Raw genomic sequence first — 71,718 nt, 5'->3', positions numbered from 1 at the left:
GTAAAAGTTGAGATTTGAATCTTGGCTTGTATGCTGTGTTGTCTCCTTGTTATTGTAGTGAATACAAAGTAGATAACGGTTTCATTAAAACCAGTTCAAGAAATGCGGATTCTATGACTTCAAATTTGTTTCTTTATTATCTCTATACTTATTTTATTTTATATTATATATATATTTTTGAGATGGAGTCTTGCTCTGTCACTCAGGCAGGCTGGAGTGCAGTAGCACAATCTTGACTCACTGCAACCTCTGCTTCCCAGGTTCAAGTGATTTTCGTGCCTCAGCCTCCCGAGAAGTTGAGATTACAGGAGTCTGCCACCATGCCCAGCTAATTTTTGTATTTTTAGTAGAGATGAGGTTTCACCATATTGGCCAGGCTGGTCTTGAACTCCTTGCCTCAGGTGATCCGCCCACCTTGGCCTCCCAAAGTGCTTGGATTACAAGTGTGAGGCACTGCGTCTGGCCTCTATACTTATTTTAATACTGAAGTGGGATGCAATTTGTTATATATGTTCCCAGAATTGCAAAAATATTACCAGGAAATATCTTGATACCTTCTTTGGGTTTTAGTAGTTTTCTAAGACCCCCAAAGAAAAAGCATCCTAGACCAGCCATGTTGGTGACTGATACATACAGAAAGGAAACTGGACCTTGTTTCACAGTCCAGTTCTGTGAAACCTGAGCCAATTATTAGGCTAAGTCTAGCAATCCAGTCATTATGTTGCCAACCTTTTCTTTGATTTTACTTAAATTTTGTTCTAAAATACATAATATATGTCATTGTAGCAAGTTCAGTGTATGTGATATAGATATAAAAGGGTGTGTGAACAAAAGTGGCTGGTGCAGTGGCTCACGCCTGTCATCCTAGTACTTTGTGAGACCAAGGTGGGAGAGATCCCTGGAGCCCAGGAGTTCAAGACCAGCCTGGGCAACATAGTGAGACCCCGCCACTATTACATATATTTATAAAACTAAAACATGAAAATCCTCTCCCATTCATGGCTCTCAGTCTACCAGCTCTACCCAAATAAATTTTATGTGATATATGCATATTTTACATGTATATGTATGTATTTTAATGTATGACAGGATATTTTATACATTGTACCTTTACTGTTTTCATTTTTAATTTTGAGATAATTTTAGACTTTCAAAAGAATTTCAAAAATCATAGTGTTTCAATATACCCGTTACCCAGCTTCTACTTATGTTAGCATATTACATAACTGTAGGACAATTTTTTTTCCCTTTTTTTTGAGACAGAGTGTTGCTCTGTCGCCTAGGCTGGCGTGCAGTGGCATGATCTTGGCTCACTGCAACCTCCGCCTCCCGGGTTCAAGTGATTCTCATGTGTCAGTCTACCGAGCAGCTGGGATTACAGGCGCCTGCCACCACGCCTGGCTAAGTTTCGTACTTTTAGTAGAGAAGGGGCCAGGCTGGTTTCGAGCTCTTGACCTCAGGTGATCCACCCACCTTGGCCTCCCAAAGTTTTGGGATTACAGGCGTGAGCCACCATGCCCGGCCCATAGAATAATTTTCAAAACTAAGAAATTATTTGCATTCCACCATTTTTTTCATGAATTTAGTTTTTCTGTTCTAGGATACAATTCACAATCACACATCATGTTTAGTTGTCCTGTCTCCTTGGTCTTGTCTCATCTTGCACAGTTTCTTAGTCTATCCTGTCTTTCATGACCTTGACACTTCTGAAGAATGCCAGTTATTTTCTGGAATGCATCTTGGCCGGGCGCGGTGGTTCACGCCTGTAATCCCAGCACTGTGGGAGGCCAAGGCGGGCGGATCACGAGGTCAGGAGTTCAAGACCATCCTGGCTAACACGGTGAAACCCCATCTGTACTAAAAATACAAAAAATTAGCCGGGCATAGTGGCGGGCGCCTGTAGTCCCAGCTACTCGGGAGGCTGAGGCAGGAGAATGGCATGAACCCGGAGGCGGAGCTTGCAGTGAGCTGAGATCCCACCATTGCACTCCAGCCTGGGCAACAGAGCCAGACTCCGTCTCAAAAAAAAAAAAAAAAAAAAAAGAAAAAGAATGCATCTCAGTTTGGGTTTGTCTGATGTTTTCTCATGATTAGACTGAAGCTACACATTATTGAGAAGGATGCTACAAAATGATGTGATCATGTGCCCTTCTCAGTGCATGGTATTTCAGGACAGGTGATGTTAATTTTGATCATTTGGCTAGGAAATCACTTGCTTGTGTTCTTTACTGAAAGCTCATGGTTCTTTCATTTGTATTACTAATATTGTGGAGGAGATACTTCAGACTATGCAAATATCTTGTTTCTGCTTAAACCATCACCCACGAATTTTATCATTGGGATAAATTTTGCCTGAGGCAATGATTACTGTGGTCAGGTGGTGATTTTCTCTCTCTCTCATTCTTTCTACATTTATCAATGGGAACCTTCATGGAATAGCTGTTGTTTCTTCACCAACGGCTCCTGAAACCCCCCACCCAAATCTCTTGTAACCACCATTTTATTCTCTATGAGTTCAACTTCTACACATTCCACATATAGGTGAGAGCATGAGATATTTTTCTTTCTGTGCCTGGTTTATTTCACTTAACCTAGTATCTTCCAAGTTTATCCATGTCATTGAAAATGACAGGATTTCCATCTTTTTATTTTTATTTTTTTTGAGGCAGAGTCTCACTCTGTTGCCCAGGCTGGAGTGCAGTGGCACGATGTTGACTCACTGCAACTTCTGCTTCTTGGGTTCAAGCAATTCTTGTGCTTCAGCCTCCAGAGTAGCTGGGATTACAGGCGTGCGCCATCACACCCAGCTGATTTTTGTATTTTTAGTAGAGACTTGGTTTCACTATATCGACCAGGCTGGTCTCAAACTCCTGACCTCATGTGATCGGCCCAACTCGGCCTCCCAAAGCGCTGGGATTACAGGTGTGAGCCACCGCGCCTGGCCAGATTTCCATCTTTTTAGGCTGAATAGTATCTCTTATATATATACATGTTTATATATATATATGAAACATAATGACATTTCAGTCAATGATGGGCCTCATATACAATAGTGGTCCCATCAGACTATAACAGAACAGAAAAATTCCTATAACCTAGTGGCGTCGTAACCATCAGAATGGTGACAGCACAACACATGAAGTGTTTGGCATGATGGTTGTGTAAACAAACCTATTGCACTGCCAGTCCTTTAAAAAGTACAGTACTACCCATTGTATTACAGTTGCCCACAGGATTCAGTAGAATAATATGCCATACATGTTTGTAGCCTAGGGGTAATAAGCTTTTACCATATAGCTTGGGTGTATAGTAGGCTATACAATCTAGGTTTGTGTAAGTACACTCTACAATGTTTGCACAACTATGAAATCTAACAGTGCATTTTTCAGAATGAATCCCTGTTAAATGATGCGTGACTGTATTTTGATTAATTCCAAAATTCTTTTCTTTCTTTCTTTTTCTTTTTCTTTTCTTTTTTTTTTTTTTTTGAGACAGAGTCTTGCTTTGTTGTCCAGGCTGGAGTGCAATGGCACGATCTTGGCTCATTGCAACCTCTGCCTCCCAGCTTCAAGTGATTCTTCTGCCCCAGCCTCCCAAGTAGCTGGGATTACAGGTGTGCACCACCACAGCCGGCTAATTTTTGTATTTTTTAGTAGAGATGGGGTTTCACCAGTAGTTGATCAGGCTGGTCTCGAACTCCTGACCTCGTGATCCACCCACCTTGGCCTCCCAAAGTGCTGGGATTACAGGCGTGAGCCACTGTGCCCAGCCCATTCCAGAATTTTTTTCTAAACATACACATAAATGAATCTATACAGAGTTCTTAAAATGTACATTATATATACCAGTAGGCAGGGTACAGTGGCTCGTGCCTGTAGTGCCAGCACTTTGGGAGGCTGAGGCGGGATTGCTTGGAGCCCAGGAGTTCAAGACTAACCTGGGCAACATAGTGAGGTCCCTGTCTCTTAAAAAAAAAAGTTAGCTGGACATGGTGGCACATGCCTGTAGTCCCAGCTACTTGGGAGGTGAGGTGGGAGTATCACTTGAGCCCAGGAGGTTGAGGCTGCAGTGATCTGTGATTGTGCCACTGCACTCCAGACCGGGCAAGAGAGTGAGACACCGCTTCTAAGAAAAAAAAATTTTTTTAAATTCCAAGAAACCATTATACATGTAGCACAGAATTAAGTATCATATAGTTTTTATAACTTGCTCTAAATTTAACAGAATGTTGGTTCACTTTTACAATACCCAGGATGGTATATTATATGGTGTTTCCACACTGTAGACACAATTCCATTACTAGGAATTCTGTTTACTTATGAAAGGTCCAGACACCTGTGTCCCGGAATGCTCTCAAAATCATTAGTGAAAAATTGGAGCATATGCAAGTGTCATTTAATGGATATAAAGACAGGCAGATATAAAGACAGTGAGGTAGAGTTATGTATCCTAACCAACAAAATTGTAAAGAATATATTGTTGATTGTAAAATGCCTGTTCAAAACTCTGTGTAGAGTATGATAGAAATGGGGAATGAAGGGCAAGGTTTGTGTCATCTCAAGATTTTGTTTGAATTTGTTGGACATGTGTGACCCATGCTGAGGAGCAGTGAGACAAGCATGGTAAACTGGCAAGTCTGGGGGCACTGGCTTAATTCTAAGGAAACCTGGGTTTCCATTGTCCTAAAGGTCCTAGACAACTGCAAACCAAAGAGGTGAATTTTTTTCCACTTCCAATATTTAGTCAACCCACTGACATTTTACCTGCATACAGGGCTTATGGATGCCACATGGGGGAGTGAATCCTAAGTTGTGCCTAGTCTTTCATTCAACAGATATTTATGGAACACATTGTATATGCCCAGCAGGTTCTAGCTGAAGCAGGTACAACAGTGGTGGAAGGAAGGAGTCCTTAGGAGTTCATAATCTAGTGATGGTGACTGGGGAAACAGGCATTAATAATGTCTGCTAATTAATTAAGCAAGATTAATGAGAATAATACATAATTGGTTGGGTGAGGATATAATTTGGAGAAAAAAGCAGAGGAGGAGGATGATATTGTAATTTTAAATTGGGAACCCAGGGAAGGTGTCAGTGGAAACCAGGTAATATTTAATTAACAGACCAGAAGGTGGTGTGGAAAGTGGAAGGGGGAATGAGCTACAAAGCTACGAAGGAAAAGAGAACCGCAAGTGCAAGGGAGACAAAAGGAGAAGGAAGGAGAGAGAAATCTGGAGGAGGACTCCAAGGTTTAGAGCCTGAACATCCTGAAGGGTGACATTGCCTTGAACTGATGTGGAGAACACCTTCCATTTAGCAGGTGTGTGGGTCGGAGGTCAGGGCTCTGGTGGTGTCCTTCAAGGTTAGTCCATGGTAAGCCTGAGGGGATGAGGAGGGGAGGCTGGGATTATGGATGTGAATCCAGAGACTCCAGCAAAGGGATGCTATTTAACGCCGGGAGACTGCAGAGAGTACCAGGAAGTAAGTGGCTCTGATCCTGAGAAGGTGGGGAACCAGCCTAGGGCCTCACCTGCTCACTCAGCTACCCCTGTGTTCTTTGTCCCTGCGCCCAGGAAAAGAATCCCCTCCTTACCTCACCCCTACTTACCCCAGCAGAGTCTCCTCCTCTCATCCCTCCGCCTAGACCACACCAGGGTCTCATGCATTGAAAACCTGAACTGTGTCAAACTGGGTCATTCAGGCCAGGTTGGCAGGATCTTTTTGTCACTTCCCGTAGGAGCCAGAGGGTCGGGAGGCTGGCGCGTCCAACAGCGCGAGGGGTCCTGTTGGGGAGTCTGAGCTGGGCTTGCAAACCCAAGCCCCCTCCGCCCCTGCATCCTTCCTCGCTTTTAGGCAGCTCGGTGGGCCACACAGGGCCCCTGTGCAGGGCATGGGGGAGGGTCGCGACCCAGAGGGGCGACTCCTTGACCCACCCAGCGCAGCCTAGGAGCAGCCTGAGGTCCCAGCTGGGGAGGGGTCGGGGGACCTTGGATGACTGGGTTCTGTCACGCCCCCTCCTGTGGGGAAAAGAGAGATCAGACTGTTACTGGGTCTATATAGAAAGAAGTAGACATAAGAGACTCCATTTTGTTCTGTGCTGTTAATCTGTAACCCTACCCCCAACCCCGTCCTTGAGAGAGACCTGCTGTGGTGACTCAAGGTTTAATGGATTTGCGACTGTGCAGGATGTGCTTTGTTAAACAAGTGCCTGAAGGCAGCATGCTTGTTAAAAGTCATCACCATTCTCTTAATCTCAAGTACCCAGGAACACATACACCGAAGAAGGTCACAGGGACCTCTGTCTAGGAAAGCTAAGTATTGTCCAAGGTTTCTCCCCATGTGATAGTCTGAAATATGGCCTCGTGGGAAGGGAAAGACCTGATGTCCCCCAGTCTGACACCCATGAAGGGTCTGTGCTGAGGAGGATTAGTGTAAGAGGATATAGAGGAAAGAAGGCCTCTGGGCAGTTGAGTGAAAGGCGTCCGTCTCCTGCCCGTCCCTGGGCAGTGGACTAAAACCCGATTGCATGTTCTATTTACTGAGATAGGCGAAAACCGCCTTAGGGCGGAAGGTGGAACTTGCTAGCGGCAATGTTGCTTTTTATGCACTAAAAAGGTTTAAGGAGATGTTTGCATATGCATATCAAGGCACGGCACTTTTCCTTAAACTTAGTCATATAACAGAGATCTTTATTCGTATGTCATTCTGCTGACCTTCTCCCTACTATGATCCTATTGTCCTGCCACTTCCCCTTTTCCCAGATGGTAAAGATAATGATCATAAATACTGAGGGAACTCAGAGACCGGTGCGGCTCCGGTCCTCTGTATGCTGAGTGCCGGTCCCCTGGGCCCACTGTTTCTTTCTGTATACTTGATCGCTGTGTCTCATTTCTTTTCTCAAGTCTCTGGTTCCACCTAACGAGAAACGTCCACAGGTGTGGAGGGTCAGGCCACCCCTTCACCCTCCCCGCTTAGCAGTCAGTGGCTCCGTTGGAAAAGAGTGTGAACCGCGCTCTCCCCAACACAGCTAGCTGCTCACGGAACAGCGCGTTTGACTGGGCTGCTGGTCGGAGGCGTCAGTCCCTTCAGCAGGGATGGCTGCTGTGCCCACCCCAGGGGCTGTGCGTGAAAGAACCGGTCAGACTCCGCCAGGGATTCTTCTGAAAGAAAATCTCCAACTATCTCCCAAGCGAGCTCTCCACCCACGAAGGCCCTTCCCCGTGCTGGTCCAGCTGCGTGCTGTCGGTGGCATCCAGTGGCTCTAGTCTTGGAGGTTTCTGCGTGCTCCCATTTCTTGCCGTTTTTCTCGCTAATGCAGAGGGACTCCCAATAGGTCTGAAACCAGCCTCCTGGACCCTGAAAGGTGAAGTCAGCCTTAAGTCAGCAATTCCTTGCCGGAATTTCCCCTTCATTCACTTACTCTCTATAAGTTGCATCCTGTCTCTTCAACATCCCACCTTCCCCCTCTTCCTCCTCGTAGGGAGTGTAATAGTATATGTTTACTTAGAAATTTACCAGGCTGTGGCTCCTCCATATAATCCTAGCCACTTGAGAGGCTGAGGCTGGAGGATCGCTTAAGCTCAGCAGTTGGAGGCTGCAGTGAGCTATGATTGTACCACTGCACTCCAGACTGGGTGACAGAGAGGAATTCTGTCTCTAATAACATCTTGAAAGTTTGCAGGCCGGGCGTGGTGGCTCACGCCTGTAATCCCAGCACTTTGCAAGGCTTAGGCAGGTGGATCACTTGAGGTCAGGTGATCCTGATGGACATGGTGAAACCCCGTCTCTACTAAAAATACAAAAATTAGCCGAGTGTAGTGGCAGGTGCCTGTAATCCCAGCTGCTCGGGAGGCTGAGGCAAAAGAATCGCTTGAACCCGGGAGGCGAAGGTTGCAGTGAGCCAAGACGGCGCCACTGCACTCCAGCCTGGGTGACAGAGCGAGACTCTGTCTCAAAAAAAAAAAAAAAAAAAAAAAAAATTGCAAAGTACAGAGTCCTTCAAGGGCAACAGCTTAGTCTATATTGGAAGATCCGAGTAACGGGATGAACTCTTGCCAAGGAAAATGGGATTGAGAAATGCTTCATGTGGGAAACTTGGGTCTGTCCTTGCATTTATTCCACGTGATCATGGATAAAACCTACTCTCCCTCCTCCACAGCATGTTGAATGTGTCATCTTCCTCTCCAGTTGGGTTCTACCTGGTCCCTAGGAATGCCTGCCTTGACTCTCTCTCTCTCTCTTTTTTTTTTTTTTTAGACAAAGCCTCATTCTGTTGCCTTCACTGCAACCTCTGCCTCCCAGGTTCAAGGATTCTTCTGCCTCAGCCTCCTGAGTAGCTGGGATTACAGACGTGCCGCACCATGCCCGGCTAATTTTAGTATTTTTAGTAGAGACAGGATTTTACCATGTTGGCCAGGCTGGTCTCAAACTCCTGGAGTCATGTGATCCATGGTTTCGCCAATATACCTCAGCATCTTGCAAAGGGGGATTTTTGCTAGGATACTGTAGGCCAGAATTTCAGTGCAGGCTTGAGCTAACATTTGGAAAATTAAACCTTGAAGACTCAAGTTATTTCAACAAATCACTTGGAGAAAATCTTTATAAACAAATGTTAAAGTCATTTCTGCTGTAGGAATTCTGGCCATTGCATGGGCTCTGCTTGCCATGTATTCTTGCTTGCATTTTCCAATAATGATTTTTTAAAAAGAAGGAACACTTAAGAGCATATCCATTGATTTTGTTCAAAAATCAATTTTAATGCTTCTCGTGTTATAATGTTAGCAAGAAGGCTAGTGAGTATATAGATTGGTTCAACCTCAATGGGAAGACATTTGGCAATACCTTATCAATTGGAAAGGTGCATACCCCTTGACAAAGCAAATCTCTGGAATTTCATCCTGTATTTATACTCCTGCTTGTAAGAATTGACATGTACAAGGATGTAGATTGCAATAGCATTACTGACAAAGGCAAAAGATAGCATATAAGCTAAATATTCATGAAAAAACAGAAAAACACATTTAAAAATAAAAAGCAGTGAAAAGATAAGTGCTCATCACTATGAAATCTATATTTTAGTGGGAGAAAAAATAATTTGTACTTAGATGAAGTAAGTGCCCAAATGGAACAATCCTCAAGATACATTATTTTTTATTTTTTATTTTTTTTGAGACGGAGTCTCGCTCTGTCGCCCAGGCTGGAGTGCAGTGGCCCGATCTCGGCTCACTGCAAGCTCTGCCTCCCGGGTTCACACCATTCTCCTGCCTCAGCCTCCCAAGTAGCTGGGACGACAGGTGCCCGCTGCCACGCCCAGCTAATTTTTTGCATTTTTAGTAGAGACGGAGTTTCACCGTGTTAGCCAGGATGGTCTCGATCTCCTGACCTCGTGATCCACCCGCCTCGGCCTCCCAAAGTGCCGGGATTACAGGCGTGAGCCACCGTGCCCGGCAAGATACATTATTAAATGAAAAAAAAAGATGCAAACTGTGTGTATTGTATAGAATGTTAAAAATATATATAGTAGGCTGGTAGTGATGGCTCATGACTGTAATCCTAGCACTTTGGGAGGCCGAGGTGGGCCTATCACCTGAGGTCAGGGGTTTGAGACCAGTCTGGCCAATGTGGCAAAACCTCGTCTCTACTAAAAATACAAAATTTAGTCAGGCATGGTGGCACATGCCTGTAATCTCAGCTACTTGGGAGCAGGAGAATTGCTTGAACTCAGGAGGCAGAGGTTGCAGTAAGCTGAGATCGCACCACTGCACTCCAGCCTAGGTGACAGAGTGAGACTGTCTCAAAACAAAAACAAAAACAAAAACATATATGTATGTCTTTGTGTTTGCATAGAATAGCTTTGAGAAGATACAATTAACTGAGATTATTTGAGGTTGAAAGAGACTTCACTGTATAGTGTTTGTGTAATGCATTTTACCTATTCAAAATAATTTGTAAAGACATATGTGATACGGATTTGCAAACTGGATAGTCTGAAATTAAGTCCTCCTCCCCAACTGTTGGGATCTGATGAGATTATCATAGTGCTAGAAAGAGAACTATTTGAATGTTACATACGCCAGGAGTGTATAATAAAAAAAGTTTGAATCCAAATGTAAATTAAAAAGTACACATGCATAATAAAATCAGTTTTTGTAACCCACTTATGTATAATGTGATAACCATTCTAATTTGTGATATTTGTCTCATTTTCAGTGTTAGAAGCAATTAAGGATATTTGATACATTAGATTTGTGTATGTGTGTGTTTAATTTTTTTTTTCTTCGACGGAGTCTCACTCTGTCACCCAGACCACAGTGTAGTGGTGTGATCTCGGCTTACTGCAACCTCTGCCTCCCAGGTTCAAGTGATTCTCCTGCCTCAGCCTCCTGAGTAGCTGGGACTACAGATATGTGCCATTATACCTGGCTAATTTTTGTATTTTTAGGGGAGACAGAGTTTTACCATGTTGCCCAGGCTGGTCTCGAACTCTTGGCCTCAAGTGATTTGCCCACCTCGGCCTCCCAAAGTGCTAGGATTATAGGTGTGAGCCACCGCACCTGGCCGTGTGTGTGTGTGTGTGTCTGTGTTTTCTTTTTAGTGTTTTGAGACGAGGTCTCACTCTATCACCCAGGCTGGAGTGCAGTGGCACAATCTTGGCTTACTGCAACCTCTGCCTCTCGGGTTCAAGTGATTCTCCTGCCTCAGCCTTCTGAGTAGCTGGGACTACAGGCATGTGCCACCACGCCTAGCTAATTTTTGTATTTTTAGTAGAGACGGGGTTTTACCATGTTAGCCAGGCTGGTGTCGAACTCCTGACCTCAGGTAATCCGCCCGTCTTGGCCTCCCAAAGTGCTGGGATTACAGGCGTGAGCCACCACGCCCAGCTGTGTGTGTTTTTAAAGAGACTCCAACATGGAGAGGGTCTTGCTATGGTGCCCGGGCTGCTCTCAAACTCCTGAGTTCAAGCAATCCTCCTGCCTGGGGCCTCCCACAGTGCTTGGATTACAGGCATGAGCCACTGTGTCTGGCCTAGATTTGTTATTAGTCACTTCTTGCATTGCTGTAAAAAAACAAAAACAAAACAAAAAAAAACCCCGGAGATTGGGTAATTTATAATGAGAAGAGGTTTAATTGGCTCTCAAGTCTGCAGGATGTACAGGAAGCATGATGCTGGCATTTGCTTGGCTTCTGGGGAGGCCTCGGGAAACTTACAATCATGCTGTAAAATGAAGGAGGAGCAGGCACATCACATGGCCAGAGCAGGAGCAAGAAGTTGCAGGGAGGTGTCAACAGTTTTTTGTTGTTGTTATTGTTTTGAGACAGGGTCTTGCTCTGTTGCCCAGACTGGAGTGCAGTGTCATGATCTTGGCTCATGGCAACCTGCAATTCCTGGCTCAAGTGATCCTCCCACCTCAGCCTCCCAAGTAGCTGGGACCACAGGTGTGTACCGCCACACCCAGTGACTTTTTGTATTTTCCAGAGAGACAGGGTTTTGCTATGTTGCAGGCTGGTCTCTAACTTCTGGACTCAAGCAATGTGCCCACCTTGGCTTCCCAAAGTGTTGGGGTTACAGGTGTGAGCCATGCCACATGTTTTTTTTTTTTTTTTTTTTGAGGCAGAGTCTCACTCTGTCGCTGGGGCTGGAGTGCAGTGGCCAGATCTCAGCTCACTCACTGCAAGCTCCGCCTCCCGGGTTTACGCCATTCTCCTGCCTCAGCCTCCTGAGTAGCTGGGACTACAGGCGCCCGCCACTTCGCCCGGCTAGTTTTTTTTTTTTGTATTTTTAGTAGAGACGGGGTTTCACCGTGTTAGCCAGGATGGTCTCGATCTCCTGACCTCGTGATCCGCCCGTCTCGGCCTCCCAAAGTGCTGGGATTACAGGCTTGAGCCACCGCGCCCGGCCCATGCCACATGTTTTTAAACGACCAGACACCATGAGAACTCACTGTCATGAGAACAGCACCAAGTAGATGGTGCTGAACCATTCATGAGAAAGCTGCCCCCATGATCCAGTCACCTCCCATGAGGTCCCATCTTCAACACTGGGGATTACAATTCAACATGAGATTTGGGCAGGTACACATATCCAAACTATACCAGTTACTTTAATAAAAAGTTTATAAAATTAGATACATTTATCACTGTTAATGGATGAGTGGCATGTTGCTAGGTTCCTAAATTCTATTTTTTTTTTTTTTTTTTTTTGAGACGGAGTCTCGGTCTGTCACCCAGGCTGGAGTGCAGTGGCCGGATCTCAGCTCACTGCAAGCTCCACCTCCCAGGTTTACACCATTCTCCTGCCTCAGCCTCCTGAGTAGCTGGGACTACAGGCGCCGGCCACCACGCCTGGCTAGTTTTTTGTATTTTTTAGTAGAGACGGAGTTTCACCATGTTAGCCAGGATGGTCTCGATCTCCTGACCGCGTGATCCGCCCATCTCGGCCTCCCAAAGTGCTGGGATTACAGGCTTGAGCCACTGAGCCCGGCTCCTAAATTCTATTTTAAGAGCTGTGGAAATAATTGTTTGGTTTCAAAGAAATATTAAGAGTTATGATTAATATAAATACATTTGGCATATAACAAAGAATAAATAGATGTCCACTCCATTCACAAGTCGTGTTAATACGGGATGCTACACATCAAATTAGGAAGTATCTGCTAGTTATGATAGAAATTATTCCACAAATATGTATCAAGTGCTTAACATGTGCAGAAGTGCTGTTCTTATTAAGTTTTCATCTAGTAAGTCTAAAGCAGATGCTGTTCTAGGTGCTGTGAATATACTGGTGAATAGAAAACAATAATTTGTATCTTATGGCACTTCTTTATGCTGTTTACGCTGGGGACACAGCAGGAAACAAGACAGCAAAGTCTTCATTCTTGTGAAATTTAAAGTTTTAGAACAGGGAAAGAGACAATAGATCCATAAATGTAGTATGTTAAAGTAAAAGTGGGCAGAAGAGTGAGGGATTACTAATTTATACTGTGTTCTAAGAATGCATTATAAAGATGCTGACTTTTTGTTTTGTTTTGAGACAGTCTTGCTCTATTGCCCAGGCAACCTTGAACTTCTGGTTGGTCTCAAGCAATCCTGCCTTGACTTCCCAAATGGCTGTTTTTTTGTTTTTTGTTTTTTTTTTTGTTTTTTTGAGGTGGAGTCTCACTCTATTGCCCAGGCTGGAGTGCAATGGCATGATCTCGGCTCACTGAAACCTCTGCCTCCTGGGTTCATTCGATTCTCCTGCCTCAGCCGCCTGAGTAGCTGGGATTACAGGCGTGCACCATCATGCCCGGCTAATTTTTGTGTTTTTGTAGAGACCGAGTTTCACCATGTTGGCCAGGCTGGTCTTGAACTCTTGACCTCAGATGATCCACCCACCTCGGCCTCCCAAAGTGCTGGTATTACAGGCGTGAGCCACTGCGCCCAGCCTATGGCTGGGATTACATTTATAATCCCAGGTCAAGTGATTCTCATGCCTCAGCCTCCCAAGTAGCTGTAACTACAGTGTATGCCACTATGCTCTGCTAATTTGTAGAGATGGGGTTTTGCCATGTTGGCCAGGCTAGTCTCAAACTCCTGGCCTCAAGAGATCTGCCTGCCTCGGCCTCCCAAAGTGCTGGGATTACAGGCGTCAGCCACTGCACCTAGCCTCTTTGTAACTTCTTACAACTGCATGTGAATCTACAATTAGCTCAAAAGGATTACAATTTTTTTGTGAATTAAATTGTTTTTGAATCATAGTCAATTTTATTCCAATTCTTCAAAATTTATACTCAATGTGTTGTTTCCAAAATGTAAGTCACCCTTCATATAACAGTTTTATCATTTCATCTTTCTTTTATAGTTTTAAAAAAATCTTTTCCTCATGTTTCTTCAGTAGAAGCCAGAATCTTGAGTTGCCCAGTTAGGAGCCTCTGACCTACTATTCTCATTAAGTTTCTTCTCAATATTCATGGCCAACATCTAGCTTCTAAAAGAAAGGTTTTTGGTCTTTTCATTCACTTGCTGATAGGGTGAGACTGCATTGTTACCATAACCACAGGACCTAATTTAGAATCAATCTTGGCATCTAGTCTTGCATTTCTAATCAAATTTACAATCTATCTTTCAGTTTCTTCTGGAGTCATGTTCAATTTGTCTGCCAACATGTTAATGCCGATACACTGGTGGATGTGACAGAAAGTGTCAAATATGAAGAGATGGGCAATGTCAATGAAATTCTTAAGACAAACCACCAAGAAGAAGTCATTCACAAGGCACCGATTCACATTCTCTCAGCTTCTTCCCCATCAAAGTTAACATATAAGCATTCAACAGATTCTGTAATTGGGTCTTTATATGTGTAAGACTCCTGTTGAGTAACTTTAACTAGATCTTTTAGCACCTGCCAATGTTTTTGAACACTCTTGTTTGTTATGACTGCTGTAGTCAAATAGTGAAGAATGTGTGGACACATTATCTGAATTGCATTAAGATACTGTGACTGGTAAAGGAAGAGATCAATAATATCACACCTTTGGGGTGACTGAAGAAAAAACAGAGACCAGTGAATGAGCCATGCTCTCTGCTGAAGAGACTGGAGTGGAGAACTCACAGAATTATTATCTATGGTCTCTTTTAACCATGTAAGGTCTTCCATGTCTGCATCGCAATTCTGCTGTAAGATTTCAGAGGCCAGCTTTCCCCAGCGTGAACTTGCAGCATTTCTATCTGTTGCTGGAACCAACACTCTGAAAAAATAAAGATATTCTGCTGCTCCTGAGTAATTCCCACATTCATATTGGAATTTTGCATATCTGTAGAGTGTATGTAAATATTCCTGCCTAAAACCATGCTTGTCCGCCAGGCAGTCAAAGAGCATCCTACCATCCCTGGTTGACTGCATTTGCCTTGTCGTTTCTGGATCTTCAAACATTTTCACAATTAGTTTTGTTTCTGCCTGAAGCTGTTTCAGTTGTGCAACAACTGTGGTTCTTTTCTCTCTCAAAGCATGAGGAATATCATCAGAATAAAGGTTTTTGTATACATCCATAGCAAAACCTACCATGTTGGTATCACTAAGAAGGTCCAATTTACCTTGTAATAATTCCTTTTCATTATATATCTTTTTTACAGAGAGAAACTCAAGGAGCGGAAAGACTAGATGCTGATACAAAAGGTGCGTGATTCAAGTAGTTAAGTCGTACCCCGCCATCTTACCAAAAAAAGGGAGTCTGTACTCGAGAATTAAATTTTTAAAAATAGATTCAGGAGGTGCATGTGCAGGCTTGTCACATGAATGTATTGTTTAATAGTGAGGTTTGGGCTTCCAGGGTGCCCATCACACAAATATTAAACATTGTACCCAATAGGTACTTTTTCAACCCTCACCCCGCTCCCATCCTTTCCCCAAAGATTAATTAAAAAATAAAACAAACTCAGAATTTTAAACATTTCAAAATCTACCTTAATGTAGGTCCTAATCTTGGGACTCTTCTTTAGCAACCATACAACACTGCATTCTGTTGATAACAAACTGGGTACACCAGGCATGGTGGCACATGCCTGTAATCCCAGCACTCTGGGAGGCCAAGGCAGGAGGATTGCCTGAAGTTAGGAAGTCAAGAACAGCCTGGGCAACAAAGTGAAACCTCTATCTCTATGAAGAATTAAAAAAAAAAAAAAAAGGTGGATAATTTAGACTTAAAGAGATATTTTGGTGTAAAAGGATTAACATTACATGTTCCAACTTAAAAGATCATAATTTCCTGCTTAATGGCATTCATGTTAAAGTCTACTAGATATTATTTAAACATTGCCACTTCAGCTGTTCCTTTTTTTCTTGGAAACTGTTGTTTATTTCCATCAGCCTTATTTCCATCTTGTTTAAGAGCTTGTGGAAGAACAGCTTAAGGTCACTCAGTGGTTATTCTTACCCATTCAGTGGTCTGAGCAGTGGGAGTTGCGGACCAGTCATTAATGGTAGGCTGAGTGCTCCAATCTTCAGTAGGGAACTGCTGAATAGGCACAGAGGGCACCTGCATGCCTTTAAACCATTCTGCAACCTCAGACTGAGTAGCAGTAAACTTCCACTGGAGCAGTCCATTCACTTTGAAATTCCTCCTTTTTCAGCTGCAGCCTACTCTTCCTTTTCAATCTCTTCAGGATCTCTATAGAAGTAGAGATCAGGCATGATCATGGGAGATGGTGCAACACATGCACAGAGCTTCCTGGGCCAGCATCCACTACATTAGACTCAGTGATTGAGCTTCCTTGTTGTTGCATGGGATGACAATGTCCGCATGGCTCAGAGGAGAATCTGTTATATAGAGCAGTAGTAGGTAGGTTACCATAAGAAGCCTCTGAGAGAGGCTAATAGTTAGCCCTAGAATCAGTAACCACCCAGAAGATGTGGGTAGCAGAAGATGATTGGGTCTGGTTAGCAAAGGTTCCAGAATTGAAGTGAGCAGCAATACATGTGGCTCCAATGGCAGCAGCAAACTTCAGCACAGCCCACTAGCCAGTATTCCTGCAGGATATGACACATCAGCAGGGTTTTCAATGGCAACAACAGCATGAGCTGCCAGCAGAAGCTTCTCCCAGGTCCTCTTCAGATTTATGATATTTGTGGACTTTGGATCCTGTTAGAATAAAAAAAAGATTTATGATATAGATGCCCTTTCATTTTTAGATGTACTACCATTTGGAAATCAAGGTTAGTGTCACCTAAGTGAGTTCCTGCTGCAAGAAATTTGAGGACATCAAGGGCTCTGGACATTGTGAAAGTTTCTCTTTAAGTTACAACAGGAATTCAGAACAGCATTGTATGGACCCCTCTCTAGGTAGCACAGAAGGCTAGATTTTTTCTTTTTCTTTTCTTTTTTTTATTTTTTGGATGAAGTCTCGCTCTGTCGCCAGGTTGGAGTGCAGTGGCATGATCTGGGCTCACTGCAATCTCTGCCTCCCAGGTTCAAGTGATTTCCCTGCCTCAGCCTCCCAAGTAGCTGGGACTATGGGCATGCACCACCACGCCTGGCTAATTTTTTGTATTTTAGTAGAGACGGGGTTTCACCATGTTGGCCAGGATGATCTCCATCTCTTGACCTCGTGATCCGTCCCACTTGGCGTCCCAAAGTGCTGGAATTACAGCTGTGAGTCACAGTGCCTGGGCGTTTTTTTTCTTTTTTTTGTTTGTTATGAGACAGGGTCTTGCTCTGTCACCCAGGCTGGAGTGCAGTGCCATGATCATGGCTCAGTGCAACCTCTGCCTCCTTTTTCAAGTGATTCTCATGTCTCAGCCTCTGAAGTAGCTGGGATTACAGGCATGAGCCACCATGGCCTGGCTAATTTTTTCATTTTCAATAGAGATAAGGTTTTGCCATGTTGGACAGGCTGGTCTTGAACTCCTGCCCTCCGGTGATCCTCTGCCTTGGCCTCCCAAAGTGCTGGGATTACAGGAACCACTGTACCTGGCCCAGATTTTATTCTTTTTTTGTTTTTTTGAGATGGAGTCTCACTCTGTCGCCGAGGCAGGAGTTCAGTGGTACAATCTTCACTTATCGCAACCACCGCCTCCTGGGTTCAAGTGATTCTCCCACCTCAGCCTCCTGAGTAGCTGGGACTACAGGCACATGTCACCATGCCTGGCTAAGTTTTGTATTTTTAGCAAAGGTGGGGTTTTGCCATGTTGGCAAGGCTAGACTAGAACTCCTGGTCTCAAGTGATATGCCCGCCTCGCCTCCCAAAGCACTGATATTACAGGTATGAGCCACTGTGCCTGACTTAGATTTTATTCTTATGCCTAATCCATTTGTCTGTCTTTGGCTGAAAAAGGATTATGTCCTTTTGTACTGAGTATGTCTCTGATATGCAACAAATGATTGGATATTTTAATCTATTCAGGTTTAATTGGGGCTGAAAACTTTAAGACCATCTACTAGGATGTGTTATTAGGCTAGGCTTTTCTATTATCTAAACACTCCCTACCCCTACCACCTGTCAGTAATTACCTTTTTTTTTTTTGAGATGGGGGTCTTAATATACTATGTTGTTCAGGCTGGTGTGCAGTGGCTAATTCACATATGCCATCATACCCTTCTACAGCCTTAAACTCCTGGCTTCAAGTGATCCTCTGCCTCTGCCTCCTGAGTGGCTAGGAAAACAGGTGTGTGCCACTGCACCCAGCTCAAAGAAAACTTTTTTTTTTTTAAGACGAAATCTCACTCTGTTGCCCAGGCTGGAGTGCAGTGGCATGAGCTCAGCTCACTGCAACGTCTGCCTCCCAGGTTCAAGTGATTCTCCTGCCTCAGCCTCCTGAGAAGCTGGGTCTACGGGCATGCATCACTGTGCTCAGCTAATGTTTGTATTTTTAGTAGAGATGGGGCTTAACCATGTTGCCCAGGCTGGTCTTGAACTCCTGACCTCAAGTGATTCACCCACCTTTGCCTCCCAAAGTGCTGGGATTACAGGCATGAACCACCATGTCTGGCCCAAGAAAACTGTTTCTGATCCTCTTTTCTGATAGGGATGGAAGAGAATACTTACTTTTCCAGATCAGTGAATGCATATCTCATATCTAAGGTTGTGTTAATCAGTTTCTAATTAAAAAAAACCCCACCTGGCACAGCAACTGCAATTAGTGCCACCACTTGGTTGAGTCTGCAGCAGTTCACTGCCATCTTCTCGGATCCATCTGATTTTTGCAGGCACCAGAATGGTGAATTAAATGGAGATATGATGAAGACTAACCCTATCCTTTAGGTCTTTAAGGGTGCCACTAGTTTCTGCCATTCCCCCTGGGAGGTAATATTGGATTTGATTTGGTCTTGATCAGGAAGATGGTGGTGGCAGTTTCAGAGGGCTTCATCAGCCCTTCTCCACTCTATTTTCACCCCAGAGGAGTAGAATCAATATTAGGGTTGTGCCAGCTGCCAAGAATCTCCATTCCAAGTATACATTTGGAAGCCGAAAAAATGATCACTAGGTGGGTTATGGACCCAGTGGGCCCACTGTAAGCTAGATCTTAGGACTCCATTTATTACTTGACCCCATATGTCCTCCCTGTAGGAGGAGTGGGAGATGATGCTGAGTCTACATGTATCATTGTCAACTGGGACCTTGTGTCCAAGAGTCTATGATGTTTGGGTATTTCTATTTTCCTAGTGTATATTACCTTAAGTAAATGACTGTAGTTTCCTTTGTGGAAAGGAATAGGGAACCATTACTATGTACTGCCATAGCATTGCCAGGTCCTTCCTCCTGGGGATCTGACCTCTCCTTTAGTGATTGAGTTTCAGATATGGAAACTGGCGTATGTCTGGAAACTGAGCAAGGGAGCATGAGACTACTGCTTCCAGCCTAATCATCTAGCCTTGATTTCTTTGATGTACAGATTGAATAGCACCCTTGTTGGCTGCCCAGATATTTTTCCTTAGTCATTTCATAACCCTCTAGTAGTCAGGTCCCTCTGTGAAACTGACTTGCCACTTGTTATGATGATTGTGTCTTTCTGGCATCTGAGGGTTAAGTGGCCTTGACTGGCCTTTGGGGGATAGTGGCTATCATCGCAATTGCTATTAGAGACCAGTTTTATCATAGCATCTCCTACTGTAAGTCCTGGCTCTCAGAGAAGAGCCCCTACTGAACTTAGCGGTGTTGGTGACATTCTCACTAGAGTATTTCTTATTGCTTTGATAAGTAATATATTTTCTGGGTCCTCTTGTGGATTTTCCAACTATTTGCAGTATATAGTCTATACCATACTCACGTCTCCGAGCCTTTTCATTCATCTACCTTTTGCTACAATTTTGGCATTTCTACCTCACTTAGTGTGGGCCATTGGTTTTTCTATGCTTCTGGGAGCCATCCTGGTAGTAGGATTGCATCATCTTTCAGGATCCTGGTCAGGGCATTAAATCCTGAGACCAATATCTGGTCTTTTTTTTTTTTTTTTTTTTGAGACAGACTCTCACTCTGTTGCCCAGGCTGGAGTGCAGTGGCGTGAACTCGGCTTGCTGCAACCTCTGCCTCCCAAGTTCAAGTGATTCTCCTGCCTTGGCCTCCCGAGTAACTGAGATTACAGGTGCAAGCTACCATGCCCAGCTAATTTTCACTATTTTTAGTAGAGATGGGGTTTCACCATGTTCATCAGGCTGGTCTCAAACTCCTGATCTCAAATGATCCTCCTGCCTCGGCCTCCCAAAGTGCTGGGATTATAGACGTGAGCCACCATGCCCTGCCCCATCTGGTTTTTTAAAAGTATATATTGCTCTCTGTCATAACACATTCTGTATGCTCATCTTTGTAATTATTTTTAGAGAACAGAAGAGGTGTGGGTCTCAGTGCTTAGCTGATCAATGAAAAGTTGATTTGTTAGTGACACCATCCGTTATCTCAGGTATAAATGAGAGAATCAGTTCTCTTTATCATCAGGTCCTTCTTTTTCTTCATAGTTCTGAATTTTCATATAGTTCAAGAAAAGAAGTCCTCAAGAGCAGAGAATCTGAGAAATGAATGTGATTAGTATCTAACTACCACCAATATCATCTTACATAAACTATATAGAGACTTTTTTGGAGTTCTGAGTTTTTCCTTTACTGACTTAAAAAAAAAACCCACACAAACGAGTGAATTCATTTAGGACCAAGCAAGGAAAAGTAGCTGTTATTCCCTGACACACTGCTATGGTTTGGCAGCAGGATAAGGCTGGGAATGGGTGTAGATTTCTCACTGGCTACACAGATGGGTTCTAAGTCTTGCCTTGTTGAGTGGATAGTTTGCTGAATCATGTGGATAGATAAGCTTAATAGTTTTCCCCTTTGCCCTTTGCCTTTCTAAATGTGATTATAGGAAATGTGCTTTGGAAACTAGCATAAAGGAGAAAAAAGGCCTTTCCAGTTTGTCTTTTAAAGAACAAGCTGGGGATGGAGTTAAGCTAAGATTGAGCTCCATCTGGTGGCTATCTTTGATCAGTTCTTGGAACTAGGAACTGACCAAAATCTGGAAAGCCATGATTCTTCTAAAAATAGAAAATGGGCCGGGCGCAGTGACCACACCTGTAATCCCAGCACTTTGGGAGGCTGAGGCAGGCAGATCACTTGACGTCAGGAGTTTGAGACCAGCCTGGCCAACATGGCGAAACCCTGTCTCTACTAAAACATACAAAAATTAGCGGGGCATGGTGGCAGGTGCCTGTAATCTCAGCTACTCGGGAGGCTGAGGCAGGAAAATTGCTTGAACCCGGGAGGCAGAGGTTGCAGTGAGCTGAGATCGTGCCACTGCACTCCAGCCTGGGCTACTGAGCTAGATTACATCTCAAAAAAAAAAAAAAAAAAAAAAAAAAAAGAAGAATCATGATAAGCATGAATAAGGCATAGAGGCCAAATCAGCAGAGTCAGTGTGCAGTCTCTGGTAGGACTGGTGGGATTTTTGCCAAGACTTTAACAAACTCTACGGAAATTTAAACAGTGGGATATTTATAATGCAAAGTAACAGACATGCCGAGGGCGATGGCTCACACTTGTAATCCCAATACTTTGGGAGGCCGAGGCGGGCGGATCACTTAAGGTCAACAGTTTGAGACTAGCCTGGCCAACATGATGAAACCCCATCTCTACTAAAAATACAAAAATTAGCCGAGTGTGGTGGCATGAGCCTGTAATCCCAGCTACTCAGGGGGCTGAGGCAGGAAAATCGCTTGAACCCAGGAGGCAGAGGTTGCAGTGAGCCGAGATTGCGCCACTGCATTTCAGCCTGGGTGACAAGAGCGAAACTCCATCTAAAAAAAAAAAAAAAAAAAAGCAAAGTAACAGACACAAAACTTCACAGGCAATCCTTGAATCTTTTCAAGATTCAAAGAAGGTCAGGAAGGGTGGATAAGCCTGATATCCCAAGAGAAAGGGCAGCTTTAAGAGCATACCTGGACAGAGAGACAGGAGTTTAAGATTACTAAAATCTGCCTCCCTGAGAGCTCAGAGGCCAGAGTTTTTATAGATAATTTGGTGGGCAGGGAACTAGGGAATAGTTGAAGATGAAATCTTAGGGGTGTGGAAAATGGTCCTTGTGCACTAAGCGCACTTCTGGGTGGGGACCACAGGACTGGTTGAGTCAGGAGTCATGCGCCCTGGTAGGGTATGTCAGTTGCCAGAATGCAAAAATGTGAAAAACAATTCAACAGATCAATCTGAGGTTCTACACTAGTGATCTTATCTATAAGAGAAACTGGGGAAGTCACAAATCTTGTAACCTAAGGCCACATAACTTCTGAGCAGTAAGGGATTACAAAAACTACACCTACATTTTGGCAGAAGGCAGGCACTCCATAATCCTAATATTGTGGGTTTTCATTAGTCTTACAAAGGCTATTTCAGTCCCTGAACAAGGAGGGGATCCATTTTAGAGAGGGACTATTATCATCCTTGCCTTAAAGTTAAACTAGAAATTAAATTCCTCCCAAGGTTAGTTTGGCCTATGCCCAGGAATGAATGAGGAGAGCCAGCCCGTGAGCCTAGAAGCAAGATGGAGTCAGCCATGCTAGACTTCTCCCATTGTCATAATCTTTGCATTATTAGGTGGTTTCAGTGTGCTGGAGAGGATGAAGGGTGGAGTGGGAAAGTACTGCAGGAATCAAAGAGGAAAGAATGGGGCCGGCATGGTGGCTCATGCCTGTAATCCCAGCACTGTGGGAGGTGGAGGCAGGAGGATCACCTGAGGTCAGGAGTTCAAGACCAGCCTGGCCAACAGGGTGAAACCCTTTCCCTACTAAAAATACAAAAATTTGAACCTGGGAGGCAGAGGTTGCAGTGAGCCAAGATCACACCACTGCACTCCAGCCTGGGCGACAGAGCAAGACTCTGTCTCCAAAAAAAAAAAAGAGAAAACCAGTGAGGTAAAGATTCAACTCCAAAAATTACAGAAAACAGAATGATCCTAAAGAAACAAAAACTAAGGGCCAGGCACTCACACCTGTAATCCCAGCACTTTGGGAGGCCTGGGAAGGAGGATCACTGAGGTCAGGAGTTAAGACTTGCGTGGATCACTTGAGACCAGCCTGGGCAACAAAGTGAGACCCTGTCTCTATAAAACAAAACAGCTAAGGAAATAAAAGATTAAAGCAAAAGCCAATGGAATAAGAAACAAAATCGGATAAACAAAACCAAAAGCTGCTTCTTTAAAAAAAAAAAAAAGTCACACTTGAGTTCATACAGTTAAAAATGAATAATTAAATAAATGAGGTAGAACAGACACATCTCCCATGCAGAATTTCAAATAATTTATGTAGGTACTCTGTCTTCATGGAGGTGGAGCATAACTCCCAGTTCCTTCATTAAAATGTGAGCTATACGTAACGACTTCCTGCAAAAGATTAAGGAAAAGGAAGGGATGAGTAACTTTACAGTGGAGAGGACTGACAGACTACTTCAGCCTGATGATCAAGGTCAACATAAAAAGTGAAGTCATGTTAATAGCACGTACCTCCGGTATGTAACTGTCCAGTGGGTTCACCTTGCCCATTTCCTAGACAGAGCCAATTTATAAAGACAGGCGAATTGTAATAGAGAAAGAGTAATTCACGTAGAGCCGCCTGTGCAGGAGACCAGAGTTTTATTATTACTCAAATCTGTCTCCCGAAGCATTCAGGGATCAGAGTTTTTAAGGATAATACGGTGGGTGGGGGAAGGACAGTGTGTCGTGTTGATTGGTTAGGTCAGAGATGAAATAATAGGGAATTAAAGCCTCTTGCACTGAGTCAGTTCCTGGGTGAGGGCCACAAGATCAGATGAGCCAGTTTATTGATCTGGGTGGTGGTGCCAGCTGATCTATCAAGTGCAGGGTCTCAAGCACTGAGTATCTCAAGTATCTCAAGTATCAAGCACAAGTATCTCAAGTATCAAGTATCAAGCACAAGTATCTCAAGCACTGATCTTAAGAGCGGTCTAGGGAGGGGCAGAATCTTGTAGCCTCCAGCTGCATGACTCCTAAACCATAATATCTAACCTTGTGGCTCATTTGTTAGTCCTACAAAGGGAGTCCCCAGGCAAGAAGGAGGTTTGTTTTGGGAAAGGGCTGTCATCATCTTTTTTTTTTTTTTTTTTTTTTTATGAGACGGAGTCTCGCTCTGCCGTCCAGGCTGGAGTGCAGTGGCACAATCTTGGCTCACTGCAAGCTCCACCTCCCGGGTTCACGCCATTCTCCTGCCTCAGCCTCCCGAGTAGCTGGGACTACAGGCGCCCGCCACCTCGCCCGGCTAGTTTTTTTGTATTTTTTTAGTAGAGACGGGGTTTCACCGTGTTAGCCAGGATGGTCTCGATCTCCTGACCTTGTGATCCGCCTGTCTCGGCCTCCCAAAGTGCTGGGATTACAGGCTTGAGCCACCGCGCCCGGCCTCTTTTTCTTTTTTTTTTAAGGCAGAGTCTCACTCTGTCACTCAGGCTGGAGTGCAGTGGTGTAATCTTGGCTCACTACAACCTCCACCTTCCACGTACAAGCAATTCTCATGCCTCAGCCTCCTGAGTAGCTGGGACTACAGGCACGTGCCACCATGCCCGGCTAATTTTTGTATTTTTACTGGAGATGGGGTTTCACCACATTGGCCAGGCTGGGCTCGAACCCCCAACCTCAAGTGATCCACCCACCTTGGCCTCCCAAAGTGCAGGGATTACAGGCGTGAGCCACCGCACCCAGCCTAGAGTGGCATCTTAAAATATACTTGACCAGTATGCCTCAAAACTGTCAAGGTCATCAAAAACAAAAAAAGTCTGAGAATCTGTCACAGCTAAGAGGAGCCTAAGGAGATACGATGACTAAATGTAATGTGGTATACTGTTTGGGCTCCTGGGGCAGAAAAAGGACCTTAGGTAAAAACTAAGGAAATCAGAATAAAGTATGGGCTTTAATAAGATGTTAATAATAGGAAAAACTGGGTGTGGGGTAAATGGGCACTCTGTACTATCCTCACAATTCTTCTGTAAATCTAAAACGATTTTTTTTTTTTTTGAGACGAAGTTTCACTCTTATTGTCCAGGGTGGAGTGCAATGGCGCGATCTTGGCTCACTGGAATCTCTGCCTCCTGGGTTCAAGCGATTCTTCTGCCTCAGCCTCCCAAGTAGCTGGGATTACAGGCGCCTGCCACTACGCCTGGCTGATTTTTTACAAGTAGAGACGGGGTTTCACCATGTTGGCCAGGCTGGTCTTCAACTCCTGACCTTCAGGAAACACTGGGATTACAGGTGTGACCCACCACACCCAGGCGTTTTTTATTTATTTATTTTTTTTGAGAGTCTCATTCTGTTGCCCAGGCTGGAGTGCAGTGGCATGAGCTCGGCTCACTGCAACCTCTGCCTCCCGGGTTCAAGTGATTCTCCTGCCTTACCCTCCTGAGTAGCTGGGATTACAGGCGTGTGCCACCATGCCTGGCTAATTTTTCTATTTTTAGTAGAGACAAGGTTTCTCCACATTAGGCTGGTCTTGAACTCCTGACCTCAGGTGATCCGCTTGCCTTGGCCTCCCAAAGTGCTGGGATTACAGACAGGCACCACGCCCATGAGTCACCATGCCCAACCAAAACTTTTAAAGGATGTGCTTTATGGCCGGGCGTGGTGGCTCAAGCCTGTAATCCCAGCACTTTGGGAGGCCGAGACGGGCGGATCACGAGGTCAGGAGATCGAGACCATCCTGGCTAACACGGTGAAAACCCGTCTCTACTAAAAAATACAAAAAACTAGCCGGGCGACGGGGCGGGCGCCTGTAGTCCCAGCTACTTGGGAGGCTGAGGCAGGAGAATGGCGTAAACCCAGGAGGCGGGGCTTGCAGTGAGCTGACATCCGGCCACTGCACTCCAGCCTGGGCGGCAGAGCGAGACTCCGTCTCAAAAAAAAAAAAAGATGTGCTTTAGGAAGAAGATATATGATCACAGAAGGGAGTTCTGGGGAAAATGCAGACTGACAAGATTTAAAAAGCTATTAAAAAAGAAATTAGGTTGGGCATGGTGGCTCACACCTGTAATCCTAGCACTTTGGGAGGCCAAGGCCAAAGTGGGCAGATCACCTGAGGTCTGGAGTTTGAGACCAGCCTGACCAATATGGAGAAACCCCGTCTCTACTAAAAATACAAAATTGGCTGTGTGTGGTGGCGCATGCCTGTAATCCCAGCTACTCAGGAGGCTGAGGCAGGAGAATCGCTTGAACCTGGGAGGTGGAGGTTGTGGTGAGCCTAGATCATGCCATTGCACTCCTGCCTGGGCAACAAGAGTGAAAAGAAAAAGTCTCAAAAAAGAAATTAAAGATAATTGTAATTCACAAACAAATCACATAAAAGATTATGTTTGGCTGGACATGTTGGGCCATGCCAGTAATCTCAGCACTTTGGGAGGCTAAGGTGGGCTGATCGCTTGAGCCCAGGAGTTCCAGACCAGCCTGGGCAACATGGCAAAACCCTATCTCTACAAAAAATAAAATACAAACATTAGCCGAGCATGGTGGTGCATGCCTGTGGTTCCAGCTACTTGGGAGGCTGAGATGGGAGGATCCCTGATCCTGGGTAGGTAGAGGCTGTAGTAAGTTGTGATTGTGCCACTGCACTCCAGCCTGGGTGACAGTGAGACTGTCTCCTCAAAAATAAATAAAGTAAAAAAGGATATGTTTAACCTTTATTAATTTTAATTTGAAGGAGGGTAAGTATCTGGGTATTATTTCTTCTATTAAGTGTAGGACTGGCTATCACATTTCTCTAACTATAAAATAGAGAAGGGTGGATGTAGTAAACTGTGAATAGGCCAAAGGAATGCAGAAAAAGTAGGAACTACACCAAGAACAGGAATGATGAGGAACAATGATGATCACATAGAAAATAACAAAATAGAAAGAGGGCCCAACAGTACCTCACAATAATGATCAATAATACCTCATCGTGGCCGGGCAAGGTGGCTCACTTTGGAGACCAAGGTGAGGGGATTGCATAAGCTCAGGAGTTGGAGATCAGCCTGGGCAACACGGCAAAACTCTGTCTCTATGAAAAATACAAACATTAGCCGGGTGTGGTGGTGTGTGCCTATAGCAATAGTTACTCGGGGGACTGAGGCAGGAGGATTGCTCGAGCCCAAGAGGTCAAGGCTGCAGTGAGCCATGTTTGCCACTGCACTCCAGCCTGGGTGACAGCGACACCACATCTCTTAAAAAAAAAAAACAATCTGTGGTCCCATGTTATCATTGAGGCAAATGGAGAAAAGAATTTCAATCAATTTTCCCAATTATTAATATGCAATTTTAGCAGAGACTTTTCTTGATACTGTAGAGCATATACAGAGATTTATATACAGTCATATGGCCATATAGTTGACTTGGTTTTTTATTTTCACTTTTATTTTTTGAGACACAGTCTCACTCTGTCACCTAGGCTGGAGTGCAATCTCAGCTCACTGCAGCCTCCACCTCCCAGGTTCAAGCAATTCTCCTGCCTCAGCCTCCAGAGTAGCTGGATTACAGGCGTGCACCACTCTGCCTGGCAAAAAAAAATTTTTTGTATTTTTAGTGGAGACGGGGTTTCGCCATTTTGGCCAGGCTGGTCTCGAACTCCTGACTGCAAGTGATCTGCGAGCCTTGGCCTCCCAAAGTGCTGGGATTATAGGCATGAGCCACCGTGCCAGATTGACCTGGTTTTTATCCATTAATACCACATTGCATTAATGAAGGCTAACTGGTTGATAAATATGCAATCACTGTAACAGTCAATCATCTAGTGTTTAACTGTGTACCTAGGGTCTCAGTAGTAGAATAGAGATTTATCATCCATGCCAAAAAGGAGTTTGTAGCCAAGTGTGAGGGCATGTATTCACATGAAAAGTGACAAAGAGGCAGGAAAAACGTTATTTGATGTTCTCACACCATCCTCATCTGTAAAACTGGTGTACAGTAGTGCCCCCTTATCCTTGGGAGATACGGTCCAACCTCCAGTGGATGCCTGAAACCACGAATATAACTGAACTCCATATGTACTGTGATTTTTCCTATGCATACATACCTATGATAAAGTTTAATTTATGTTAGGCATAGTAGAAATTAACAACAATAAAACAAAAAACTTACATTATACTGTAATAAAACAAAAATCATAATGCAAAAATTCATAATGAAAAAGTTGAATGGATTTAGTCACATAAAAACATCAACATTTGTGATACTGAAAAAGTACTATAAATAAAAGTAAAACCAAATGAAAACTGAAATTAAAAATAAAGAGCTAGGGCTAGCCTATGGTGGTTCATGCTTGTAATCCCAGCATTCTGGGAGGCCAAGGCAGGAGAATTGTTTGAGGCCAGGAGTTCAAGACCAGCCTGGGCAACATAACGAGACCCTGTCTCTAAAAATAAAAAAATAAAAAGCTGTTGTAGACTAGTAAGAAAAAGAAACACATCAATAGAAATATAGGCAAAGGACATGAGAAGGCATTCTGGCCAGGCGCAGTGGCTCACGCCTGTAATCCCAGCACTTTGAGAGGCCGAGGCAGGCGGATCACTTGAGGTCAGGAGTTTGAGACCAGCCTGGCCAATGTGGCGGTGAAGCCCCGTTTCTACTAAAAATACAAAAAAAAAAAAAAAAAAAAAGAAAGCTGGGCGTGGTGGCTTGTGCCTGTAATCCTAGCTACTCGGGAGGCTGAGGCAGGAGAATTGCTTGAACCCGGGAGGCGGAGGTTGCAGTGAGCCAAGATCGCACCACTTCACTCCAGCCTGGGTGACAGAGTAAGACCCCATCTCAAAAAAACAAACAAAACAAAAAACCCAAGAGAGAAAGCATCTACAAAAGAAACACAAATGTTTCACAAAGGTATAAAAAGATACTTAACTTCACAAACAATAAAAACCATAAAACCTAGCATATACCAAAACCTAATTCAGTGATTTTTTTATTTTATTATGTTTTTTGAGACATGGTCTCCATCATACAGACTATAGCACAATGGCTGGTGTGATCACGGCTCACTGCAGCCTGAACCTTCCAGGCCCAAGTGATCCTCCTGCCTCTGTCCCACCTACTGCTACCTTGTAGCTGGGACTACAGGTACATGCCAACATGCCTGGCTAATTTTTAAGTTTTTTTATAGAGACAAGGTCTCACTATATTGCCCAGGCTGGTTTTGAACTTCTGGGCTCAATGAATCTTCCTGCCTCGGTCTCCCGAAGTGCTGGGATTACAGATATAAGCCATTGCGCTTGGCCCAAGCGATATTTTAAAGTTTTATACTAACTGATCATGTGTTTTGCCATTTAAGCTACTGATAAAGAAACAAGACAGATTTGTTCTGTTTTTTTTTTTTTTTTGGAGACAGAGTCTTGCTCTGTCGCCCAGGCTGGAGTGCAATGGCACAAAATTGGCTCACTGCAACCTTTGCCTCCTGGGTTCAGGCGAATCTCTTGCCTCAGCCTCCTGAGTAGCTGGGATTACAGGCGCATGCCAACATGCCTGGCTAATTTTTGTATTTTTAGTAGAGATGGGGTTTCACCATGTTGGGCAGGCTGGTCTGGAACTCCTGACCTCAGGTGTTCCACCCATCTCTGCCTCCCAGTCTTGAATTACAGGCGTGAGCCACCGCACCCGGCCAGACTTTTTCTTTTTAACTAACAGTTAAGGAGAATGGAATCAGTTTGTCAATGTTTCAACACATAAAAATTTAATTTATAGAGCTTGTTTATTTTTTCAAAACTAGCATTAATGAAAGAATAAACAGGAATGTTCTTCCTTATTTACAAAACTTCCCTGGGACATTATCCTAGCTACACCCACTTAAAACAAAAAAATTGAAAAGCTAAACCAACCTTTTGTAATTCTTCACCTTTTTTCTTCATGTAGGAGCAAGCAAAGAAAGCTTTCTTGGCAATCGATACCAATCCCTAGGTATATTTTACATTTACTTTTTATTATAACTCATTTGGAATCTTTAAACAAGTTTCTAAAAGTGACTTGTCTAAAAGTGAATACAGACTACAGAAAACACTTGCTGCCTTTTAGCAACAGGGGCAAAAAAGGACTCAGACAGGGCCTTGGAGGCCAAGGCTACTGGACAGCTTTATCTCACTGCACTGAGGTGTGGATCACAGTTTACAAAGTTGTTTTTTTTGAGACTGGGTCGCCTTCTGACCCCAGGTTGGAGCGATGTGGTGCAACCATGCTCAATGCAGCCTCAACCTCCCAAGCTCAAGCCATCTTCCCACCTCAGCTTTACAAGTAGCAGGGACTACAGGCACATGCCACCAAGCCTGGCTGTTTTTTTTTCTTTTTACTTGTCTTTTCTTTTTTTTTGAGACGAAGTTTCGCTCTTTTGCCCAGGCTGGAGTGAAGTGGCATGATCTCGGTTCACTGCAACTTTCGCCCCCCGGGTTCAAGCGATTATCTTGCCTCAGCCTCCCAAGTAGCTGGGATTACAGGCATGTGCCACCACATCCGGCTAATTTTGGCAGTTTTGTAGAGATGGAGTTTCACCATGTTGGACAGGCTGGTCCCGACCTCTTGACCTCAGGCGATCCACCTGCCTCAGCCTCCCAAAGTGCTAGGATTACAGGCCTGAGCCACCACACCTGGCCTCTTTTTTTTTTTTTTTTTTTTTTTTTATGGAATCTCACTCACTCTGCCACCCAGGCTGGAAAGCAGTGGCACAATCTCTGCTCACTGCAACTTCAACTTTCCAGGTTCAAGCAATTCTCTTGCCTCATCATCCCGAGTAGCTGGGATTACAGGCGTGCACCACCACGCCCAGCTAATTTTTGTATTTATTTGTAGAGACGGGGTTTCACCATGTTGGCCAGGCTAGTCTTGAACTCCTGGACTCAAGTGATCTGCCCATCTCGGCCTCCCAAAGTGCTGGGATTACATGTGTGAGCCACTTTGCCTTGCCTAAGGCTAATTAAAAAAAAATTTTTGTTTTTTGAGATGGAGTTTCACTCTTGTTGCCCAGGCTGGAATGCAATGGTGTGATCTTGGCTCACTGCAACCTCTGCCCCCTGGGTTCAAGTGATTCTCCTGCCTCAGCCTCACGAGTAGCTGGGATTATAGGCGCCCACCACCACACCTGGCTAATTTTTGTATTTTTAGTAGAGACGGGGTTTCTCCATGTTGGCCAGGCTGGTCTCGAACTCCTGGGCTCAAGAGATCCTCCAGCCTCGGTGTCCTTATATGCTGGGATTACAGGTGTCAGCCATGATTCCTGGCCCATAGTTTTGTTAACAGTTTCCTGGGCAGTCTCCCGACCTATTTCCAGTGACACCAGGCTTCATTCAGTCTGTTCATCACTGTGACTGAGAGGAAAGCACTGGAATGAGTATTCATTCTGTTTTAAGCAAATTCATGGTTTCCAGGCTGAGCATCACTATTCCTAGAAGTAAAGCATGGAATTGAGTAGGCACACTGTACAGGAACACATACACGATACACAGAGAAAGTGACCCTACAGAAAACACTGCTGAGGCTACCCTACTGGTCACTCTAGAGCACACCACCTGCAACAGTCACCCAGAACATCCGAAATATAAAGAAAAATAATGATAACTAATATTTATTTATTTATTTATTTATTTATTTATTTATTTTTTTTTTTTTTTGAGGCGGAGTCTCGCTCTGTCGCCCGGACTGGAGTGCAGTGGCCGGATCTCAGCTCACTGCAAGCTCCGCCTCCCGGGTTTACGCCATTCTCCTGCCTCAGCCTCCCTAGTAGCTGGGACTACAAGCGCCCGCCACCTCGCCCGGCTAGTTTTTTGTATTTTTTAGTAGAGACGGGGTTTCACCGTGTTAGCCAGGATGGTCTCGATCTCCTGACCTCGTGATCCGCCCGTCTCGGCCTCCCAAAGTGCTGGGATTACAGGCTTGAGCCACCGCGCCCAGCCGATAACTAATATTTATTAAGCACTTCCCATGTGTTCTAAGTGCTTTACCCTATTCATTCATTCCTTTAATCCTTGGGGAAAAACCTGTAAGTAGGCTCCTGTCACTAGCCCCATTTTACAGGCGAGGAGACTGAAGAACAGGAAGGTGAAGTCATTTGCCAGTATGCTTGACTGCTGGAAGGGAGGGAGGCTGTGCAAGGCGAGCTGCATGTTTATAGTGCTCCTGGGTTCGTTCTAAGTCTGAGAATCACGGAGTACAGGACTTTCAGAGCTAGAGTTTTTATTTTTTACTTTTTTATGGGATGCACAAACTGCAGAGAAATGGAGTCTATGCACCGAGGCAGCAGTTTGTCACAGAAAGTGGAAGCCAGCTGGAATCCTTTTCAATCCCTTAAAAGAGAGGTTTGCAGGGGCAGACTGGAGGGAAGGGTCTGGGCTAGGAGATCTTCAAACCTCTTCTTTGGATTTCCCAGTAGCCTCCCACAGTACCTCATTCCAGGACTTCCATGATTACTCTGAAAAGCAAGGAATCCTAGCTTCCCAGGATGTGAGAGGGAGTCCCAGTCCTGTGGGAGGGAAGTTGTGCAAGTGAAAGAGGATGGATCCCATAGCACAGATGGCCTAGGTTTCTACCACCCAGGGCCTGGGCACATGAAGTTCCTTACCCCCAGCCTGTTTCTTTCAGGATCTCCCTGCCAAGATGTGAATCAGCCTTTTTTTTTTTGAGACGGAGTCTCGCTCTGTCACCAGGCTGGAGTGCAGTGGCACCATCTCGACTCACTGCAACCTCCTCCTCCCGGTTCAAGCAATTCTTCTGCCTCAGCCTCCTGAGTAGCTGGGACTACAGGCACGTGCCACCACGCCCGGCTAATTTTTTGTATTTTTAGTAGAGACAGGGTTTCACCATAATGGCCAGGATGGTCTCGAACTCTTGACCTCGTGATCCGCCCGCCTTGGCCTCCCAAAGTGCTGGGAATACAGGCGTGAGCCACCGCGCCTGGCCTGTGAATCAGCCTTTTGTCATGTTTCTGGCACCAGCACTTTCTGGAGATGAGGATCTCAACACTGCCCTCAGAATCTGGCTGTCCCATATGGAGCAGGACCTTGAACTCCTGCTGGAATACCAGGAGGAAGATTCTGCTTCAGCCTGTGTAGAAAGGAAAGTTGAGGTTTGACCAAATGGGGCAAGGCTGGGAGGGGATTGTGGGGAGAGAGGAAAGACGTCACTGGGATGCTGGCCTGCAGGACACTAGATTCTGCCTTAGGTTTCAGGTGGGTGGTTCAGGGTGAGCCAGGGGAGCCAAAAGTGTAGCACAGTGGTAAAGACTCCAAGACACTAACCAAGTATCTTTTCTAGGTGACCAGCCACCAAGTAAAGCACTGATGGTTTCAGAATGTGCCTAAACCTGCACCAGTGAGGCAAGTATGCAAAAGGAGTCCCTTTCCAGGATGGACACACTTCCTATAGAGCCGTGTTACCCTGCACAGGGTTGCAACCTGGCTGGGTGCCATTGCTTGCAAACAGACTGGGATCTGTTTTTGTTTTTTTGTTGTTTTGTTTTTGAGACAGTTTCGCTCTTGTTGCCCAGGCTGGAGTGCAATGGCGCGATCTTGGCTCACCGCAACCTTCGCCTCCTGGGTTCAAGTAATTCTCCTGCCTCAGCCTCCCGAGTAGCTGGGATTATAGGTATGCGGCACCATGCCTGGCTTTTTGTATTTTTAGTAGGGACGAGGTTTCTCCATGTTGGTCAGGCTGGTCTCGAACTTCCAAACTCAGGTGATCTGCCCGTCTGGGTCTCCCGAAGTGCTGGGATTACAAGCGTGAGCCACGGCACCCGGCCTCAGACTGGGATCTGAAATTAGAGAGAATCCCTTGTGGACTGGGGACAGGACAAGACTGCTCTAGATTGGCCTATGGTGCCAGATTAGTTCCTTTAGTAAGCCCCACTTCCTCCAGGGGCACCCGCTAATTGGCTCCCTCGGATCTCGGCTAACCAGTATAAGGCCTCAGCAGTGAATAGCTCCCATCTCCAGTCGGTCCAGGTGGTACTCACATGGTTAGGATGCAGGAACCTGGGTTGGAATACAGGCCTTCTTTGCTCCAGTTGTTTCCCAATAATAAATGTTATAAAATTATCAAAGGCACTGTATTAGTCTGTTCTCATGCTGCTACATGAGACTGGGTACTTTATTTTTTATTTTTTATTTTTTTTAGGGGAAAGCGCGAACGCAGTCCCCCACTACCACAAATTATGCAGTCGAGTTTCCCACATTTGGGGAAATCGCAGGGGTCAGCACATCCGGAGTGCAATGGATAAGCCTCGCCCTGGGAAAACCACCTTCGTGATCATGGTGTCTCCCCTGCCAGGTAAGTATGAGACTGGGTACTTTATAAAGAAAAGAGGTTTAATTGACTCACAGTTCCACATTGCTGGAGAGACCTCAGGAAACTTACAATCACGGCAGAAGGCACCTCTTCACAGAGTGGTAGGAGAATGAATGAGCGCCAGCAGGGGAAATGCCAGATGCTTATAAAACCATCAGATGTCGTGAGAGTCACTTATCATGAGAACAGCATGGGGGAAACCACCCCCATGATCCAATTACTTCTACCTGGTCTTGCCCTTTACACATGGGGATTATTACAATTCAAGGTGAGATTTGGGTGGGGACACAGAGCCAAACCATATAAGGCACATTGCTCACCAACATTAGGTAGAGTTCATAGATTTCTTTCTCCCAGCAATGGATAACCAGAATGAGGATGACTGCTGCAATGCTAACCAGCTAATAAATAGAAGTGGACTGGGATGAGAGTCCATGCAATCGCCTAATGAGCCCCACTACACATATTTGCAAAAATGTAGAATGATGCCATTCTTTTTTGTTTTGGCAAATAGTTATTTTTCATTAAAATGTAATGTTATGTTAATATTAGATAAAGTTCTCACTCATAGGTGGGAACTGTAATTGACATCACTTGGACTCGGGAAGGGGAACATCACGCACTGGGGCCTATCATGGGGAGGGGGGAGGGGGAGGAGGGAGGGATTGCACTGGGGAGTTATACATGATATAATGATGAATTGATGGGTGCTGACGAGTTGATGGGTGCAGCACACCAACATGGCATAAGTATACATATGTAACAAACCTGCACGTTATGCACATGTACCTAGAACTTAAAGTATAAAAAAAAAAAAAAAAAAAAAAAAAAAAAAAAAAAAAACTGACAATAAAAATGTTATAACATGTAGTGGCTATTACTGTCATTTTATTGTTTTAGAGAAACGGTCTCACTCTGTCGCCCAGGCTGGTATGCAGTGGCTCCATCATATTTCACCGTAGCCTCAAACTCCTTAATTCAAGCAATATTCCCAAGTAGCTGGGACTACAGGCATGTGCCACCACACCTGGTTAACTTTATTGTTCATAGAGATGCAGTTTCATTAGGTTGCTCAGGCTTGTCTCCACTCTCAGCTTCAAGTGATCCTCCCACCTTAGCCTCCCAAAGTGTTATGATTATAGGCGTGAACCATTGTGCCTGACTTATTTTTAAAATTTTTTTTAGACAAAGTCTCGCCCTGTTGCCCAGTCTGGAGGACAGTGGCGTGATCTCGGCTCGCTGCAAGCTCCGCCTCCCAGGTTCACACCATTCTCCTGCCTCAGCCTCCCAAGTTGCTGGGACTACAGGCACCTGCCACCATACCCGGCTAATTTTTTGTATTTTTAGTAGAGACAGGGTTTCACCGTGTTAGCCAGGATGGTCTCAATCTCCTAACTTCGTGATGTGCCCACCTCGGCCTCCCAAAGTGCTGGGACTACAGGCGTGAGCCATTGCGCCCGGCCTGTGCCTGGCTTATTACTATTATTTTAAAATTAATTAATAAAATAATATTTTAAAATGTCAATTTTAGACTGGGAGTGGTGGCTCATACCTATAATTCTAGTACTTTGGGAGGGTGAGGTAGGGGGATCACTTCAGGTCAGGAGTTCGAGACCAGCCTGGCCAACATGGTGAAACCCTATTTCTACTGAAAATACAAAAACTAGCTGGGTGTTGTGGCATGTGTCTGTAATCCCAGCTACTGGGAGGCTGAGACAGAATTGCTTGAACCCAGGAGGTGAAGGTTGCAGTGAGCCGAGATCACGCCACTGTATTCCAGCCTGGGCAAGAGAGAGACTCCGTCTCAAAAAAAAGAACAAAAAACAAACAAACAAAGCTGGGTGTGGGGACTCACGCCTGTAATCCCAGCATTCTGGGAGGCCGAGGTGGGCTGATCACGAGGTCAGGAGTCCGAGACCAGCCTGGCCAACATGGTGAAACCTGTCTCTACTAAAAATATAAAAATTAGCTAGGCATGGTGGCACGTGCCTGTAATCCCAGCTACTCGGGAGGCTGAGGCAGGAGAATCACTTGAACCTGAGAAGTGGAGGTTGCAGCGAGCCAAGGTCACCCCAGTGTACTCCAGCCTGGGTGACAAAGTGAGACTCCATCTCCAAAAAAAAAAAAAAAGAAAACAAAACAAAATGATCCAGCCTAGGCCCTAAAACCATATAAAAATCTCTCCCTGGCTTTTTTTCCCCCAAGATGGAGTCTTGTTGTGTCACCCGTGCTGGAGTGCAGTGGTGCCATCTCGGCTCACTGCAACCTCTGCCTTCCGGGTTCAAGCGATTCTCCTGCCTTAGCCTCCTGAGTAGCTGGGATTACAGGCATCCGCCACCAAGCCTGGCTAAGTTTTGTATTTTTAGTAGAGATGGGGTTTCACCGTGTTGGCCAGGCTGGTCTGGAACTCCTGATCTGAAGTGCTCCGCCCACCTCGGCCTCCCAAAGCTCTGGGATTACAGATGTGAGCCACCACGTCCCATCTGTCTCCCAGGTTCAAGCAATCCTCCTGCCTCAGCACCCCCTAGTTGCTGGGATTATAGGCATGCGCCACCATGCCTGGCTAATTTTTGTATTTTTAGTAGGGAAGGGGTTTCACCATGTTGGCCAGGCTGGTCTCAAACTCCTGACCTCAGGTGATCCACCTGCCTCGGCCTCCCATAGTGCTGAGATTACAGGTGTGAGCCACTGCGCCCAGCCCAACTTCAGTCTTCTTAATGGCTATTCATTATTACAAGGTAAGAATGCATCATACGTGTTTCTTATGCTTTTTTGACTTAGACTCATAATAAAAAATACATTTTACACCAGGAATGGTGGCTTACGCCTGTAATCCCAGCACTTTGGGAGGCCAAGGCATGTGGATCACGAGGTCAGGAGTTCAAGACCAGCCTGGCCAAGATGGTAAAACCCTGCCTCTACTAAAAATACAAAAATTAGCTGGGCGTGGTGGTGGGCGCCTGTAATCCCAGCTATTTAGGAGGCTGAGACAGAGAATAGCTTGGACCCAGGAGGCGGAGGTTGCCGTGAGCCGAGATCGTGCCACTGCACTCCAGCCTGGGCATCAGAGTGAGATTCTGTCCCAAAAAAACCACAAAAAACAAAAAACTTTTTACATCATGTCTATATATTTCAAAAAGAAATTAATAGACTCTGCTCCATTCTTTTTTATATTATAAAGGGTATTGATTGTGACCAACTAAGCTAATTTCACCATCCTCTAATGGGTGACAACCTGCAGTTTGAAAAACACTGCCATCATTTACTAATTAACGACTAAAATATTGACAGAATGTACAAAGAAAAAGAGAACAGGCGGGGCGAGGTGGCTCACACTTGTAATCCCAGCACTTTGAGAGGCTGACGTGGGTGGATCACGAGGTCAGGAGATCAAGACCAGCCTGGCCAAGATGGTGAAACCCCGTCTCTACTAAAAATACAAACAATTAGCCAGGTGTGGTGGCATGTGCTTATAGTCCCAGCTACTTGGGAGGCTGAGGCAGGAGAATCACTTGAACTTGGGAGGCGGAGGTTGCAGTGAGCCGAGATCGTGCCACAGCACTCCAGCCTGGGCAACGAGCAAAACTCCATCTCAGAAAAAAAAAGAAAGAAAAGAAAGAAAAAATAGAAACAAAAACTTTTCCACTATAGGATTATTTCCTTCAGGACACTAAGTGAAGAGGGTCTTGCTATATATTGTCAACTGGGTGTAGTGGGTTAAATTGTATACCTCAAAAAGATATGTCCAAGTTCTAATTCCTGATACTTGTGAATGTGAACTTACCTGGAAATAAGGTCTTTGCAGATGTAATTATTATTTTTCTGTTTTTCTTTTTCTTTTTTTTTGGAATGTAGTCTCACTTTGTTGCCCAGGTTGGAGTGTAGTGGCACAATCTCTGCTCACTGCAACCTCTGCCTCCCAGGTTAAGCCATGTAAAAATTTTAAAATGATTCCTAAACTACAAGCTCTACAAAAAACAGGCATGAAAAAGGCTTAGTCCTATCCATGTACTAAATAGTACAATAGTACAATACTTCAATAAATAAAAGGCTGTAGTTGTATTAATGCATGAAAAGGCCAATCAATGTAATAGAACAGAAAACCAAAAATACACCCACATATACGCATAGAAATTTAGTATTTAATAAAGGGGACAATTCAGATTACTGTGGAAAAGGTGGATTACTCAATCAAGGATTGAATTATCATTGGAATAAACAGGTTAGCCTATTAAAAATCCATCTGAGGCCAGGTACAGTGGGTCACACCTGTAATCCCAGCACTTTGGGAGGCCAAGGAGGATGGATCACTTGAGCCAAGGAGCTTGAGATCAGCCTGGGCAAGACAGTGAAACCTTGTCTCCACAAAAATAAAAACAATTTAAAAATTAACCAGGCATAGTGGTCCATGCCTGTAGTCCCAGCTGCTCAGAAGGTTGAGCTAGGAAGGTAACTGGAGCCCAGGAATTTGAGGCTGCAGTGAGCTATGATCACACACACCACTGCACTCCAGCCTGGGTGGCAGAGTGAGGCTGTCTCCAACAGCAACAACAACAAGAACAACAACAACAACAAAAACCAGTAAAATTAGATTTAAATATATATGTAAAATAATAAAAATTCATTTGAACTATACCTAACAACCTAAATCGAATCACACCTCAGGAACATCAAACATTTAAATGTAAAAAAGAAAACTCAAACCATACCAGAGGAAACCATTAGCAAATATTTTATAGTCATGGAATAAGGAGGGCATTCCTAAGAATGAAACAAAATCCACAGACAATAGACAATAAACATAAAAAGATTCAGGCTGGGCACGGTGGCTCATGCCTGTAATCCCAGCACTTTGGGAGGCTGAGGCGGGGCAGATCACGTGAGGTCAGGAGTTTGAGACCAGCCTGACCAACATGGAGAAACCCCGTCTCTACTAAAAATACAAAATTAGCCAGGCATGGTGGCGTGTGCCTGTAATCCCAGCTACTCAGGAGGTTGAGGCAGGAGAATCGCTTGAACCTGGGAGGTGGAGGTTGCAGTGAGCTGAGATCGTGCCATTGCACTCCAGCCTGGGCAACAAGAGCGAAACTCCATCTCAAAATAAACAAAAACAAAAACAAAAAAAGGCTGAATATATTTTGTTGTATGTCTAAATCACATTTTGTTTATCCATTCATCCGCTCATGGATTCTTGGGTTGGTTCCACCTTTTGGCCACTGTGAATAATGCTATTATAAATACTGGCATCCAAGTATCTGTACTTATTTCAGTCTCTGCTTTCAATTCTTTTGAATATAAACCTAAAAATTGAATTGCTGGGTCATAAGGTAATTCTCGAACTTTCTGAGGACACATCAAACTGTTTTTCACAGTGGCTATACCATTTTATATTACCAGTAATAACAAGGGTTCAAATTTCTCAATATCTTTACCAACAATTTTGTCTTTTCCATCTTTTCTCTCTCTTCTCTTCTCTTTCTTTCTTTTTTTTTGATGGAGTCTTGCTCTGTTCAGTCTGGAGTGCAGTGGCGTGATTCCAGCTTACTGCAACCTCCATCTCCCAGGTTCAAGCAATTCTCGTGCCTCAGCCTCCTGAGTAGCTGGGACTACAGGCACCCGCCACCACAACCAGCTAATTTTTGCATCTTTTAGTAGAGAGAGGATTTTGCCATGTTGGCCAGGCTGGTCTTGAACTCCTGACCTTAGGTGATCCACCTGCCTTGGCCTCCTAGAGTGCTGGGATTACAGGTGTGAGCCACTGTGCTTGGCCCCATTTTTTTGATAATAGCCATTCTAATGGGTATGAATTGGTATCTCACTGTGGTTTTGATCTGCATTTCCCTAATGACTAGTGATGTTGAACCTCTTTTCATGTTCTTATTGGCCATTTGTATATCATCTTTGGAGAAATGTCTATTTAAGTCCTTTGCTTATAATTTATTGTTTGAGATAGGGTCTTGCTATGTTGCCCAGGCTGGTCTCGAACTTCTGGGCTCAGCAATCCTCCTGCCTCAGCCTCCTGAATAGTAGGGAGTATAAGTGTGTGCCAATGCACTTGGCTACTTTATGTTTCAATTGGGTTGTTTGTTTTCCTGTATATTAATCGCTTATCAGATATATAATTTGCAAATTTTTTTTCTCGTTCTGTGGGTTGTCTTTTCATTGTTCTTCATATTCTTTGATGCACAAAAGTTTATAATTTTGATGAAATCCAATTCATCTTTTTTGTTGTTGTTGCCTTTGCTTTTGGAGTCATATCTGAGAAATAATTGCCAAATCTAACATCATGAAGCTTTTGCCCTCTGTTTTCTTCTAACAGTTTTACATTTAGGTATTTGATCCACTTTAAGTTCTGTATATGGTATAAGGTAAGGAGTCCAGCAACATTATTTTGTATGTGGATATCCAGCTTTCTAAGTACCATTTTTTGAAAAGACTGTCCCTCCTCCACTGAATGGTCTTGGCACCCTTGTTGAAACACAGGAGGACTTTAAAGTCAACTCAGATTTCTCAGCTTATTGTCTGGGCTCTTAATAACTGCTCCCTCGGTAAATGACAACATATATCAATGCAGTAGTGCCTATTATATGATAAGGCAAGGACTATTGAGCTAATGAAAGTAAAAAGCTTAGAAGAACACCTGTGGTATGTAGTAAAAGCTCAACAAATGTTGGCTATTTCATTATTAAGAGTGACACTAGAGTCCAACATCTCACTTGTTTTCATTAAAGGTTTTAACATTTTGCAGAGTCTGTTATGTAAGTCAGGCCAAAAAGTACTATACTCTGATCACAACTAATCTTTGGATTTTCCCCCAAGACATATCCTCATCCACTCCTTTGCTTCTAAGTTTATTTTGCTTCTTATAACAAGTGTTGCACTCAACATCCAAAGATAAATCTTGATCTTAACATACGGCATGCTTTTTGTCAATGCTTTTTCTATGGATAGTACTAAGACCCTTAGGTTGGCTGAGTGTTAGAGTGCCACTGCACTGCACGTTAGCCTGGGTAACAAAGCCAGACCTTGTCTCCCCACAAAAAAAAGAAAAAGAAAAGGGGTCTTGCTATGTTGCCCAGACTGGTCTCAAACTCCTGGTCTCAAGCAATCCTCCCACCTTTGCCTCCCAAAATGTTGGGATTACAGGTATGAACCACTGTACCCAACCAACATTTCCACTTACACTTCACCAAAAGTTTCTTTCACTTCAGACTGATTTTCCAAGTGTACGCTAAGAGGCTTTTAGTTGTGTTGATGCCACAACTGCTAGTCTACTTATTAAGTCCAGGATTTAAATGCTAAAGACATGAGAACCTGAAAAAGGCTTACACAAACTCCTCTCAGCAAGAGCCCTTAGTCTTCATTCCCACCTTCCCCAGATCCAGCTCACAGTGACCAGTCACCAGGTACCTTTTTTTTTTTTTTTTGAGACAGAGTCTCGCTCAGTTGCCCAGGCTAGAGTGCAATGGCACGATCTTGGCTCACTGCAACCTCCACCTCCCAAGTTCTAGCAATTCTCCTGCCTCAGCCTCCCAAGTAGCTGGGATTACAGGCACCCACCATCATGCCCGGCTAATTTTTGTATTTTTGTAGAGATGGGGTTTCACCATGTTGGCCAGGCTGGTCTTGAACTCCTGACCTCATGCAGTCACCTCTTTTCTGTCCACCCAATTCCTTCTTCAGTACAGACAGAGTTCCTACTTTATTCTTCTCTCAACATTATAATTATTTTGGGGTTTCTGGGAAGAATTTCTTACTTATTTCCATATATCAAAGGCCTATGCAGAACAGCTAAATAGATACTGATGAGAAATATACTACTAGACAAACTCTAACACTCACTCAACCTAAAGGTCTTAGAAATTTGTTCTGTAACACACTTTATTCAAACTACACTAGAGTCCTGCATCTAACCAAGAGTAAGGGCTGAATGACTCCTTTTACCCTAGAGTGCACTGGTCTCTGGGATATACAGGCACTCCTCAATCAGTTCTCAGATGATTCTGCCTCTAGGAGCAGCAGAAACTAGAGGAAATCATGTCTGGGCTTACTTGAAGTTGTGTGCTCATCCAAAATCTGCCTTGCTCACTCAAGAGTCCAGGTATCATTGGTCTTTGAGGTCATTAGGCAGCATCCAGTCTTTGAAGCAAACCATTCCAGGTTTTTGACTCTGCTTTCCTGTCAATGTCAGCTAGAGGAACTCTTCTCCCTGCCTTGGCCCTGGCTGGTCCTGGTTCCACTCTGGCTCATTTGCTTCTGCACCTGGCCTATGATACCACATGATTAATTCCTTCCTGTGTGCCTCTGGCCCCAGCTTGCCAAGGGAATGCACTCAGAGCAGCTCTACCTATTCCTGTCCATCAGTTGCTAGTTGAGCACTGGCACTGCACATCCCTGCTCTACAGAATCTTAAACCTTCAGGAGTCTACCTGCTCACAGGTCCTGTGTTCCTACAGGCCTTCTTCATCAAGGGTGGGGTCACAGTTTTGCCCCAAGAGGGCAACCTGCCTCCTTGTTCCTGTACTGGCTTGAGACTCCTAGGCTGTGTGTGAACTAGCTGATAGGCCAGAAGCTTTAGGATGAAAAGAATACTGGAGAAGTCCTCAAAGTTAGAACTTTTATTGGTGTCTGTGTCCCCTCACTCCTGTTACCTATCTTGACCCTTCCCTACTTACCTTAGTGATTTTGTGATTTCAGTGAAAAAGACGCAACCTAGGGAAGACTGCGAGGTCCCATACCTTCCAGGTGGCAGAGTCGACCTTAGACAGGGCCTTGCTTTGTTGCCTGGGCTGGAATGCAGTGGTGCGATATCAGCTCACAGCAGCCTCGAACTTTCGGGCTCAAGCAATCCTCCCACCTCAGCTTCCCGTATAGCTGGGGCTACAGGCATGCACCACCATGCCCAGCTAATTTTTAAATTTTTTGTAGAGACAAGGTCTCCCTCTGTTGCCCAAGCTGGTCTCGAACTCCTGGGCTCAAGCGATCCTTGCGATTTGGCCTCCCAAAGTGTTGGGATTACAGGTGTGAGCCACCGTGCCCGGCCTGACCTTTTGTAAATACTCCCAACTAATTGTTCAAACCGACTTGAACAAAAGAATCTTCTTCCCAATACTGCCAGAGAGGGCAAAATTCTTCAGATTCATGTTTGAGGCCATAAACCAACAGGAGTAAAATGGAATCGGCAGCAAGCAATGACAAGAAACCCAAGAACACTCATTTCCCTCCAGCCCAAGGGGCAGATGGGATCTCAAATACACCACGGTGTGATGCGTGACAGGCTGTTCACTGGGGATGTGGAGCGTTTAAAGTGCCCTGCAGAGGGTGGGCCTGGATCACCTCCCCGCCCTCCCCCCCCCCCCCCAGACACCCCGCCTCAGGCAACATTCCAGGGGAGTCTGGACCTCCCTTGGTGGACAGACTCCCGAGGGTCTCTAGGGTTTTTCACCCCATCTCGGGGTGAACTGAAGGCATGGGAAGAGGCGGCCCCACAGCCTGGGTCCCCTAAACCCCCTCCGGGCTGAGAGCAAGAGATGCCGCCTGGAAGCCACTCACCAAGCAGCTCCGCTGGCTCGGCACTGGGGGTCGTCCAGGTCTGGGTCCTTGCCACTGGCTCCTCCCTCCACCCACCCTTGCTTCCCGGACTCAAGAGCTGCTGGGCTTTCCAGGCGCCGGCAGTGGGCTGCGCAGGCGGTCTCCTGCACAGAGCAGGCGGGAGGAGCGCTTTCGGTTGCTTCCCATGCCGCAGCCGCGCGCTTCCGGCGAGGTCGCCGCCACTTCCGCTCGAGCGCGCCTAGCGCGGCGCGAGCCGGGACCCCGGGAATGGTCGGGCGCGCGGCCCAGGAGGCACTGCTGTCTCCTCACAATCGACCGGGCCTGTAGCTGCCGCCGCCGCCCTACTCAGGGAGTGGCCCAGGCCGGCAGAGCGCCACCCTCACCTCCTTCATTCCTACCAAGCCCAACCTTGGCTACCTGACCCCCGTGTGGTCTCGAACTCGGTTAGTCTGGTGAAGGGACAGAGAAGCCTGGGTTCCCGGCGGCATCACTGAGATGCTCAGTCCTGAATTCTGCCCTCCATTAGGATTATCTGCTTTGTGGGATAATTTCCTCATTGGTTGAGTCAGTGAGTTGCGTGTCTGCAAGAGAGCATCCTATCTGGTGGGTCTTCATCTAGTTCTTGCACATTTCTTACTAAGTTCATCCTAAGAATATCTTACAGATAAGGAAACTGGGCTGCAAAGAAGTGTAAAAACAGTGGAAACAGGAGATAGCAGTATAAAGAGAAAAAACATAGCCTGACTTTCCTCTATTGTTAATTAATTTGGGGACATTTTAAACTTATAGAAAGAAAAGAAATACAGGTTTTGTTGACACTTCTCAAAACAAAATTGGTGTAACACCTTTAAAATGTAAACTATTATGCTGGATATATTTGTATTATTTTGAAGTCATTTAAAGTAATGGCATGAGGTGTTGCCTGCTGTTGGACCAGTAGTTTCTTTTTAGTATTCCAGCAAAGGCATAGTGAGGAAATAGGAAAAAAGAAGGAAAGCTGTAACAGGAAAAAAGGAAAAGGAGGAGCAGATGAAAAGGGCAGGAAAGGTTTAACATTTATGTTGCACTTGCTATGCACCAGACACTTCTAAGCTCTTTAAATGTATTAACTCATCTAGATCTCACCACAGCCCTATGAAATGGGTATACTGTTATCACCTCTGGTTTACAAAGAAGGCAAGTGAGGTTCAGAGAGGTTAAGCAAGTGGCCCAAGGTTATACAGTAAGTGGCAAAACTTTTGCGTGAGCACCTCAGTTTGGCCCCAGAGACTATGCTTTTTTTTTTTTTTTTTTTTTTTTTTTAAGTAGCTGTGATTACAGGCATGCGCCACCATGCCCAGCTAATTTTTGTATTTTTAGTAGAGATGGGGTTTCACCATGTTGGCCAGGCTGGTCTCAAACTCCTTACCTCAGGTGATCCGCCCACCTCGGCCTTCCAAAGTGCTGGGATTACAGATGTGAGCCACCATGCTCAGCCTATGCTTCTAATCACCACACTATATTTCCTCTGAATAGAGGGTAAGACTTGAATTAACTGGATTTGATGCTACTGAGTAAGAGTAGACGAGAGGTTTGCAAGGAAATTACTCTTCCATGATGTGAGAGTATGGGCTAAAATGTTCCATAGAACAAAAATACCATGAATAAAGTTTCAAAAGAGGAAACATACAGTGCACAAAGAATTAACATCTGGAATAGACAGTGAAAACAAATATATATAAGAAAAAGACAACCATATAGAGAAATGGACAAATGTATAAATAGACAATAGATGAAGAAGTAAGAATGAAGTAAAACTGACCACATAAAGAAGATGCTTAACTGTGCTAGTGACTGCTGGCATGCAAAGCAAAACAATAGAGAGATCCATTTTCTCCCACACTGGCTAAAACTGAAATTTGAAAATATCAATTTTGTGGAAAAGTGAATATTCTTAGTAGAAGTATAAACCAGGATAGCCAATGCCAGGGCTGGGGGTAGATTTGGCGGTACTAATTGAAGTAAAATATTAAAATTAAGTAATCTTTGAAGTAATATTGATTATAATGAAAAACATTGCTTCAGACATTCTAATTTAACTTTTTTATTCTACAGATAAACAGGAGTTCAAAAAGAGGTATGCAAAATATTTAACTGGAAATTTTTTTTGCATAATAGTTTAAAATTAGAAAAATGTAATTTCAGCAGGTAAATAAACTATGGTAATAGTTTACTCATTCTCTAAACACATATTTGTTGATTGCTTACTAGGTATTAGGCATTATTCTGAACATTGAGGATAAATTGACAGTTATCTTTGTGAACTAGAGAAAGATGATAGGGTGGGTCAGGGGCTAATTAACATTCCCAGCCCAGACCCTTCCCCTTAATTCTTTGTTACGTCTTGATACAATGATTTCAGTTTGTTCTGTAGATCACACTGGACTCCCCTGTAATGACTACAGAAACAAAAAGGTTTTTTATATGGATATATGGGTATACCCCAATTTCAAGGTATAAAGGCACAATAGCAGACTCTAGGAATGAGGAAAGCTGGAAAGGAGGGGGCCATGCTGATACTGACCATCAAGAAAAGCTTGAAGAGATGTCCCAAATACCCTGATGACTTACTTTTCACTGAAATGCAAAGAAATTGGCATCTTAGATATGCTTCCAAAGATTGTGCCCTCCCCTCCGGACAGCTTTTAATGAAGGCAGAACTACAGCAAGAGAAACAGCCAGATAATTGGTTAAAAAGAAAGACTTGCAGGGGCTTGTTTCTTACTATGTTTATATGGTAAATGCCTAGTTAGAACAAAGACAAAAGAGCTTGATCATGGTTTGCTCACACTATCCCTGGTGAATAGATTCAATTACAAAAGAATTTGATGCCTCAACCATAGGAAAAACCTTGTCAAGCTCTCAACTTAGACCACAACATGCTTGTTTAAAAGTGTGGAGAAGGGGCCAAGAGAGGAAACAACATGACAAGGAGTTTATAAATCTAAAGGATGACTTTCTTGCTGCATCTAACTAGTATGTGACTGCTTCTGCATTCCCTTTGATCTATTCTTGGCTTTCTGAATGTAAATATTTTTGTCCTAAAAATTGGGGACCAGATCTGGTCCTCTCAAGGGGAAGTAAGAAGAACCCCAATGTCTTTCTTCTTCCAGCTAATTTAAAATAATTGGATGTAGCCAGTTGTGGTAGTGCATGGCTGTAGTCCTAGTTATTCAGGAAGCTAGGGCAGGAGGATGGCTTGAGCCCGGGAACTCCAGGCTAGTGCGCTATAACTGCCCCTATGAATAGCCACTGCACTCCAGCCTGGGTGACAAAGCGAGACTCCGTCTCAAAAAAAAAGAAAAAAAAAAAAAGCATATTGGATTTGTCAGCAGAAAGCCTTCCAAAATGAGGAAAGATGGGACCTGGACTCAGTAAAAATCCCAGCCTCCCAGAGTGCTGGGAGTACAGGTGTGAGCTACCATGCCTGGCCTAGATAATTAATATATAATGAAATCATACTATATTTGTCTGAGGGTCAAAGAGTTTTACTTGGCCATGAATATCAGACAGCACAAGTTGCTCTTAACTATTTAAAGATGAATTAGCCGGGCGCGGTGGCTCAAGCCTGTAATCCCAGCACTTTGGGAGGCCGAGACGGGCGGATCACAAGGTCAGGAGATCGAGACCATCCTGACTAACACTGTGAAACCTCGTCTCTACTAAAAAAATACAAAAAAAAACTAGCCGGGCGTGGCGGCGGGCGCCTGTAGTCCCAGCTACTCAGGAGGCTGAGGCGGGAGAATGGCGTAAACCCGGGAGGCGGAGCTTGCAGTGAGCTGCGATCTGGCCACTGCACTCCAGCCTGGGCGACAGAGCGAGACTCCGTCTCAAAAAAAAACAAAAACAAAAACAAAAACATAAAGATGAATTATAATCAAGAATCAGAAAGGGCCAGGCTTGGTGACTCACACCTGTAATCCCAGCACTTTGGGAGGCTGAGGCAGGTGGATCACGAGGTCAGGAGATTGAGACCGTCCTGGCCAACATGGTGAAATCCTATCTCTACTAAAAATGCAAAAATTAGCCGGATGTGGTAGTGTGCGCCTGTAGTCCCAGCTACTTGGGAGGCTGAGGCAGAAGAATCTCTTGAACCTGGGAGGCAGAGGTTGCAGTGAGTCAAGATCATAGCACTGCACTCTAGTCTGGTGATAGAGTGAGACTTCGTCTCAAAAAAAAAAAAAAAAAAAAAAAATTCCCAACAAGAACCCAGACATCCTCAGTTGGTTGCTACTGTTAGAGAATCCCCACACCAAATTCCTAGGGAAGGCCATGCCTTGCTCTTTGTTTTTGTTTATTCTTTTGAGAGGAACTCTGTCACCCAGGCTGGATTGGAGTGGTATGATGAAAGTTCGCTGAAGTCTTGACCTCCTGGGCTCAAGCAATCTTCCCACCTCAGCCTCTCAAGTAGCTGGGACTATAGGTCCATGCCACCATGCCCAGCTAGTTTTTGTATTTTTTTGTAGAGATGGAGTTTCACCATGTTGCCCAGGCTGGTCTCAAACTCTTGGGCTCAAGCTGTCTGCCTGCCTCAGCCTCCCAAAGTATTAGGATTACAGGCTTGAGCCACTGTGCCCCACTGGCCATGCCTTTTAATATATATTAGTCAGAACCTTCTTTGAGAAATTTTTGGTAAGGGTCTGCTGGTAATTTTAACTATGCTAACTCAGGTACACCTCTAGATAATTTACTTAAAGCATTTTATTTTATAAACATTAAGCCCATGCCTTAGTAGAAAGAATATAAACCTTAACATAAGGAGAGTTGGGTTCCAGTTCGAACTCCACCATTTACTAGTTAGACACCTATTGAAACTTATCTTAAAATCAGTTTCCTGATAGTAAAATGGGGATAACAGGAGTGTGGATTATATAAGATGAGACACGTGGAAATGTCTTACCAACTGACAGGCACCCTTCTCCTACCATCTTGTTATTAATGTCACATATTTGGCTGAGAAGAAAATGTGCAGTGCTAAAGTGTGAAGTCACCAGTTACACCAGCTATGTTTGGCAGATTATGCTTGCGTATTGGTAAACTGTCTGTTAATAGTTGTAAGAACTTTCTATCCTGCTGCTTTTTGATGACCAAATATCATTTGTAACGCCAGACTCCCTGACTGACTTATATCTAAACCTGGAGCGAGTCTATAAAGCAAATGTTGAAAGAGTTCAGATTGTTCACAGACTGCCAATAAAAATTGTCTACACATGGCCGGGCGCGGTGGCTCAAGCCTGTAATCCCAGCACTTTGGGAGGCCGAGGCGGGTGGATCACGAGGTCAGGAGATCGAGACCCTCCTGGCTAACACGGTGAAACCCCGTCTCTACTAAAAATACAAAAAACTAGCCGGGCGCGGTGGCGGGCGCCTGTAGTCCCAGCTACTCGGAGGCTGAGGCGGGAGAATGGCGGGAACCCGGGAGGCGGAGCTTGCAGTGAGCCGAGATCGTGCCACTGCACTCCAGCCTGGGCGTCACAGTGAGACTCCGTCTCAAAAAAAAAAAAAAAATTGTCTACACATAATGGCCATTTTTTAATGAGAGAATAATATTTTCTATAAGTTTATAAATAATATACTCAACAGTTGTTCAATGAAGCTATTTTCAAGAAATGAATTGTTCAATGTTATAATGCTCCTGAGGCCTAGCACAGCACCTGCCGAATAGTAGGCACTAAATAATTATTTGTTGAATAAATGAATGAAAGTCTTCTTAATGGCTAGGAATTTATTCTAATATTGAATAAAAAAGGACCTGTAAAGGAGTGAAGCACATTCTAAATTACTAAGCCTAAGGAGATAAATGTATAAGCCTGACCTTTGGAAAGTAATCTGCTTTAATTTTACTAAACATTCCTTGGGAAGAATGTCATGATTGTCTAAGGTACCACAGTATTTCTAACTCCATTCAAACTTCAGGCTCGACAATCATGGCTCTGTGCTAGTTTTTATTGCACAAATTTCTAGAAGATACTTCTTCTCATAAAGGTCTGTATAAACTTAGTGTAGTTTAAGGAGTCTGACCTATTACTTTTTTTTTTTTTGAAACAGGGTCTCACTCTGTCACCCAGGCTGGAGTGCAGTGGTGCGATCTTGGCTCACTGCAACCTCCACCTCCCAGGTTCAAGCGATTCTCCAGCCTCAGCCTCCAGAGTAGCTGGGATGAAAGGCGCCCGCCACTGCACCGGTTAATTTTTGTATTTTTAGTAGAGATGGGGTTTCACTATGTTGGCCAGGCTGGTCTTGAACTCCCGACCTCAGGTGATCTGCCTGTCCTTGGCCTCCCAAAGTGCTGGGATTGCAGGCATGAGCCATGGTGCCTGGTGTGACCTGTCACTTTCTAATGATCAGCAAGCAATGATCCCACTAAAGGATGCTTGCCTGAAGCATTTTCTTGAGGAAAATGGTAAAAAAAAAAAAAAAAAAAAAAAAAAAAGCCAGGAGTGGTGGCTAATGCCTGTAATCCCAGCACTTTGGGAGGCCAAGAAGTGGTGGTGGTGGGGGGGGGTGGATCACCTGAGGTCAGGAGTTCAAGACCAGCCTGGCCAACATGGTGAAATCTTGTCTCTATTAAAAACGCAAAAATTATCTGGACATGGTGGCGTGCCCCTATAATCCCAGCTACTCGGGAGGCTGCAGTGGGAGAATTGCTTGAACCTAGGAGGCAGAGGCTGCAGTGAGCCAAGATCTGACTATTGCATTCCAGCCTGGGTGACCGAGTGAGAGACCCTGTCTCCAAAAAAAAAAAAAAAAAAAAAAAACTTATTTTTTCTTTTTTAGTAAACCAATAATTGAAAAAAATTCAGATAAGTCATTTTCATTTGAATTTAAAATTTTGCTTTCTGAATATATAATATCTTTATTGCATTCAAAATTCAAAAAGTGTCTTTAATGAAAAAGATGCTCGCCAAATCCTGTCTGTCAGTTATACAGTATCATTTCTTGTAAGAAACCTGTTTCTTTTTTGTGTGTGTTTTTCTTTTTGAGACGGACTCTGGCTCTTGTCCCTCAACCTGGAGTGCAGTGGGGCAATCTCAGCTCACTGCAAACTCCACCTCCCAGGTCATTCTCTTGACTCAGCCTCCCGAGTAGCTGGGACTACAGGCACCTGACACCATGCCCGGCTAATTTTTTGTATTTTTAGTAGAGGTGGGGTTTCACCGTGTTAGCCAGGATGGTCTCGATCTCCTGACCTCGTGATCCGCCCGCCTCGGCCTCCCAAAGTGCTGGGATTATAGGAGTGAGCCACTGCGCCCAGCTGTAAGAAACCTGTTTCTAATTTATTGTGTACCCTTAGTTCTCAGATAAATACACAAACACAATTTCTTTTCTTCTTTTTTCTATATAGATGGCATCATACAGTACATTCTTTAGCACCTTGCCATTTTTTAACTTAATATATCTTGTGGATGGTTGCATTTTAGAGCAGAAATACTTTCTCATAGTTTCTTATAGCTGCGTAGTCTTTTATTTATTTATTTATTTTTAAATTTTAAGACAGAGTCTCGTTCTGTCGCCCAGGCTGCAGTGCAGTGGCCCAATTTCAGCTCACTGCAAACTCTGCCCCCCGCCTCAAGCGATTCTCCTGCCTCAGCCTCCCGAGGAGCTGGGATAACAGGCACGCACCACCAAGCCTGGCTAATTTTTGTATTTTTAGTAGAGACGGGGTTTCTCCATGTTGGCCAGGCTGCTCTCAAACTCCTGACCTCAAGTGATCCACCCGCCTCGGCCTCCCAAAGTGCTGGGATTACAGGCATGAGTCACTGTGCCCAGCCTGAATCTTTTTATATTTATTGTCTGTGGATTTTGTTTCATTCTTAGGAATGCCCTCCTTATTCCATGACTATAAGATATTTGCTAATGGTTTCCTCTGGTATAGTTTGAGTTTTCTTTTTTACATTTAAATGTTTGATGTTCCTGAGTTGTGATTCGATTTAGGTTGTTAGGTATAGTTCAAATGAATTTTTATTATTTTACATATATATTTAAATCTAATTTTATTGTTTGTTGTTGTTGTCGTTGTTGTTTTTGGAGACAGAGCCTCACTCTGCCACCCAGGCTGGAGTGCAGTGGTGTGTGTGATCATAGCTCACTGCAGCCTCAAATTCCTGGGCTCCAGTTATCTTCCCACCTCAATCTCCTGAGCAGCTGGGACTACAGGCATGGACCACTATGCCTGGCCAATTTTTCAATTATTTTTATTTTTGTAGAGCCAAGGTCTCACCGTCTTGCTCAGGCTGATCTCAAGCTCCTTGGCTCAAGTGATCCTCCCTCCTTGACTTCCCAGAGTGCTGAGATTACAGGTGTGCCCCACTGTACCTGGCCTCAAATGGATTTTTAATAAGTTAACCTGTTTATTCCAATGATAATTCAATCCTTGATTGAGTAATCCGCCTTTTCCACAGTAATCTGAATTGTCCCCTTTATTAAATATTAAATTTCTATGTGTATATGTGGGTGTATTTTTGGTTTTCTGTTCTATTTCATTGATTGGTCTTTTCATGCATTAATAAAATTATAGCCTTTTATTTATTGAAGTATTGTACTATTTAATACATGGATAGGACTAAGCCTTTTTCATGCCTGTTTTTTGTAAAGCTTGTAGTTTAGGAATTATTTTAAAATTTTTACATGGTTTAAAAAATCAAAAGGATGATCTTTTATGACATAAAATTATATAAAATTCAGTTTGTGTTTATAAATAAAGTTTTATTGGGACAGAGCAGTACTCATCATTTATGTATTGCCTCTGACCCCTTTTGCACTGCATTCGATGAGTGGATAATTTTTTTTTTTTTTTTTGAGGTAGGATCTCACTCTGTTGCCCAGGCTGCAGTGCAGTGGCATGATCTCAGCTCACTGCAGTCTTCGCTTACCTGTCTCAAACTGTTCTCCAGCCTCAGACTCCTGAGTAGCTGTGACTATAGGCATGAGCCACCATGGTTGGCTAATTTTTTTTTTAATTTTTAAAATTCTATTTATTTATTATTTATTTATTTATTGTCTTTTGAAGAAATGGGGTTTTGCCATGTTGCCCAGGCTGGTCTCCAACTGCTGAGTTCAAAGTGAACTGCCTGCCTTGGCCTCCCAAAGTGCTAGGATTACAGGTGTGAGCCATTGAACCTGGCCTGAGTGAGGCTGGTTTTGACACAGACTTCATGCCACAGAGTATAAAATATTTACTGTCCGGCCCTTTATAGAAAATGTTTGTCTGACAATTGCTCTAAATTACCAAAAGAGCTAATTTACTCTAAATACATTGGATATCTGTAAAAAAATTTTCGGTGAAATAATTATTAGGATATGATTTAGGGCCAGGCGCAGTGGCTCACACCTGTAATCCCTCCAGTTTGGGAGGCTAAGGAGGCAGATTGCTTGAGCCCACAAGTTAGAGATCAGCCTGGGCAACATAGGGAGACCCCCATCTCTATAAAAAATAGGCAAATTAGCTGGGTGTGGTGGCTCAGGCCTGTAGTGCCAGCTACTCAGGAGGCTGAGGCATAAGAATTGTTTGAGCCTGGGAGGTAGAGGTTGCAGTGAGCCCAGATTCCACCATTGCACTCCAGCCTGAGTGACAGGGTGAGACCGTGTTGGAAAAAAATAAAAAATAAAAAAAAATGGATGATTTAGGCCAAGGCCTGGGCCCAGTGGCTCATGCCTATAATCCCTCTACTTTGGGAGGCTGAAATGGGCCAATCTCTTGACCCCAGTAGTTCAAGATCAGCCTGGGCTACTCAGGAGGCTGAGATGGGAGGATTGAATGAGTCCGGAAGGCTAAGGGTGCAGTGAGCTGTGATCTTGCTACTGTACTCCAGCATGGAGGATAGAACAAGACCCTGTCTCAAAAAAAAAAAAAAGAAAGAAAGAAAGAAAAAGAAAAAGAACATTTTTTAAAAAAAGATATGATTTAATTTAAATTATTTTTGTCATCGAACTCTGTACTTCCTTGAGTGCGAAATAGCTGAATCTATGGTTTTAGTACAGTTGCAATTATGTGAGTTTTCTCATGTCGAAAATAGAAGACATTGAAACATTTCTTTTTATGTTTATATTTTCCAGTATACATTCAGTGATACTTAAAAATTAAGATGGGACTGAAACTTTTTATGCATTAGATGTAAATATTTTTCTGGTATATGTTTAGGTTAGAGGGCCAATGATTGGCTTTCTATAGTATTTTTGTTCGCTATAGGTTCTCTGATTCAACATTAAGTCTAGTGTCCTTGAGAATAATTTTTTGACTTTTATTGAATTTATTGGAGCTATTCCCAGTGTTTTTTCTCAGGTTTGATAGAAATATCACTGCAGACTTTTTCATACTAGTTGTATTAATAGGATTTCTCTCCAGCAAGCTACATAGTAAGAGAATTCCAACTGAAGGACTTCGATTTTTAATGTATAAATAGGACTTTTTCTCTCATTTATTTATTTTTCGCTACACAGTAAAGTGGTAAGGATTTTTCTATAATATTAGTTTTTTGGTACTCAGTAAGGCCAGAACTACTGCATATACATTTTAATTATAAATTATTTGATGCTAGGGTGGGCACAGTGGCTCAGCCTGTAATCCCAGAACTTTGGGAGGCCGAGGCGGGTGGATCGCTTAAGGTCAGGAGTTTGATGATACCAGCCTGGCCAACATAGCAAAACCTGTTTCTACTAAAAATACAAAAATTAGCACGCCTGTAATCCCAGCTACTCGGGAGGCTGAGGCAGGAGAATTCCTTGAACCCGGGAGGTGGAGGTTGCAGTGAGTCAAGATTGTGCCACCGCACTGCAGCCTGGGCAACAGAGCGAGACTCCATTTCAAAAAAAAAAATTATTTGATGCTTAATATTATATAACTTTGAAAGTGCTTATGAATGAAAATAATCAAGATATACTTTGTGCTTTTCACTCTTGAGGTTTTATGTGATAAAACATTGCTACCTACAGTTCATTCTCCCTCCTTGGAAAGTAGAACATTATTGAGCTCAATCAAAATGAGAGAAGTATGTAAAAGGGACCAGAATTATGTAGCATGCTTTGAACAGCAAGTAATAGGAAACACTGGTCCAGTTGGATGCTACTAAAGCACCGTATTATTGCCAATAGCAGGCATTCCAGGCATATTATGCCAAGGGCTCACATTCAGTTTCTTGCTTTGCCTCCCTTTCCACTTTGTGTTGGCTTCCTCTTCAGGTTGGTAGCAAAATGCTTGTAGCTGATTCCAAAATCATATCCTGCTATAAACACTGTGAGAAGGAAAGAAGAGACAAGTTCTTTTTTGTGTCTCTCTTCAGAAATGAGACAACCTCTGCTGGAAGCCTCCTTTAGGTTTTACTTCATTTCAAAACTGGGACATGTGCCATTTCCTAAAGCAATCACTGGCAAGGGGAATTAGATTATCATGATTAGTCTAATCACCTGGAATTAAATTGATGTTAGGAGTTAGTGTCCATCAGCACTAAGCAGAGTTCTCTTTTTCTATGTTTTGATGTCATGTGGGAGTTGAAAAACTGCAACTGGTCAGCCAGAGATTGACAGAGTGATGGAGCCACTGAATAAGAAATGGATTTATGACCTGGGAACATGAGAAGCCATGCTAAATGAAACCCATACATTTGAAGCTGTCAATTTCTCATCGATTTATCTATTTGTTCAAGTATAAGGAATCTTGAGAACTCATGTAGGATGCAATAGAAACTATATTTTATTTGAGTGCATATTTGTTAACATATTCCTGCTTTTTAAATACTCTACAATCAGGCTGGGTGCAGTGTCTCATGTCTATAATCCCAGTGCTTTGGGCAGCTGAGTCAGGAGGATCACTTGAGCCTAGGAGTTTGAGACTGCAATGAGCTATGATCACGACACTACTCTCTGGCCTGGGCAATAGGGAAAGACCCTGTCTCTGAAAACAAAACAAAATAATAAAAACAAAAATAGGCCGGGCGCGGTGGCTCATGCCTGTAATCCCAGCACTTTGGGAGGCCGAGGCGGGTGGATCACGAGGTCGGGAGATCAAGACCATCCTGGCTAACACGGTGAAACCCTGACTCTACTAAAAATACAATAAATTAGCTGGGCGCAGTGGCAAGCGCCAGTAGTCCCAGTTACTCGGGAGGCTGAGGCAGGAGAATGGCGTGAACCCGGGAGGCAGAGTTTGCAGTGAGCCAAGATTGCGCCACTGCACTCCAGCCTGGGCGACAGAAAGAGACTCCGTCTCAAAAAAAAAAAAAAAAAAGTAAATAAAATAAATAAAAACACATATAAAAACCCCTCTACCATCAGAAAGTTATTGACACTTTTGGTTTCAGATGTGTCCGTCTTGCTGTGAGTCCACATCCAGCAGGGACAGGCAAAGCCAAGAGCACTAGGGCTCCTCTCCTTCCTGTGTGTGTGCACTTTCCCATGAATATACAAAATAAAGATAATTACTTACTCCATGTGTTACACTTGCAAACCTTGCCTTTTTTTTATTGCTCTAAAATGTGAGGTAACCAAGATTGTGCATAAGTAGCAACTAGACAACTTAACTGCACACTATCTCTGACTCTGTGGTCCTATATGGTACTTTGGATAATATTATTTTGATAATTATGCATGAATAATTTTTCCAGTGGCACCAGCTGGCCCTAGCTGGCAGCCACCCCTTCCCAGTATGTAAGCGCTTTGTTGTTTTTGAAAGGTAATTTTTAAATGTTGAATATAATTTTTTTTTTTTTTTTCAAGAGACTGGGTTTCACTCTCACCTCGGCTGGAGTGCAATGGCATGACCATAGCACACCTTGAACTCCTGGGTTCAAGCAATTCTCCTGCCTCAGCTTCCTGGTAGCCACCACATTAGTGAGCTGGATTTTTTTATTTTTTAAGCTTTAACACAAAAGTGAAATGGTTTCTTTATTTCACCAAAGGGTTAATAATTGAGAAAGTGATTATCAACATGTACACAAAGCTAACTAGAAGATTAGCTTTCTCAATAGAAATCCAAGTGTCCTGTTAACACTGATGTCACTTATAAGTAAATGTTTTGAAACTTTACCTTTTCTTTTTTTTATTTTTTTTGCCTCCCAACATAAAGGCCATACCAGAAAACCTCAGGAATGTAATAATTTATTTATAATTTTTTTCTTCAAAAAAATCCCTTAAAGTTCAGACATTAACACTGATACGCAATACCAGATAGCTCCACAGGACAGATGGAAACAGGAAAAGTCAGATGGTTGGCACTTAAAAGGACCAGTAATTAAGCAATTGAAAGTGAATTGGATTGTTGGTTAATATTTGTTCATTTGAAAGAATCAAGTGGTAGAGGTAGCCTCTTGGAATAGGGAGATTAAGTCACACCTAATGCTTCCCCTCACTGACCAAGGGGCTGGGATATCTTGTTAACGACCTCTTTTCTGTTTAATTGCATTCTATACTCTAATTTTCTCAGATCGTATATTCTATCTTATTTTTCCCTCTGGACAGAAAGAAATCTTTGTTTACTTCACTCTACGTCTTTTCTCTGAGAAAAGGCAGTCTCCTCTCACAGGGGAAAGAAAACCAGGAGGAGGGAGAGAGGAAGGAGGGGGAAGAAGGGAAGATGAGAGAGAGAGAAGAGAGAGGAGACAGAGACAGAGAGGAGAGACAGAGCAGAGAGAGAGAAAGAGAAAAATGGAACATCAGATTAAAGTAGAAGACATGGGAGAGGGGAAGAAAAGAGGGAGCAGGAAGGCGATGCTCCAAGCTCTCAATTTCAGGACTGTGCAAAATGATTTTCCAGGAGATGCACGTGTGGTCTCATATTTCTCACAATAGTCCATCCAGACTCCCTCCTCAGGTCTGTCTCCCACTACCAAAACCCAATGTAGCCAGTCTTGCTGCCTTACCTGGAGGGAGGACCAGGACCTGGTGCCAGGTCTGTGACTCCACTGCTGTCCCTGAACAGACTTGTTGGAGGCATTCACATTTCTCTCCACTCTTGGGGAAACAGCCTGCAACAGGAAAGGAGTGGGTGTTAGTGTTTTCTCAGGGCCACCTGGTGGTCCTAGCTTGCTACACCCCGTTTTCTGACTGAGAGGAAGCAGCAAGTGTGACTTAATCTCCTTCTTGCAAGGGGCTACCTCTTCCACTTGATTCTTTTTTTTTTTTTTTTTTTTGAGTTGGATTCTCGCTCTATTGCCCAAGCTGGAGTGCAGTGGTGCAATCTCCACTCACTGCAACCTCCACCTCCCAGGTCAAGTGATTCTCCTACTACAGCCTCCCGAGTAGCTGAGATTACAGATGCACGCCACTATGCCCGGCTAATTTTTGTGTTTTTAGTAGAGATGGGATTTCACCATGCTGGCCAGGCTGGTCTCGAACTTCTGACCTCAGGTGATCTGCCTGCCTCGGACTCCCAAAGTGCTGGGATTACAGGCGTGAGCCACCGGGCCCGGCCGTCCATTTGATTCTTTAAGATGAATGTCTGTGGGGCACAGAAAGGGGCTCAGCTGAGGGGGCTTATGGGTATTACCTAGGGTGCAGCGTCAGGTTGGGGTAACTGCTGTCGCTGCTGTCACAGCTACAGGACGAAGAGGTGGAAAGACACTGGGGGAAATATGGAATCAAATTTTTAAAAATGTTTTATTTTGGAGCTACTTGCCCCAAATCTTGAAATCAGAAAGTCCTGAGGGCTCTGTCTCAAAATTCATCCCAAATGCATACATTTTAACCACTACTGCTCTATTCTAAAACATGTTGGCCTGGGTGCTGTGGCTCATGCCTGTAATCCCAGCACTTTGGGAGGCTCAGGTGGGTGGATCACCTGAGGTCAGGAGTTCCAGACCAGCCTGGCCAACATGGTGAAACCCCGTCTCTATTAAAAATACAAAAATTAGCTGGGCGTGGTGGTGCATGCCTGTCATCCCAGCTACTCAGGAGGCTGAGGCAGAAGAGTTGCTTGAACCCAGGAGGCAGAGGTTACAGTGAGCCGAGATCATGCCATTGCACTCCAGCCTGGGCGAAAAGACCAAAAGTCTGTCTCAAACAAAAAAAAAAAAGAAAAAAAAAGTTGACTTTTTTTTTTTTTCCTCAAATTCAAGCCCAGTGTGCAAAATAACCAAACTATTAGGATGCCTTTTGTTTTGGTTTCTTGGAATGACCACTGTTAATAAAAATGTTTGCACTTTTAATTTATATATAAAAAGGAATATTCAGGTTTGCTTGATATTCTGCAAATTTTGAATGACTCAAACATATTGTGAGTGTTCTTTTGGTTACCAAGCTTAGAAAAACATAAAAAACTGACAAGTCAAAAGAAAAAAAAATTTTTAGGTTATTTGTAATAAAATGATGTGTACTTCTAAAATTAAAAAATCTTGCTTATTTTACAGACTGGCATATAACTGTTAAGACCTTGATTATAAAAAAGAAAATGTCTTTTTCATTTATCAGTTGGTGACATTCATCATATACTTTATGGGGTAAATTAAAGTTCCTGGGGATTTGTTAGTGCCCTCCTTAACTCTCATGACAATTCTCCATCTCTTACTTGAGAAGGGAGTGTTTGTGATCATCTGACCTGTTTTAGGGAACTGTCCATGTGTTTTATAGCTATTTTGGAAAATTCTTTTTAAAATATTGATGTTTCTTGTTAATAATTAATGTTTAGAAATGTAAACTAGAATTTTTCAAGTATTCTATGCGATCACGATTCTAAATGTACTGTTGGTGTATGACCTTCTCCCATAAGTTAAATCAGCTCAAGTGGCTGAATAGTTCTCCTTCATTCAGTGAGGGAGAGATTAAAAGAGGTAATATTTCTGGGTGGTGGAGGGGCCTGCTAAAAAAAAAAAAAGCAAATATTTATATAGACAGTAGATATGTAATGAGTTGCTCCATATCAGAAAACTTTGGAAATTAAGAGGTTTTTCTGACCTCTTGTGGAAGTCTCATTAAAAATGGCAAGAAATTAAAGAACTTTTAGAAACTTGCTGTTACTTAAGGGGGTAGCCATATAATAAAATGGAGATTCATTCAAAGTCTGATAACCCGGAATCCTGAGGAAATATTTACCACCATGCTAAACAAGTAGCACTAACCAAAGCAGTTGCCATACTGATGGTTTGTAAATACATTCTAGTCATTGTCTGCTTATCTCCAGAATGGACTGAGGATATTCCTGATAGACAGCCAAGGTTTTGCTGATAAAATTGCCTGACTGTTATTCTGGACCTAAGGAATTCCAACGTATTCTTCAGTGATTGAGTGGTGGGGGTGTGTGTGTGGCACACAGTTTCCCGTGACTGTTATAAAAAAAGCTCCAAAATGCCTTTTAACAATAATAAACACACTTGCTGTACCAAATGAATATTTAGAACAATTAGAAAGAAAAAATGAATTCTAACACTAAATTTGAGAATGCTCTGCAAGACTTGAACTTCCATGGCTTGGGAATTGCTAATTAGCCTCAATGGCAATAGCAACTCCTTCTGGGATCCATAGGCTACTCCATGCAGTTAGGAATTCACTTCTTGAACCTGTACTCTGCCATATCACAAGCTCACATTTCTAAATACTACAAAGGATTCATTGGATGCATCTAGCTTTTAATAGGTAACAACAATCTTCCCCAAATATCCATCTAATTAGTCTCTGCATGACTAGAAATCTGAAGATTTAGTCTTTTGGAAAAGACTTCTAAAAATCAGAGGAAAAACTACCCTTGTCCTCAATGGAAAGGAATTCACTGAGGAACCATAAACTGAGGATTCTTAAGTATCTTCCAGAAGAATGATCTTTGGAAGAAGACAACCAAACCAATATCTTCAGATCAAGCTGTTGATGACACCAAGTAGACACTTTCACCCAAGACAATAAAACAAGATATATGTTCTGGTATATTTGCCTTCCTTTAAAAATTTTGCTCTGGTTATCAAAGTGCCTAGTTGTCCCCTAGAGGCCAACCAACAGTTTTTAAGATTCTTTCACAAATTATATTTTATCTTAATCTTCTGTAGTACAAAATTTCCATGCCACCTAAGGAAAGGCAAAACTTTCTTGTGCTTTTTTTGCAGACTATAGCTATTGTTTTTAAATTTTTATCATTATATTTTAAGAGACAGGGTCTTGCTCTGTCACTTAGGCTGTAGTGCTGTGATACTAGCTCACTGCAGGCTCAAGCAATTTTCCCACCTCAGCCTCCCGAATAGCTGGGACTACAGTTGTACAGCACCTCAACTGGCTATTTTTTTTAGTTTTTAGTAAAGATGAAGTCTTGCTTTGTTGCCCAATCTGGTCTCAAAATCTTGGCTTATCCCCCACCCCCAACCCCCTGCCCTGGCCTCCCAAAGTGCTATGATTACAGGCATGAGTCGCCACTCCCTGATTTATTGTTTTAAATCTAACTGACTAATGCAGTTTTTATCCTCTACCTGATTCCACTAACAAAAATTTAATAGGTATTCAACACTTCAAAAGGCAAATTTTCTTCTATAGGTTTCTTCTGGAATTTGAATTTTCCTGACAGTATTAATTTTTACCTTCAGTTTTATCAATATTGAACACTGACCTGAAACAACAAAGTATGTCTGCTGACATTATTGCAATAATGTATTGAGTCTCTCCTTGCAGTGTTAGTCCTTAATCTTCAGTGACTCCCCAGCCTCCACTCAAGCTATATTCACATGTTGAAGAATTAATTGTCCTGCTCTCACTGTGATAAATGACACTTACACACCCCATACCCCTTTCAGTTTGTGCAGCACTAAGGCACTACTTTTTATGTGGATATCAGGTCACTTGATCATTATACAAACTTATCTAGTGTAATATGGAGTGAGTTTTAGACTATTATATTAATAATATTTTTCAATATTTTAAACATCTACTCCTATAGGAAATGATGTTTCTCTGAGAAAGGTACCCAGACCTAAAATGAGGCAAGTATGGACTATTCAGGAGACCTTCCAGGAGAGATGACTGCCTCCCTCTTCATCTATATTCTGGGAGCTCCAATTCCAGTAATAGGAATAATATGACTAGAAAAGGTGATCCAAAATGTGTCTCTGGTCCCAGCAGAAATCAATAGATGACACTGCTTCTTTTCTGGAGGTCCAGTAGCCTAGTTTAAATTAAAGTTTCATGGTGGTTTTGAATGATTTCATAGTTTTTGGTTTCTTCTTGGCTAGCCAAGGACAGCTTTTGTTTGATAGCAAATGCTGTTTGCAGCACCTCCCTAAAACATTACTGTTCAGGCAGAACAGTTTTATGGCAAAGTTAAAAGACTACCTGTCTCTCTAGAACAGATTCAGATGGAGTTGGGACATGATTTCATGGTCTGGTTTTGAAATCTATTTATTTGTTTTTGCAACCTATTGCTAGGATTAATAGCTATTTTGTTTCCATTACTTACGTGAATTTCACTAGTACATCTTGTTCAGCCTTAAATGCTACTGTGCAGTCATTATACATTCACTATGTATCTTTTGCAAAAAATGTACATGAGGGACCAACTGTATGCAGATGCAGAGAACGTTCTCCGGATAAACTTGTGACAAGTGGATTCTGACAGTGGTGTAGATCTGAACCCCCAGATGAAAGTCCTGATGGCTGACTTTGTCTTTGGTCAAAAGGGGAGGCTGAAGAGTGAAAAAGCACCTAGGAACTTGTAGTTGGGAGCTGAGAGGCATAGTTGAATCTTCCCTACCAAACATAAACATCTCCTGCTAAATATTTTAACCAGTCAAGGTTGCTCAGTGATTGTCACGCAACAAGATGTAGAAAGTCCATCTGTAACTATATTTGAAACCAGAGAGAGAGAACATTCTGCAATGAAGACCACATTAATCTTTTTACTTCCCTTCCTAGATAAATTTACCAGGATCATCACCAAATTGCCCCATTTTAGAAAACTGGCCCCTACTCCCTAAACACTTCTTAGATTCACCTATTTGACTTCTACAATCAGCTCCCTACAACACTCTTCTGTTTGTGTAAAGTTTATTTTCCTATGTTGTTTGCTCTCCCTTGATGCAGCACACCAAACTCCGTCTTGTTGGAATACACCGTGTGGTCACTGGGTGACTGCCAGCACCTGTGCAAATCTAGAGAGCCCATTTGGAGACTTCCTGCACCTCCATCTTTCAACCCCTGCCCTGGTTCATACCCAGTAGATCTGCTCCCAAATCCTTTGGATTTAGAGTGAAGAAATATTTTGATTCTGGGGCATCAGAAAGGCAAGCACTAATCAAATAAGATTAAGTTTGGCATGAAGGGATTAAGCTCAGAACAGATAATTACTTGGAATGAATTATTTTGGGAAGAGCTACCGGGATTGTACGCTCACCCTAAGGTAGTTCAAGGGGCAGGTTGTTAGGTTCCTATGTTAAGGACAGAGCCTAGGCCCTCCCTCACTTTTCCAAGTCTTTTGCTAACCAATTGCTTGGACTTGTCCTTATTCTGTATCAGGTTGGAGCAGAGCATGGACATGGGAACTAGTGCTCTCAGCAAGAAGCCGTGGTGGACCCTGCCTGAAAACTTTCATGCTCCAATGGTGTTCCACATGGAAGAGGACCAGGAGGAGCTCATCTTCGGTGAGTGGCCCTTGCTAAGGTCCCCGCCTTAATCCTTGTCTTCTCAGTTTTCACTCTTCCTGTCCCCTCCCACCTTTATCAGTCACATATTCCTACCCTGAAAGCCACCTCCCCATTCCCTAAGGGCTTGTGCTTGACAGACACTCCTCTCACCTCTTATGCTCACAGGGCATGGTGACACATACCTTCGCTGCATTGAGGTGCACAGCCACACCCTTATTCAGCTGGAGAGTTGGTTCACAGCTACAGGCCAGACTCGTGTGACTGTAGTCGGACCACATAGGGCAAGGCAGTGGCTGCTGCACATGTTCTGTTGCGTGGGGAGCCAGGACTCCTATCATCATGCTCGAGGTAGGTATTCTTAGCTGAACTGTGGTTTTGGACTTGGTGGTGGAGTTCTGGTTAAGTTGTGTGGCATCTTGGATTCTTGAAGAATCCCTTTGTGGCTAGGGAATCCAGGTGCTTCCCAGAGTCCATTGGGAAGAAAAGTGCTCATTGTTTTTGTGGCATGAGATTGCTTAAGGTGGAGAAGGTAGCTGGGAGGTGTAAATGGGTTACCTTGGAAGGCCTGGGCTGGAGTGACATCCTCCCTGCAGCCTCCCTGATGGAGTCCAGGCCTGCCAGTGGGCCCCAGTTATGGGCCCTGGTTCATTAGCCCTGGGCACATCTTTTGCAGGCCTGGAGATGCTGGAACATGTCCGAAGCCAGCCCCTGACCAATGATGACCTGGTCACCTCCATTAGCGTGCCACCGTACACTGGAGACCTGTCTTTGGCTCCCAGGATAAGTGGAACCATCTGTCTTAGCGTTCCTCAGCCTTCCCCTTACCAAGCGATTGGTTGTTCGGGATTCCATTTGAGTTCACTGTATCCGTAATTAAGGACTGATCTCCCCTGGGAAGCGGGGATGAGAGGAGAAGTCTTGGCTTCGCTTTTGGTGAGAAAGACATGAAAGATACTGAAGAAAGTGTGAATTTGTGGCTGGGACCTGTCCCTCTCAGGTCTTGTAGACATGTGTCTGAGGGAAGTCTCCTGAATGTAAGAAAGTGTTATTGGCAAAGCAATCCAATAAAATAAGCTACCTATGATGCAAAGCCTTCAATGTGCTGTCCTCTTTCCTTAGGATGAACTTATTCACCCCAGGATTTTCCTGGACCTTCAAGTGCAGACAAATGGGGAGAACGGAAAGGTGGGAGGAAGGGTCCAGATAGAGATGGAAAGTGTTCCCACCCCAACTACCTGGTGAAGTAGGCAACCAGGGAATCTGGTGAACATGAGGTAGCCAGCATTGTCCCTGATTGTCCAAGTTTGTGGGTGGGGGTGGAGGGGGTGGTTTTCAGGGAGCAATGGGTTTTGAAGTCCCTCATGCCATGAATTAAATACGAAGGCTTCCTGAATCTCCGTTAAAGAACGTTTTGTGATTGCCAAGTCTATATTTGGATCTCTCTAGGCAAGATTATGGCAAGCTAAACCTGTCCTCAGTAGAACTCTTCCTCTTCAAATTTGCCGTTTCTCCAGCAGCCTGTATCTTAATAATGAGGCAATTGCAGTACTCTAGGAGAGTGACGATGGTGACTTAGACCACAGTGGAGTGGCTGAAGTGTTAGGAAGTGGTTGAATTTGGAACATAATTTGAAGCCAGCAAGATTTACTAATTACATGGTTTTCACAAGGCCAATTGCCAAATAAAAGTTAAAATATCATATTCACAGTAGAAAAACACTTAGAGAAAATGTTGAAAGAATTCAGGTTATAGTAGTTGGACACTATGGCTCATGCTTGTAATCCTAGCACTTTGGGAGGCCAAGAAGGGCTCAGGTGTTGGAGACCAGCCTGGGTAACATGGTGAAACCCTGTCTCACCCAAGAACACAAAAAATTAACCTGGTGTGGTGGTACACACCTGTTGTCCCAGCTGCTTAAGGTGGGCACTGGGGTTGCAGCATTGCTTGAGCCTTGGAGGCAGAGGTTGCAGTAAGCCAAGATCATGCCACCACACTCCAGCATAGGCAACAGAGTGAGACTCTGTCTTAAAAAAAAAAAAAAAAAAAAAAAATTCAGGTTTACAGACTGTCATACAGACTGCCAAAATAAATTGTCTACAGATAATGGCCACTTTTTTCTTTCTAGAAGTGAATTGTTCAGTTAGTCCTGAGGCCTAGCCCAGTGCCTTAATAATTATTTGTTGAAAAATGAATGGAAGTCTTTTTTTTTTTTTTTTTTTTTTTTTTTAAGAGACGGAGTCTCGCTTTGTCGCCCAAACTGGAGTGCAGTGGCCGGATCTCGGCTCACTGCAAGCTCCGCCTCTCGGGTTTACGCCATTCTCCTGCCTCAGCCTCCCGAGTAGCTGGGACTACAGGCGCCTGCCACCTCGCCCGGCTAGTTTTTGTATTTTTTAGTAGAGATGGGGTTTCACCTGGTTAGCCAGGATGGTCTCGATCTCCTGACCTTGTGATCCGCCCGTCTCGGCCTCCCAAAGTGCTGGGATTACAGGCTTGAGCCACCGCGCCCGGCCGAATGGAAGTCTTTTTAATGGCTAGGAATGTATTCTAATATTGAAATAAAAAGAACTTGTAAAGGAGTGAAGCACATTCTAACTTGCTAGACATAAAAAGATAAATGTATATCCCTGACCTTTGGACAACATTGCTTTTACTAAAAATTTCCTAGGGAAAAATCTCATGATTGTCAAAGGTACCATAGTATTTCTAACTCCAATCAAACTTCTGGCAAAAGATCTGTGTATACTTTAGTACAGTTTAAGGAGTCTGAGCTGTCATTTTCTTTGGTTGTGTTCTTTTTTTTCCGTCCTTAATGCCGTAAGGAAGACTGTCCTGGAATGCCCGCCGTCAGGCCGTAGTAATCTTCCGGAGCTGAATTCTTCCTTCGCGTTCCTCTTCTTATTCTTCTTCTTTCTTTCTTTTTTTCTTCTTTTCTTTCTTTCTTTCTTCTCTCTCTCTCTCTTTCTTTCTCTCTCTCTTTCTTTCTTTCTTCTTTCTTTTATCTCTCTCTTCTTTAGATGGAATCTTGCTCTGTCGCCCAGGCTGGAGTGCAGTGGCATTATCTCAGCTCACTGCAACCCCTGTCGCCCAGGTTCAAGTGAGTCTCATGCTTCAGTCTCCCTGGGATTACAGTGGGATTACAAGCATGCCACCACGCCCGGCTAATATGTTGTAGTTTTAGTACAGATGAGGTTTTGCCATGTTGGCCAGGCTGGTCTGGGGCTATTGGCCTCAAGTGATCCACCCGCCTCAACCTCCCAAAGTGCTGGGATTACAGGCGTGAGCCACTACGCCCAGCCGAGCTGTCATTTTCTAATGACCTATAAGCAATGATCCCACTGAAGGATCCCTGTCTGAAGCATTTTCTTGGGGAAACTGGAGATAAAAAAAAAAAGAGTGAAAACAACCACAACAGGCTGGGTGCAATGGCTCACACCTGTAATCCTAGCACTTTGGGAGGCCAAGGCAGGCAGATCACTTGAGGTCAGGAGTTCGAGACCACCTGGCCAACATGATAAAACCCTGTCTCTATGAAAAATACAAAAATTAGCTGGGTGTGGCAGTGGATGCCTGTAATCTCAGCTACTCAGGAGGCTGAGGCATGAGAAACACTTAAACCTGGGAGGCAGAGGTTGCCATGAGCCAAGATCCTGCTACTGCACTTCAGCCTGGGAGACACAGTGAGACTCCATCTCAAAAACAAACAAAACAAAGCAAAAAACACCAAAAAACCAAGAATGATGCTAAATGGATTTGTGTGTGTGCGTACGTGTGTGTTTTGCTACCATATTTTCTGTTCAGTAGGGTCAATATTTATTTTCCCATAGAGAATGTCCTCTGAAGCCTTAAGATATGTTCTCTATGTGGAACTACTTTTTATTATACTGAACCAATAATTGAATATCAGCTATGTCATTTTCATTTAAATGTAAAATTTTTTTTTGAATATATAATTTCTTTATTGGGTTAAAAATTCAAAAAATGCTTTTAGTGAAAAAGATACCCTCCAAATCCTGTCCTTCAGCTAGCTATACAGTATCATTTCTTGTAGGAAATCTGTTTCGAATTCCTTGTATACCCTTGATTCTCAGATAAATACACATATACAATTTTTCTTTTTTATATACAGATTGCATCATACAATATACTCTTTAGCACCTTGCCTTTTTAAAAACTTAACAATAGATCTTGCAGATGGTTGCATTTTAGAGCAGAAACACTTTCTCATAATTTCTTATAGCTATATAGTCTTCCATTGTATGGATATAGCATTCAACCCATTCCATATTGATTGACTTTTAGGTCATTTCCAACCTTATGTTGTAACAAACTATACTGCAGCACTGCAGTGTGTATATGTCATTTTGCACATGTGTGAATATATCTGTGGGATAAATTATTAAAAGTACATTAATGGATATAGCCAAGTTTCCTTCCTAATTGTTGACAGTTTATACTTCTACCACATGTGTATGAGTATCTTATTTCCTTACACTCTCACCAATAATATGAAATATTTTTAATTTTTTCAGTCTTATCGATAGATGAAAAATGGTTTCTTAGTGCTGTTTTAACTTGCATTTATCTTATTATGAGTGGCACTGAATATCTTCTTATTGGATTCCCGTATGTGCTTCCCAATGCCTTTTCATTCATATGTATAGACAATTTATATTGTACTTTCTGTGACCTGTCTATTTAGGCTGTTGTCCATCAAGTTGTTATTGATCTGTAGTACCTCTTGATATATTATAAACATTAGTGCTTTGTTTGTAAAATAAGCCACAAATACTTCTTTCCAGTATGTCCTTTCTTTTTTACATTGTTTGGGTGGTACTTGCTATGTAGATTTTTAATGTCTGTGAGGTGAATTCATGAATCTTTTTAAGTTTATTGCCTCTGGATTTTGTTTAGTTCTTAGGAATGTCCTCCTTATCCCAAATATAAAATATTTGGTAATAGTTTCCTCTGGCATGGTTTGGGTTTTCTTTTTTACATTTAAATAGTATTATTTAAATGTATTCTTGAGATGTGATTTGATTTAGGTCGTTAAGTATGGATCAAATGGATTTCTGTTATTTTTATTTTTTATATATATATATCTTTTTATTATACTTTAAGTTCTAGGGTACATGTGCACAACACGCAGGTTTGTTACATATGTATACATGTTCCATGTTGGTGTGCTACACCCATCAACGCGTCAGCACCCTTCAACTCGTCATTTACATCAGGTGTAACTCTCAGGGTATATATATTTTTTTAATGTAATTTTATTTTTTTCTGGAGACAGGGCCTCTGTCACCCAGGCTGGAGTGCGGTAGTATGATCATAGTTCACAGCAGCCTCAAACTCTTGGGCTGCAGTTATGTTCCCACCTCAGCCTCCTAAGTAGCTGGGATTACAGTTGCACACCACCAAGCCTGCATACTTGTTATAGTTTTTGTAGACAAGGGGTTTCACCAGTTGGCCAGGCTGGTCTTGGACTCCTGAGCTCAAGTGATCTGCCCACCTTGGCCTCCCAAAATGCTGGGATTACATTTGTGAACCACTGTGTCTGGCCTGCAGTGATATTTCTGTCAAACCTGAGAAATACACTGGGAATAAATCCAATAAATATAATAAAATAAAAAATTATGATCAAGGACACTTAGACTTAATGTTGAATCAGAGACCCTATAGTAGAGAAAAATACTAGAGGTAATATATAAGGTCAATCCTTGGCCCACTAGATGGAAAACTTTTATAGCTAACCCATGGGAAGTTTCAGTCCTGTCTTAATTTATTAAGTATTGCTGAATGTACACTGGAAAATATAAACATAATTAATCAGAAATGTTTTAATGTCTTTTCATTCTGTTTTGGACATGAGGAAATCACGTTTTAATGAGGTGCAATTATGCTAAAGTCATAGATTCAGCTATTTTGCACTGAAGGAAGTACACAGTTCTATGACAAAAAAAATTTTAATTAAATCATATCCTTCAAGCATGGTGGCTCATGCCTGTAATCCCAGCACTTTGGGAGGCCAAGGTGGGTGGATCACCTGAGGTCTGGAGTTTGAGACCAGCCTGGCCGACATGGTGAAACCTCGTCTCTACTAAAAATACAAAAATTAGTTGGACATGGTGTAATCCCAGCTACTTGAGAGGCTGAGGCAGGAGAATTGCTTGATCCTAGGAGGTGGAGGTTGCAGTGAGCCGAGATGGCGCCATTGCATTCCAGCCTGTGCAACAGAGCAAAACTATTCTTTCTCCAAAAAAAAAAAAAAAAAAAAAAAAATTGTATCCTTAAGTAATGATTTTGTTGGAAATTTTTAAAAAATAGATATCAGTGTATTCAAAGTAAATTAGCTCTTCCTGGTGATTCAGAGCAACAGTCAGGCAAGCTTTTTCTATAAACGGCCAGATAGTAAATATTTTATGTTCTGTGTCATGCAGTCTCTGTCAAAACTACTCACCCAATGATTACAGTGCAAAATTAGTCAGAGGGAATACATAAATGATGGGTACCGCTCTGTCCCAAGAAAACTTTATTTATAAACACAAAATGTATTTTACATAATTTTATATGTAAGAAAATATAAATTTTTTTGGATATTTTAGAGCCATGTAAAAATGATTCCTGGCTGGGCAAAGTAGCTCACACCTATAATACCAGCACTGTGGGAGGTGGAGGTGGTTAGATATCAAAGGTGAGGAGTTTGAGACCAGCCTGGCCAACATGGTGAAACCCCGTTTCTACTAAAAATGCAAAAATTAGCTGGGTGTGGTGGTGCACGCCTGTAATCCCAGCTACTGGGGAGGGTGAGGCAAGAGAATTGGTTGAATCCGGGAGGCAGAGGTAGCCATGAGCCGAGATCGTGACAGTGTACTCCAGCCTGGTCAACAAGTGCAAAAATCCGTCTCAAAAAAAAAAGATTTCTAAACCACGACCTATACAAAAACAGGCATGAGAAATTGTGGAAAACAGTGTGGCGATTCCTCAAGGATCTAGAACCAGAAATACCATTTGACCCAGCAATCCCATTACTGGGTATATACCCAAAGGATTAAAAATCATTCTATTATAAAGACACATGCACACATATATTTATTGCAGCACTGTTTACAATAGCAAAGACTTGGAACTAACCCAAATGCCCATCAGTGATAGACTGGATAAAGAAAATGTGGTACATAGACACCATGGAATACTATGCAGCCATAAAAAAGAAGGAATTCATGTCCTTAGCAGGGACATGGATGCAGCTGGGAGCCATCATTCTCAGCAAACTAACATGGGAACAGAACCAAACACTGCATGTTCTCACTGATAAGTGGGAGTTGAACAGTGAGAACACATGGACACACATCTGGGCCTGTCGGGGTGATGAGCAAGGGGAGGGAGAGCATCAGCACAAATACTGAATGTATGCAGGGCTTAAAACCTAGATAAGGGGTTTATGGGTGCAGCAAAACTCCAGGGCACAGGTATACCTATGTAACAAACCTGCACATTCTGCACATGTATCCCAGAACTTAAAGTAAAATTAAAAAAGAGAAAAAGGGTTAGTCCTATCCATGTTCTAAATAGTACAAAACTTTAGCAAATAAAAGACTGTGTTTTATTAGTGCATGAATGGAAAGACAAATCAATGGAATAGAATAGAAAACCAAATATTCACCCACATATATGCATAAAAATTTAATATTTGATAAAGAAGATGATTCAGATTAATGTGGAAAAGGCAGATTACTCAATCAGTGAATGAGCAATCATTGTGATAAGCAAGCAAACCATTTAAAAATCCATCTGAGGTCAGGCAAAGTGGCTCACACGTGTAATCCCAGCACTTTGGGAGGCACAGGAAGGAGGATTTCTTGAGCCTAGGAGTTTGAGATCAGCCTGACAAGATGGTGAGACCTTGTCTCTACAAAAACAAAAAATAAAAAATTAGCTGAGTGTGGTGGTGTGCACCTATAGTCCTGGCTACTCGGGAGGCTGAGGTGGGAGAATAAGTTGAGCCCAGGAATTTGAGGCTGCTGTGAGCTATGATCACACCATTGCACTCCAGCCTGAGAGCAAGATACACAGCAAGAGAGTTCCAACTGAAGGGCTTTGATCTTTAACTTATAAAAGGAATTTTTCTCTATTAATTAATTAATTAATTAATTAATTAATTATTGGCTGCCAGATAGAGTGGTAAGGATTATTCTATAGTATTAGTTTTTTGGTACTCAATAGGGCCAGAATTACTGCATATACATTTTGATTATAAATTATTTGATGCTTAATATTATATGACTTGGAAAGTGCTATAAATGAAAATAATCAAGATAAACTTTGTGCTTGTCACTCTTGAGGTTTTATGTGATAAA

The 71,718-nt window shown here is 43.3% G+C and overlaps 1 protein-coding gene, 1 non-coding gene and 1 pseudogene across 4 annotated transcripts; 1 reads left to right on the top strand and 2 right to left on the bottom strand.

The window, feature by feature from the left end:
• Positions 1–13,849: 13,849 nt before the first annotated feature.
• Positions 13,850–15,189, bottom strand: LOC104669267 (annotated as a pseudogene). Its single transcript, XR_004056871.1, has one exon. The product of XR_004056871.1 is annotated as a eukaryotic translation initiation factor 3 subunit E pseudogene (transcript).
• An 18,866-nt stretch (positions 15,190–34,055) lies between these two features.
• LOC115897227 lies at positions 34,056–34,219 on the bottom strand. Its single transcript, XR_004057144.1, has one exon. It is a non-coding gene; the product is annotated as a U1 spliceosomal RNA (small nuclear RNA).
• Positions 34,220–44,014: 9,795 nt separating this feature from the next.
• Positions 44,015–64,451, top strand: KHDC1 (KH domain containing 1). 2 transcript variants are annotated; one of them, XM_030929057.1, is made up of 5 exons: positions 44,304–44,384; positions 45,876–45,897; positions 63,234–63,358; positions 63,527–63,709; positions 64,035–64,451. In XM_030929057.1, exons 3-5 carry the CDS (start codon positions 63,247–63,249, stop codon positions 64,232–64,234), a joined length of 495 nt encoding a protein of 164 aa, XP_030784917.1. In that variant the 5' UTR covers positions 44,304–44,384; positions 45,876–45,897; positions 63,234–63,246; the 3' UTR covers positions 64,235–64,451. The 2 variants fall into 2 exon arrangements, with proteins under 2 accessions (XP_010370511.1, XP_030784917.1); XM_010372209.1 differs by lacking the exon at positions 45,876–45,897 and having other exon boundaries at positions 44,015–44,384.
• The last annotated feature ends 7,267 nt before the right edge of the window (positions 64,452–71,718 follow it).

The sequence above is a fragment of the Rhinopithecus roxellana genome, chromosome 4 (assembly GCF_007565055.1).
Source record: "Rhinopithecus roxellana isolate Shanxi Qingling chromosome 4, ASM756505v1, whole genome shotgun sequence".
Taxonomy (NCBI): Eukaryota; Metazoa; Chordata; class Mammalia; order Primates; family Cercopithecidae; genus Rhinopithecus; species Rhinopithecus roxellana.
Note: the sequence above shows the minus strand (reverse complement) of the source record. Positions and strands in the feature narration are given on the sequence as shown.

Coding starts and splice junctions, on each gene's coding strand:
- KHDC1 (XM_010372209.1), top strand. CDS start 63,247: ATGGACATGGGAACTAGTGCTCTCAGCAAGAAGCCGTGGTGGACCCTG. Junction 63,359..63,526: donor CCAGGAGGAGCTCATCTTCG/GTGAGTGGCCCT, acceptor TTATGCTCACAG/GGCATGGTGACACATACCTT. Junction 63,710..64,034: donor CTCCTATCATCATGCTCGAG/GTAGGTATTCTT, acceptor CATCTTTTGCAG/GCCTGGAGATGCTGGAACAT.